This window comes from Rhipicephalus microplus, chromosome 2 (genome assembly GCF_043290135.1).
Source record: "Rhipicephalus microplus isolate Deutch F79 chromosome 2, USDA_Rmic, whole genome shotgun sequence".
Taxonomy (NCBI): Eukaryota; Metazoa; Arthropoda; class Arachnida; order Ixodida; family Ixodidae; genus Rhipicephalus; species Rhipicephalus microplus.
Window position 1 is genome coordinate 21,635,394 of NC_134701.1, and position 72,089 is coordinate 21,707,482.

At 44.9% G+C, this 72,089-nt stretch overlaps 1 protein-coding gene across 1 annotated transcript; it reads right to left on the bottom strand.

Moving 5' to 3' along the window:
• Nucleotides 1–15,211: 15,211 nt before the first annotated feature.
• Nucleotides 15,212–41,796, bottom strand: LOC142784677 (uncharacterized). Its single transcript, XM_075883152.1, has 2 exons — nucleotides 41,659–41,796; nucleotides 15,212–16,170 (listed from the first exon to the last, which is right to left on the bottom strand). Exons 1-2 carry the CDS (start codon nucleotides 41,775–41,777, stop codon nucleotides 15,894–15,896), a joined length of 396 nt encoding a protein of 131 aa, XP_075739267.1. The 5' UTR covers nucleotides 41,778–41,796; the 3' UTR covers nucleotides 15,212–15,893.
• Nucleotides 41,797–72,089: the final 30,293 nt, after the last annotated feature.

Sequence of the window (72,089 nt, forward strand, 5' to 3'; positions counted from 1 at the left end):
ACCATACAATGGTTTGCGTGGACTGCTTTAGAACTTATCTCCAACAACCTAACAGGTCGCCAACTGGCCGTAATAATAATTTATTTCTTGTCTTCTTGGAGCAGCTTGAATACTGGTGTTCCGCAGGGCTCGTTTCTGGAACCTTTGCTGTTCTACTTTTATGCAAATGACTTTCAGCGGATATTAGTCTTCTAACATACCAATGTTCGCTGATGATATCTGTGTCTAGCTGAAACTGTGTCTAGGTGATCTTGAGTCAAAGTCGAACATTGAATTATATGAGGTTGCTCATTGCTTATGAAGTGGTAAACTGTCAATAAATACCGATAATACCAAAGGTATTACATTTCACTCTAGGTGAAAATTCATAAATACCAGTGATATAGAGACTACAATTAACTATTGTTTCATTGAGAAAGTACTAACAAGTAAATATCTTGGCGTCACTATATATAAAAACTTACATTGGCAGATGCAAATACCGAATGTATGTTCCGAATTAGCCTCAGGGTGTCATACGCTTACTCAGGCTCGTCAACATTTCAGTAGAACTACTCTACTAATACTTTATTGTGCTTTCATTTATGGTGATATCTCGTATTGCACTGAGGGCGGCACGTACATATCTTACGTGGACCCAGTTGTACCTGGCACGTGCTATTCACTTACAGCCGATACGGCTCGCTCATGCGCAGTGTACCGATGCAATGATACATATATGTATACGACGCATGCATTATAACCTCGTTCATTCTTGTTTGGCACTTTGTTGTTGCCCCATTCGTTCGCATGCGCGATTCATGGTGTCAGAAGTGGTGCCGGGACCGCCTGCGAAACAGCAGTGATGGATCTGTTTTTTCAGAAACTCTGCAGCTGACTAGTAACATGGTTTCAAACTGGAAGCGCTTTAAGCCATAATTCGACCCGTTCCTTCAGGTGACGGAGTCAAAAGAGCATCCCTGCAGGACCGAATCGTCAAAAGCCGCCTTCCTGCTGAGCCTTGCTGGAGACGGCGCCCTTGACACGTTCAACACCTTCCATTTCAGGCCGAAGAAAGCCAGGAAGACTACGGCGCCGCCATGCGAAAGTTTGAATCTTATTGCTCTGAGGTTGGAAATGAAATTCATGAATGATACCTGTTTCGCTTAAGGAGCCATGATGAGAGAGAGCAGCTCGAAAAATTTCTTCGAAACCTTAAAAAGCAGGGGAATCATTGCAACTCAAGTTGGTGATTCAAAAGATTCAACGCTGAAAGACCAGATTGCGTTCGGCACTAAAGATGTGAAACCGCAAGAAAAATGCTTCAGGAAAAAAACTTGACTCTGCAAAAAGCACAAGAAATGTACGAGGTTGCAGAAGGTTTGGCTCAAAAGAAACTGGTCTGGCGCGAAGGCAACGATGCGACAGACGCCATGTCAAAGCTGACAGAAATGAGATTTAGAGCAGAACAGCAGCGTAGAAGTCTTGATTATCGGTTCAAGAAGTGTAACCACCAGCGCAAACTACGTCAATGTTTTGCTTATGGCAAACGATGCAACTTTTGCAATAGAATTTATCATTTCGCAGTCCGCTATCCGACGCTCATTGGCAAAGACGAAGTCGAGGAAAAAACCGAGCAAGGTTCAGAGCTTGCTGATGATACCTTCGAAATAATCGAAGTTGGTCATTAAAGCAGAAGGAAAGATTGGAAAGTGACTGCACATGTCACCACTAAAGTAGTACTGTTTACGGTTGACACGGGCTCCCAGGCTCACCTCCTACCCTTTGCTGTTTACCGAAAGATAGCAACGGGATCTCATTTGAAGCCCTCCATTCAGTACTTCGGCCATACAATGGAGGAGCGATCAAGAATTTCGGAACAACGTCACATACCGCCACTGTAGGAGACGCAACTAAACAGATCACATTTTTTGTTGTCAAGCGTAGTCAGGCCCTACTTGGCTTGGATACTAATGAAAGCTTGTGTCTTTTTTGACGCACTGTCACCAAAGTTGACACTACACATAAAAATGAGGTACTGAAAGACTTTCAGCAAGTCTTTCAGGACCTCGGATGCCTGAAGTAGACAAACAGAATGGTGATGAAACAAGGAAACGGGCCCGTCGTCCAGCTGCAATGACGGGTGCCGCTTGATTAACCTGAGCCGCTTCGTGAGGAGCTGGAAAGAATGAAGCGCGCTGGAATTATCACGAAACAAACCGGTCCAACAGAATGGGTGAGTCCTTAAATTTTTGTGCAAAAGAAAGAGCGTACTTTAAGAGCATGCATCGATGTCGAGGCAGGGCATATCAATGAACATATCAAGAGGCAGCATTACCAGCTTCTTCAACAGGAAGATATTGAAGCAGACCTCACCGGTGCTGCCTAATTTAGCAGATTAGAAGTAAACTCAGGGTTCCACCAAATTCCACTTGACTAACGAGCATACGTACTTTTGCAACCCCGTTTGGCAGGTACCGATATCTCCGACTGCCTTTCGACATTTCGTCTGCACCGGAGGCTTTTCAGCCGTCAAAGCCTGCTTCAGTACCATGTTTTCGACGGCTTGCAAGGCTTTCACATTTACATTGACGACATCCTGGTTTGAGGCAAAATCAAAAGTGAGCGCGATGACAGATTGACGACAGTCTTGAAGGCAGCCGAAAAAGCTGGCGTGACGCTCAATGCATAAAAAATGTAAATTTGGGTTGACAGAAATACAGATCTTAGGTTATGCGATCAGCCGGAAAAGCGTATAAGCTAGCCTGAAGATTACTCAAAGTTTGATAGATGTGGCGCCCTCAGAATCGAAGGCTGATGTCCTCGTATGCTCGGTGTACCAATTTTCTTTGGCAAGTACGTGTCCTGTAAAAGAGTATGAGGTTGATGGCAGGTACGGCGGGTTCCTTTATGATAGCTGACTCCCCGCTGTTGTCTGCATAGCCGATCTTCACCAGTGAGTAGACGCGTTCTTGGAGATAAAACGAAGGTTTATTTACAGGATGAGAAGGATATGAAACTTTATGGAGATTCAGCAAAGATTCAGCGATAATTTACAAATGTCCTCGGCTTTTATAGTCCGTTTCCTGTGCACGGCAGACCAAAGAAGGCGGTGACCACTGTTGCCACAAAGGAGGGGATGATGTGTCAGTAATCCGCCCACGCGAAAGGGGGCAGAGATTGGACCACTCGGTTGATGAGGAACACGGGCGTAAATGTCCAATGGGTAACGTGAGTGCACCACACAATGACGCACCCGGCCCACGCCGTGAAGACTTCGCAGGGTGAGGGGTTAGTCCAGTGGAGAAGGAAAGTCGAGCTCTGCTGGGGAAAAGCTGGCCGCTGACACGAACGTCTGCAGCGGTCTATGGCTGCGTTCTCCTACAGTGTTTCCAGAAGCTTCTCGAACTCAGCAGGTCAGGTGCTCGATCTCAGAGAACTGCGTCTGCGACGCTCTCCCACGCTTCCAAACTGTTGGTCCTTTGTGACAACCTCGCGTAGGCGACAATAGCTGTATGGAGAGGTTGACTTCATGAGAGCTGCAACAGTGACGCCGTCTTACGCTGTTCAACCCCACTCAACGAATAGTTGTTCGCAGAGCGCTTACGTCGAGTTCCTCATAACTCGACTACAGCAAACTGCCAGGACCCCCTGCAGCACAGCGTCGTGGTTTTTGCTTCCGACCGGGCGCCGATATCGGGGCACCTTCTCCCAGACCGGCTCTCGCACACTCGCGTCGGCTAAGACAAACTGCCGGGTCAAACGTAACAGCCCCGCCCGTCTGAAGCAACCACGTTACTTCGTGATCTTATCAATAAAGTTGATTGCGCTAGCAATTATATGGACACTCTAAGCTGCATTTTGCCGCCAACATAGACGTCGGCGTCGATGTCATGCACCGTATATGTATACGTATCTATATATATATGAAAACGCAAGAAAGAAAAAGATCCAGAAAGAAGCCCTCCAATGCGCGGAATCGTACGTGGGACCCCAGCGTCGTGAAAGCGTAGCGTTAACCACTGAGCCACCTTGGAGAACCTTGTTCACAATTCAAATTGCAAGCTATTTATTTCTACCACATACCGCTGCTTTCTTTTCGGCCTTACCAGAAAGATGGCACAATAAGCGCACGTTGCCGCATCATGCAGCGAGACGCCCGCTCTAATCTCCTACGCGTACTTTGCCCGGCTTAGAGAAGGGAATCGGCGCACCGTCGCGCGTCCTTATCTCGCGGTGGCGAGGAGGGCAGGATCGTACACCTTGGCTGGCCTCGGGCTTTACGTGGAACGATTCTGCTGTAGTTAACGGGAGCACAAAGATCACTGCAGTCATTGCAGTCTCTGTTCGCGCGCTAATGAGACGTTTATTCGCGTGCACCCGTACCTTTGAGTACGTTTCATGCGTAGTTTGTGCGCGAGAAACGTGGGGCACGTTTCGATCTGCTTTTCATTTTGCGCGTGACCTTTCAAATGGTTGTTATCACGTTCATTGCTTCGCCTTTGCGGTAAAGCTGTGATTTTCTTAGTAGACTGAAAGCACGCAAACAACAGAAAGTGGTCGTTCACATCTTCAGTGCCTGTGCTCGCTATCTTTGACCACAGAAAGCCAATTAGGATGACATGCGATGCTTCGAAAACTGTCATAGCTGCTGCACTTCTGCAACGTCAAGCAGTCAACAGCTGGCGACTAGTTGCCTACGCTTCCCGCGTACTGACGGAAGCCGACCTACGCTATGTATACAAATTGAGAAAGAGGCACTGGTATATTGTTCGCGGTTGTGAAAATTTCCATCAATTTGCATATGGCCAAAAACTTGTCAATGAAACTGATCGCAAGCCACTAATTTGAATAGCATCCAAAGAAACTTCAGATATGATGCCGCACTGGCAGAGATTTTTTTCAGCGGCTTATGAAATACAATTATTGTTCGCAGTTCGTCCCAGAAAAGGACCTTGTGCCAGCTGATATGCGGCCACGAGCGCCCCTGACGACTCGAAGATACAACGCCAGGGCAACAGAAGACGTCAACGTTCATGCGGTACAGCTCATGGTCACCGAGAAAACGTGCTGGAAATAAGCTTACGCATCTGCAAATGACTACGTAAAGGTGGTCATGAGCAAGGGTAGTCGCTGAGTAAGAAGTAAAAGGTGAGTTGAAGTCATTTTCTACGGAGTTGACAGCCATGAAAGTAGTTCTATTGAAGGATCACGAAGCATGTGGCGTGAAATCCTCAATAGGGTTCACGCTGAACATCTCGGACAGCACAAGTGTAAAGAACGAGCCAGAAGCCTTTTGGCCTGAACTTGACAGTGACATAACTCAGCTTATTCAATACTGCCCAACTTGCAAGAAGTATGCCTGCAAGCAATCACAAAAACCTCTTTTTTGCGTGAAACTCCAGCAAGCCCGTGGTATCGGGTGGGTGTAGACCTATTTCAGTACGCAGGACGATAGCATGTCGTTGTGTTTGCTGCCCTTTCCCATTTCCCAGAGGTCGAGCAACTGCGTGACACGACGGTGAGGGCCACAATGGAGGCTCTCAGTGCCAGCTTCGCCCGCCAAAGAGTTCCGGTTGAATTGTGCACGGATAACGGGCCACAATTCGCAAGCCACGACTTCACGCTCGTCGCGAAGCAGTACGATTTTGTACATGCCACATCAAGCCCTCGCTGTCCCCTGGCCAAGAGTCTGACCGAGAAAGGCATTCAAATAGTCAAGCATATTCCCAAAAATTTGCCGACTCAAGGGGGAATTTCTGGTTAGGTCTATCGGGCTATCGCACATGGCCCTTGGACGACAGACGGTCACCGGCTGAGTTACAGTAAGGAAGGTGCTTTAGAAGCAACATAGTCGTGTTTAACGCAGTTGCCATAACGTAGGTCAGAAAGCACCCGCAACAGAATTAAGGACGACCGACCTTGCCTTAAACGCGTGGGACCGTAGATGCAATATGGGACATTGTGTGGTCCCAAAAGGGCAGGGTAAATCAAACAGCTGGACCGAGGTCTCGCATTGTGCAAATAGGGCCCCACCACGTACTCAGAAACAATCGACGTCACCTACTTCAAACAAGCGAAGACTACCGTCACGAGTCTAGTGACGACGAATGTAGCACGCCTTCTACGCCTCCTCGACCAGATGCCATTGTCTGCGGAGGAGCTACCGACTCGTCAGATGGCAGCGATTAGGCAGCTTCCAGCTGTTCTTCAGATTCAGCACAACAGTTGTTCGTGCTACCTCGCCAGGGCCAATATACAGGCATTCCAGCCGAAGCACCAAATACTCTAAATGCAACACATACTTGCGCATCGCACACAACTCTTAGAACGTGAACACGCTTCGTCAAGCCATCCTAACGCCTTGCGTACGATGTAAAATTTCAGCAGGTAGCGTAGTATCTTCTGTCAATATTCTGTACCACCCGAAGGATGATGGGGCACGTGCTATTCACCTACAGCCGATACGGCTCGCACGTGAGCAGCGTACTCATGTAATGATATATATACGACGCACGCTTTAAAACCTAGTTCATTCTTGCCCTGCACCCTGCTGTTGCCGGTCATTCGGAAGTGCAATACACTAGTTAGAAGCCTTCAAAAACGAACCGTAGGACTCATTACTCATTCCAAGTATAATGATTCCAGGAAAGCTTTGTTTTCCCGATTGCTTATTTTCCACTTGTTTAGGTGTGGAAATTAAAAGTAGCCAAATATTAATACGTGATTATTAAGTACAACCACCCTTTTAATGTGCCGATATTTTCCGCCCCTTCTCATTCTAGCATACAACAAATCTGTGGTAATGGAATTTTCTACAAACTGACAACGTGTATGGTGAACGGATTTTTTAGTTCCCTGGTAATAAAATCTGGAATGATATACCTTTTGATATAAAAGTGTGCTCACATTTTCCCACGGGCTAGAAAAACACAATTTAGAAAAATGTTCTAATTTAATAATGATCTGTTATGTACAGTGTGAACGCTGCCTTATTTTATTGTGTAAGTTGAGGTCGTTCTTTTTTTTTCTTGTGTTGTAACAGGCTTTTTTGTGTCGTTATTTCATGCACTGTACTGCTTCTTTGTAGATTCCTTATTAGATCTTATAATGTCTTCTTTACCTATGCTTTTCTTAAGTGTCCTTATAAAATCCATTTTTAGACCCAAAGTAGGCAATCGCTATTAGTCCACGGGGTGTGTGCAAACTTTAAGAAACAAGTGTGAGCAATGAAATTCCAATTCCAACTGCGTACGCGTTACCATTGAAGGACTGCCTGCGACTCTACTGACAAAGCCTAGGGGGAGCACTCGAACGGTTGTCGATGCGCTCCGCAAGGGTGGTTTGAGGTTGCTCCTATCTGATAAGGTTTCGTTGTTGCTACGAAAGACGTCTATGTCCACAGAGCTACGCTTGCAGTACAGCAACACTTCCAAAATAGCAAGCGCCTCTTTCTTGCCAGCTTCTTACAATTCCGTACTAGATCCAAAAAACATGTAACATTAGGGCACTGAAGACCAATCACTTCGCCAACTTGTCGTCATCCACTTCGTCGACAAACACTGATTTTTTATAATGCTCTCCAATTGAAATTACAAACGCCTGTTCACGCTTTCACTTTGCCCATGTAAGCTGTCATCAACTCCAGTGCGCTGCACTTAACTGCACATGATCTTAAATTGGCGTGACGGCTGTGCTGTAGTAGACTGTAGTATCATCGTCATCATCATCATCCTGATTGCGTACACTGAAGGACAAAGTCCTCTCTCATGAACCGGGAGGCAACTCGGCCCTGTGCTTTCTGTTGCCACTTTATATCCACAACCGTCCTAATCTCATCTGCCCACCTAACTTCCTGTCTCCCCTAACCCACTTGCATTCTCTGGGAATTCCGTCAGTTATCCTTACTGACCAGTGGTTTTCCTGCCTGCGCGCTACAAGCTCGGCCCATTCCCACTTTTTCTTCTTGATTTCAACTATGAAATCCTTAACCCTGGTTTGTTCTCTGATCCACTCTGCTCTCGTCTTGTCTTTTAAGGTTACGTCTATCGCTTTCCTTTTCATCGCTCACTGCGTCATCCTCTATTTAAAGGGGCCTTGGGACACTTTTTTTGAGTAACCATGCAATTAATTCCAAGAGAGAGCTTATTGCCTCATGATGTCAACACCGCAATATTTCAATAATCCGTTCAGTATGAGCGGAGTTACAAAGATTTGTCACACGCTGCAATCGCATTCTTTCTCCTCTTGTCCCGACGAAATCACTGGAAGCTAAGCAGGTAGGATTGGGAGGGGCAAACAAAAAACGTCACGCATGCCTCGTTACCTTGAGCACTTTTTTTCTTCGAATACGAGGCTTTTCCAGTGCGATCGCGCTCGCACGCGTGGACAAGTGACGACCTCCCGCGGCAGCCACTGTAACGACTGAGCGTGCCATGTTCAAATCGGCCAATGATTTGTGGGGTTTAACGTCCCAAAACCACCATTTGATTATGGGAGACGCCGTAGTGGAGGGCTCCGGAAATTTTGACCACCTGGGGTTCTTTAACGTGCACCCAAATCTGAGCACACGGGCCTACAACATTTCCGCCTCCATCGGAAATGCAGCTGCCACAGCCGGGATTTGAACCCACGACCTGCGGGTCAGCAGCCGAGTACCTTAGCCACTAGACCGCCGCGGCGGGGCTCAGATCGGCCAATGGCTGATAGATGAACATTCTACGAGTGATTTCTGAACGTCTTCCGTGATTTGTCGAGGGGGGAGAAATCAATATTTACCTCACTTTGATGATTTATTGCGAATTTCAGGCTGCGTGCTGTGCTATAACATTTGGATCGCGTGTTTCGGGAGCCTCTACTACCTATTGGCAGCACTTTCTCATGATAGTCAAGAAGTGTTGCAGGGTTCCTTTAAGCTTAACTCTCTTTGTAAGCCTCCAGGTCCTGCTCCGTAGGTGAGTACCGGCAAGATGCAGCTGTTATATACCTTCTTCTTAAAGAATATAAGCAATCTACCAGCCATAATTTGAGAGTGTTGACAGCGGCGACGTACACACGTCATCTAATCAACTTGTCTGGATTTTCGCAGAGGCTGTTGCTTGATCCTATACTTGACTGCGACTGCTACGTGAATTCCACCATCTGCCTGAGTGAGCTGTAACCACGGCTTGTCTCTTCTGTCTGGGGGCGGTGTGTTTCATCGTTCACTTTGGCAGTGCCATCGTCAACGTACGCACGTCATCTAATCAACTTGTCTGGATTTTTGCAGGTTGGTGGCATTTCTTACGCTGCGCTCTTGCACAGTTCATTTCCTATCGCCGCCGTTCCTGCCATGAGTGTTCCAGTGCATTGTATATGTGTTAAGTTTTACCAGTTGGCTATGGCGCTTTCAAATGCTGAAAGCTTGTGCGATGTAACGAAGTCTCTTGCTGGGAAGCAGCCAGGTACTATTAGGGAAGTGGCTAAGGTGTTGACTGACCTGTCATCTAAGCTTGAGGCGTTTGTGAAGGACATAAGAAGTGATGTTAACTAAGTTGCGAGCTCAAATGCTGAAATTCACCATGAAATTGGAACCATTCGTGGCTCCATTAGCTTCATAAACGAAGGTTTTGAACAGTTTAAGAAGAATGTCGAGGTTTTCCTTCGCGAACTCGCTGTGGTCGTGGCTGAGAGTCAACGATGTAAACAAGAAAATGAGCAACTAAAAAGTGAGCTGAAAGAAGTAAGGAGAGAAATGGCAGAGATGAAACAGTGCAGTCGGAACATGAACCTGGAAGTGAAGGGGCTGCCTTTGGTCGCTAACGAAGATTTGAAAAAAAAAAACGTGTGGGTCAGATCGCCATGTGCCTGAATACAGGTATAACTGAAATTGATATTGATGTTGCACATCGTGTTTCTACTAAGGATAAGAACAAACCAAATGTCATCATAAAGCTCACGACTTGGTCTGCACAAGACAAATTTCTCTCTGCAGCGCGACACGCCCGGTAAAACACTGCCACTCTGGCCTTTGAGATGAACAGTCCTATTTACATCAATGAACATCATTGCGCTGAGAATAAGCGACTGTTGGGCAAAGCTCGGCAACTGAGGCGTGAAAAAGAATGGAAGTTTGTTTGGGTGGCACAGGGGAAGGTTGTCATGCGCAAATCCGAGCAATCGCCTGTTCTACATATTGCCTGTGATGGTGACCTGGACAGAGTTACATAAGTGTCCTGTACTCCTGATTGGATTTACTCTCCTTGTGCTCAATGATGAAATGGAGCTTAGGCATATAATTTTTTGGGCTTACTCTTGGTCTCTGTAACGTGCCACCGCACAAATACAAGCATGTTTATTCGACATGCTAATTATATTTGCCGATACTTTGCAGATTTATGCTTATCTTTGATTCTTGATTTACGTGTGCTACAGTTTCCCGACCAAACAAAGCTTGAGTACTATTAACTACGCTAGGTTTTTTCAACAGTACCGTTTACTTACGCCTTACAGCTTGCACTGCACTATTCTTAAGTTCATGTATTTATCCCTGTGATAGGGTTGTTGTTGTGAGCACTAGCCTTAAAGTGATCTGCTTTGAAACAACGTCGTCAGAAATTGTTTTCTGTACATATGTTATTGACCTTATGTTCCTGCCACTTTTCTTTGCAAATTTGGCTCTAAAATGGCTGTCAAGTGTACTAGCCCTTGTGAACTAACTGCAATTATGGCGGACAGGAGTGCATCGACTTTAAGTTTTCTACATTTGAATAATCAGTCACCGCTTTCTAAAGATGGCGAATTCTGCAGTTTCGTAGGTGAATTTGGATTCCAGTTTTCGGTCATTATGCTAGGTGAAACTTAGTACTCCAATGAAGCGGATGTTATGCATATTGATTGGTATATAGTGGTTCACATGAATAGAGAAAGACGGGGCGGGGCGGTGGTGTTTGCATATATGTCGAACCTAGTATCAGCTATGGGTATATTGATTATTGGTGTCAAAGCTGCAAAGACTTTGAAGTTTTGTGCTTGAAATGTGAAAAAACTCTCATTACTGTTGTCTATAGACCTCCTCACGGCAGCATCAATAACTTTTTCCACTTGCTAGATGAATATTTTAGGTTTCTAAATGAAAACAAATATACCTTAGTACTTGGAAGGGATCTGAACATTGACATGCTCATATCACCTAACAAACGAACCAAATTTTCCAACCTGCTTTTTTCATACAGTCTCTAAAATGTTATAGCTACACCAACTCGCGTTACTGCCACTACAGCGATTTTAATTGATTGATTTATAACAAGCACTGTTCACATACTACATCATGGTACGATTAGTGTTAAGATTAGTGATCATTTGCCAATCTATTTGATTACTAATGTACAAACTAAACAAGATCAATCAGAAGAAAGACCTATATACTTTCAAGACATCTATCCACGGTCTCTTTCTTGCTTTCGTGAAGAAATAGGCTTGTTAAGTTGGAATGACATATTCTCTTGTTCTTCACGTGAAAAGGCTTATGATCACTTTGTTGATACCTTCTGCTCAGTATATCATAAGCATTTCTCTTATAAACTAGCAAAAACCAAAACAAGCTCGCAAACCACGGATTTCTTTTAAGCTGCTCCAATTGATAAAGAAAAAGAAGGCTTTGTATCATTCTTTCGTGTCGACTCGTGACCTTGATGTGTTGAAAGAATTTAAAACATTCCGTAATCACTTGACTAAGTTGCCTAAATAGGCAAAACATTACTAATATTATTCCATGTTTGATGGCATTGTGGATGCAAAGCAGGTGTGAAATAAGCTGAATTCTGTCGTGTCACGATCGCAGCCCTTCTCTACTGCTAATGAGCTTAAAGTAGAAAACGAGATTTTTAAAAATGACGCCCAATCAAATAAATTTAACGAACATTTTCTATTATTGGCTGAAAGCACTCATGATCAAGATGCATTGACATTTTTACCCAACCCCATCACACATTCATTGTATATATTTGAAACTGATGATAATGAAGTTCTAAACATGTTCAAAAATTTCAGGCGAAGCAAAAGTGAGGATGTGAATGGGCTAAAGTCTGAACTAATTTTTCATGTTATCGACCTGATCATATTTTGCCTCACTCAGATTTACAACTTGGCCTTAACATATGGCATTTTTCCACAACAGATGAAAGTTGCAAGGGTAATTGTGGTACACAAATGTGGTGAAAGAGGCAATTACCGACCAATATCAAATCTTGCTTTGCTTTCTAAAGGTTTAGAAAAAATTATTCTACTCAGAATGACCTCTTTTTTGACAAACATTCCGTAATAACATCATCACAACACGAGTTCAGATCAGGCTGTTCAACCGAAACTGCTCTTCTTAAGCAAAAAGAAATAATTTTGAGCAGTATTGAGGCTAAGGCACTAACTATGAGAGTGTTAGTAGATTTCTCAAAAGCTTTTGATAGAATAAATCATGTAACCTTATTAGATAAGTTAAATTGTTATGGCATACGCGGAATTACCCTGAATTTAATTAGAAGGCACATAACCGATAGAAAGGAATGTGTATCAATAAACAGACATTACTCTTTGTTAAAACCAATCGAGCAGGGTGTGCCTCAGGGCAGCATACTAGGCCCACATTTATTTGTTAATATATAAATCATATTGTGAATCTTGATGAATCAGCTAACTACATCATCTACACGGATGACACCAGTTTTTTTTTCGTTCCAGGAACTAAGGATGATGAACCTATACATCTGGCTAATGAAATATTACGAAAATAATTGGTCGGTGAAAAACTCACTTCAGTTCAATAGTTCGAAGACAAAAGCAGTACTCCTTAGAGCAAAATCTACGCCTTGCGATCACACAAAGTGTCTTACGCTAAATGACTCTAAAGTAGTACTCTCTGCGTCGGCTAAAACATTGGGTGTCATCTTTCACGAACTGGCAACTTGGGACCACCATACTGATCGCTTAAAATCTAAGCTTGTCTTAGGTATGCTGCGCAGATGCCAGAAACGTTTACCAATACAACAGAAACTCATGATATATAATGCACTCTTTGCCTCACATCTGCGCTGTTGTCACCTCGTTTGGTCAAACAGCACTAAACAATCATTAGGAAATTTAGTCACACGACAGAAGCAAGCCCTATGGTCTATTGCTGATGTACCTTATAATGAGCACACGCGTGCTCTATTTTTGAAGTTCAAAATTATCTGAGTTGACCACGTTTATGAGTATCAGCTTATAAGTTCTTTTAAACACGAAACGATTAAGGGAAGTACTCATACAAGGAACATCGCTAACTTGTCAATAAATAAATCATATCGCATGAACCGACACACCGAACATTGGGCAGTTCCGCGTCCATGCACAAACTATGGTTTTCAAACCCTTTCCTACTACCTTCCTTCAATACTAAACAAATATAAACTAAGTTATGACAACATACGTCATATTTCCGAAAAGAATGCTTCAACTAATTTTATAAACACCAATGTTTGTTGTTTATGATTGTGCCAGTTGAGAATGTTTGTTTCATACTTTTTGCTTCTTCTCTCATCGCTTTGCTTTATGTACCTCTATTTTACTATTGTGACAAGTAAGAATGCTTGTTAATGTTTCCTGCTGCTGTTATTGTTTTGGGAGGTGGGACAAGTCAAGCTGCCTACATGCAGCTTTTATCCCACCATCCTTGTTGTTTAAACATGTTTTGATATATGTGGCAATAAAGTTAACTTCACTTCACTTCACTTCAAATGTGCTCCACTCAGTTCATATTATTCTAATTACTTCAATCTTATAATACGGCTCCGCGGTTATTACTTGTCCTAAGTAGACGTAGTCTTTTACAACTTGAACTTCACTATTGCCCATCTCGATAACCTGTTCTCTTCTGATGATGTTTTACATTACTTTCATTTTCTGTAGATTAATTTCAAGACCTACCTTTCTCCTAAACAAAATCAAATCAATCAAACGAGTTTTTTTAAGACGAAAAGAGTGAATACAAAATATAATATATACATAAAATATGCAAGGTCTCCTTGTGTAATTCAATAATAATGAGTTGCAAGTCATCTCCTGAGTTACTCAGCGATGCAGTGTCATCGGAGAAGCGCAGGTTGCTAAGGTATTCTATATTAACTTCTATCCGTTACTCTCCCCATTCTAGGCCTCTGAAAAACGTTTTGTAAGCCCGCAGTGAATAGCTTTGGGGACATTGTATCCCCTTGTGTTACACCCTTTTTGATTGGTATTTTGTCGCCTTCTTCATGGAGCACTATAGTAGCAGTTGATCCCCTGTAGATTTCTTCCAGGTTGTTTATATATGCTTTGCATACTTCTCGACTCCAAAGTGTCCGCATGACTGCTGATATTTCTACTTAACCAAATATCTTCTCGTAATCTATGAAGGCTATATGTAGTGGCTTGGTGTACTTCGAGCATTTCTCTATTACCTGATTGATAGTATGAATGCGGTCGATTGTTGAGTAGCATGTGCGACATCTTGCTTGTTCCTTTGGTTGATTCAATTATAATGTTGTCCTAACTTTGTTAGCAATTACCTTTGCATATAGCTTGTATATACTGCGGAGAGCAGGCCAATTGGCCTGCAAATCTTCAAGTCGTTGTCATTTCCTTTCTTATGTATTGCGATGATGTTAGCATTAATCCAAGATTCTTGTACTCTTGCCGTCAGGAGACACCTCGTATACAGGGTGGCTAGTTTTTCAAACGCAATCTGTTCTCCGTCTCTTATATGCAAGGGTTCTAAAATTGGATAGGTGTCCATGCGTCCCCAATTGACGCTTCACGAAGATTACGGTCTACTTGAAAAGCAGCTGCGAAACGTGGAGCGACTGTGCGGTAAAATACGTGGTTGCCACGCAGAATACTGAAGTTTGATTTTTACAAGGTTCCTGACAATTTTTCTTTACATTCGTCGGGCCAACGCCGTTGATGTCAGCTTTTCCTGAACGCTCACGCGTTAAAATAGCTGGTGTGGGTTCTCGCCGCTTCTATTGGTAGATTCGACGCATTCGACGGGAGTGTGACATTATTCATGTGACATTATTCATGGATGAACGGATCGCTGGATGTATGAATGGAGAGGCAGACTGACGGACAAATGAAGGGATTGATGGGCCGGCGAATGGACGGCCTGATGGACGCAGAATAAATCACCAAAGTTTCTTTGTAGATACAGCTAATAGGCTTTCAGAAATAAAAACAGCGCGTTTGTTATAACATGTGATGTCTAAATAAATAAAAATGTTCACAGTTGAGAGAGCTTTAATCACACGTTTTCTACATAGGTGTTTCCTTCTTCCATTATATAGATCTGTACTAACAAATTTGCAAATGTAGTTACGTACCTTACGATGCAGTTGGGGTGTGTAGCGTCGGATACACTTATTCTAGTAGTATTTTGTATCTGTAGCTCATGTACTTCATGCCCAAGTATTTAATGAGGTATCACTGCAATTTCGAAGAACGTTTGCCCAGCCCTGTTCAAGACTCACTTTGGGGGTACACCAATGCATGCTCCACAACATCGAATCATTTTGTCCAAGTTTAATACCGACACTAAGTAAGTACACAGTATTATCACTTCACATTATAGAATATTTTCAATGCGCGGTAGCGGTCGCGTCCTAGGCTTGCCATGTGCAAAAGTCGCGGTTAAGAAAACCGAGACAGCTTGTCGCGGGTCTCACACTCAGAACACGAAATAAGCGCAGCCTTCGCATCGGGCTGCGTGAGCGACCACTGCAAAGTCGATGGTGACAGCCCCTGAGTGTGCGTGCAAGGGCCAATTTCCTAGCACATAACTTTGCGTGGTCCTTCTGTTTGCAGCAGGTTTGCGTGCCAACAGGGCCTGTCTCTGCAGGCCCCGAGGTCCACGACCGCAACCCGCCCTTTCATGTGCTGCTTTCTACGTCCGGAGACGTAGATGTCTCCGGAGTGCGTTGCGATTTCTTGCCCCGTTGCTTTCTCTTCCGGTTTGCCTCTGACGAGGACGTGGCTTCCTCCGTGGGGGGAGATAGCTTCTGCTTCCGGCCCTTCTTGTAGCGTGCGCTTGAGCGGCTACTATCACTGACACTTCCGCCTTTGCTCGCCTTGCTGGTTCTCCGAGGTGGGCCACGCTTGCAGTTTGCCGCATCGTCAGAGCCGAAGTAAGAGTGGGGATGACGGGGCCTGCGCACAAAGAAAAAAAATCACATCATTGCACCTGCAGTGTATTTCGCTTTTGAAAAAATAACGCCTAATAAATGCGCACCTTTACTGCAAATAGTGGTGCGCCACCTATACCACATTTTTGCCCTCTAACCAGTCATCACAAAATAATCACTAAGAATAGTCATGTCCCCCATCGCTTCATCAGCTTCTTTGGCTAAATTCAACAAGGTTATGTCAGGAAACGAGCACCTAGTGTACATTTCTTCTTCTGTTCATTGTATAAAAATGCTTACGCTGCCCAAGTTGACACGTAATGTGGCCATTCTCATGCAACGTATTCTGACGTATCATCATATCCTAGGCATTTCAGTTCGTTAGATTATTTTTTTTCTGCCCTGATAGCTGTGTCTTGTGTAGATTAATGAAAGAAGGCATTCACAGGCTCGAATGAATAAAAATGTCCAATAAACTTCATGAGACGACGACTGCCACCATATATAAAACACGGGATGCGTTATCCGAAAGTGGTAGGTTGGGCAAAGGGTGGAAACTTCTTATACCTCCAATGTATTCGCTCTCGGCAGCGGCAGCGTCGCTTTTACCACTGGTGGTTGCCGATTATCCTACTAAACATAATTCACAAATAGAAAATTTTATGGCGTCACTGGTGAGGTCCCCAAATAAAGGGAAAGAAGGAAAAATTGAGAGGAGCGTGGTGTCCGCGAAAGCCCTCCTTTCCAGCCTGGCGCACAAGCGGAATGAGCTCGCGCCTTTTTTCAGGTCCGCTGGCCGCTTGGGCGATGTGGCCATAAAATTTTGTTACGTTTTTATTTTGTTAGTGATTTCTAAAGAGGTGAAAGTTGAGCTTATTGATTACATACTAAGATGAAACTCGATCGCTACAAACAAAGTGAACTTTCTCATTTTACGTTCTGTATAAAAAACAGACTCTCGTCGTGTGAAAATGTCAATCTATAAAAGCAGTTTTAATTTACCACTGACACACGAACATAATTATCAAACGTTGAACCTAATATCCTAATCAATGCAAAAACTATCAAGAATCGCGAGTATAGGACACGTCGTATTTCACTTAATCACGTTTGTTGTGACGGTGCATAGTTTTCTCGCAGAACTTGAGTACCAAGCGACGCTGAAGTTCAGAGGCACGGAAAGCTTGAAGCGATTAGAAGTTTCTCCACAAAGAACTTCGCTGGAAAGTTCACTAGTCCTCATCAGGCCAACATGGTTGCGTTGACAAAGAAAAGTTCACTTGTCAAAACATAGGCTCCATCACAATCTCTGTAATACGTATTAGAAGTATTTAGTCCATCACGCGTATTTGAGTGACACTAATAAACGTTAAGATTCACAAAGTTTGAAACCACAGCTACAAGAATTTCATGAGCAGGAAGCAGCCTACAATTACTGGACCTCATTTGAACTACACGCCAAAGGTAAAAGAAACAAACTATGTAGCCGAGCCAACTCGAAATGAAGCCTTTCAGTAAACGCATACTCCTGACAGGAGCTTCACTGCCGTCTTCACCAATTAGTCAAGCGACGCTGCACTTCTGTCAGTGAAGTCACGCTTGCAAAGAACTAAGTTCACTCATATGTACTCATGCAATATCAATAGTTCTTCAAATAATGGGTTCCAATTTTTGTGCTCAACGGTTGCCTTTAGGAAACTCTGAAAAACTTTCGCGGAACTGGAAGCCTCCGTGTTAGCACACAGCACAGCCGCGGAAAAGATGTATCGCACCATTAAGCCATCTTCGACGAATGCATCATTGACGTGTTCGGTGTAGCTCACGGCGGCTTCCGTTCTCTGCCCGCCACAGCTTGCTATTGTAGCGTAGTGCTAGTTGGGGCCAGCCGCCTAGAGAAAAAGATGACGAGCGCTGGTGGCTCGTGGTGCGAGGCGCCTAGAATTTCCGTACGCTCCTGGCTGGCTCGACACCATGGTCACTTCTATATTTCGGCAGCTCGCTTCCTCCGGTACGTCTCATCCTTTCATTCAAGTAGCGGCAACGGCACGTCTACGTCGGAAGCCGTCACGTCGCCTACAATTTCGGTGACCACGGACACATGGAGAAGCGACTGACGCTGCACAACTGCCGCCGAGTTCCGCGGCCATGTTCCAGTCAGTACAAGCCTGGCAGCCCCGATTCAACCCACCACTGCCACCGTTCCGGACCTCTCGCCTAGAGTCGTGGTTCGAGAAGTTAGCGGCTGCCTTGTATTACAACGATATCTGGATCCAAGAGTTCATGCACGAGGTATTGGAATACCATCTTCAACATGACCTCACACGCTGCCTCACATACATTTCCGGGAGCTTTTGCCCTTACCAGGATCTGCGGGACGCCGTTCTCAAGTTTTACTGCATGGAACGGGATACCTCTCCCAAAAACGACACAACTACGCCTGGAAAATCACCTTCCAGGACGGCTCCGGTCCCACAGCCCGTACAGACCAATCCCCTGCCGACAACTGGCCACACAGGTGACGGAGGCCACCGTCCCACGTTCGTAGATTCATCCATGGAGAGACCCTCACACCCGGAATACGCGGCTTCTGGCTCTGACGTTCTGGTTCTGGCATCAGAGCCATTGTCATCTCTCTCCGTCGCAGATTCGACACCTACCACTGGTCCGTACACCGTCAGATTCACCGCAGAAACCTGGTCGGCTGCACTGTCTGCCCTGGGCGATTCGACGGCCTCAGCCGAGCCAGCTGACCTGCCTGCAGACTCGATGCCTGTCCGGGCACCTTTGTAGGCCCGAGACACTGCTCACATTACATACACTGGGCCTTCTGTCACGCTGCTCGGTATCAGATTTAACAACATATTGGCACCTGGCACTCATCGCCCGAAGACAGTCTTTCCAATTATGGCTTAACGTCTAATCACTAAAGTGCCAACCAGGGTTTTCCAGACCTTCCTGCGAGGATTTCCTCTCTCCTTTCCAAGTATACGAGTCCCACGCCCTGTGACCAACCCAAAACACCGCCACTATCAAGTGTCGTAGACTGCAACACCTCATTACATCTGTCGTCTTGTCATCAAGTCAGGCGAGGCAGCATCCCGTCTCTGCACAGCGCACGACCCATGCTCCGCCCAAAACAGACATCGCATTGTCTGTTTTGGGCGGAGCAAAACAGACAGATGCGCTGTTGTTGAAGCTGAATTAGCCGCAACGCACGACGTTTGGCGTTACGCCCACTACGGCGTTGGCACCTCTTCCACCACCAACATTTGCAACGCTCCCCTCGCCTTTGCTCACTCCTGCTAGCGGCGCGATACCATCGGCGTCCTCACGCGCTGCGTGGCTCCCAGTGTCGCCCACCGGAGCTGTCGGACTCTTTCGTGCGCCTTCCACTCTGGAGACCTTCAGCACCTGTACATAGTGTTTATATATTTTTTCCTACATCTTTTTCTCTTCTTATTTTTATTGCGTAGCACGCTAGGCGGGGAGCTTTTGTAGCGTAGAGCTAGTGGTGGCCAGCCGGCTACAGAAAAAGATGACGAGTGCTGGTGGCTCGTGGCGCGAGGCGCTGTTACGACTACCATAATTATTGAAGTTTTTTGGCCTTTATGAACTGAAGGAAAATATTTCGATGCTTTCCAAGGGAGGGTGTGCTGTCAAGACGGGTTGGTTTTCTGTCAGCGAAACGTGAAAAGGGGCCAGAACCGGTCTGCGCAAGGAAGGCACACGAGCCAAGAAAGGCCATGGTGTTTGCTGCGAGCAAAGCTTTTGAAGCTGACACTCTAGCCACCATAGAGACACGGAGGCAGCTGGGCCATTTTCAAGGTCACCGAGGATCTGGAAATCTCGAAACCAGCATGGTTTTCGCAGTTCAGGCTGCAAGCTAAAGCCAAATTGGTTGTGGCTGCATCTTGCGAGGACAAGCGAGCGCTGGGATATGCGCTGCTACGCCACAGCTTCTAGCAAACAACCACGATGGAATGGGGGGTGAAGAAAAGGATAATGCTCTATGTCCTGCAGCCCTTGCCGGAGCCCGCCTCAGCGACAAGGGATTAGTTGATTGTTTCTTTTCCCTTTTCTCCATAGGTTAGGCTGAATGGGGTGGCATATTTTGAAGATATGCTGGCCCACCACTACATTGTCCTACCCAAACAGTCAGGCAAGTTGGACACATGTACTGGCAGCCGATTTTTCAAACCTCTCCCAGCTGCCAGAAGAATCTTCGTAGCCAATATCATCGAACGTGCGCGAAACTTGGTGACGTTTGCGAAAACGTCGGTGCAGTGCGTTTGTGACCATATTTGGGCATCGTGTAGACTGTGCCCTCTCCTCATGCATTGTGTGGTGCCTTTCCTCTCCTTCGTGGATGGGGCACCTGGACCATGGAGCGCCGTATTGGCTGAAGCCGCGGACAGTGCGCCCAGCGTTGGCAACGCGGCGCTATATAAACGGAAGACTCTTGTGTATTCTACAAGCTCTAAAGCTCTACAGTTCAACAGCTCTCATGTACAGTTTTTGACTTCTCCTTTCAAACTCTCAGTTACTAAGCATGTAAATAAATTGTTGTTATTTTTACGAGCGCGTCATCTGACTTGTTCGACGATGGGTCCTTCGACGGGGGCCCGCTACCAAACAGACCCGCGGGACCCGGAGTCGCAACAACTGGTGGCAGCGGTGGGATCGCGTCAACCCAAGTCGCAACCACTGGATTCGGTGGAAGGATAGCGTCAACCCAGGTCGCAACCACTGGATTCAACGGAGAGATGGCGTCAATCCAGGTAGCAACGACTCGACGACAGCAGTCAGATGCTACGACCCCGTCGACTTCGAGAGACGATTGGACGACAACGGTCGGATGCTCCGAGCTCATCGACTTGAGAGGCAGCCGAACGGCACTTCTGGGATTACAAGAGGTCATCGACTGCTAGAGGCAACCGCAAGGCACTGCTGAGATGCACGACACTGGAGGTACGACTGCGAGCCGGGTGAGTGCCGACTTTCTGTGTTAAACGTTACCAGGCATTTACTAAGGTGCGAGTAAAACCTGGTAGGGAGCATTGCTTTTTTGGTCATTGTGTAACGAGCGTCACGCAGATTGTGAGATAGCTTGATTAAGCTATAGTCTGTGAGTGACGGCAAGGTTAACAGTGACAGAGCTATTTTAGTCATCAGGTTAACAGATAACTTGCGTCGGGCAGATAATTGCGAGACAGCTTGTTTTAACCTATAGTATGTGGGTGATGGCAAGGTTAACAGTGACAGAACAGGATCCCGTGTAAAAGCTTAAGGAAGCTTTTGCAGACTAAGTTAACAGGTAACCTGAAGCAAGGCGAAAACAAGGGCTGTCGTTGTTGTCAGGGTTAATTAGCTGCAAGACAGGAATCATGTGTGTAACAGAGAACGGTACCGGAAGCAGTCATAAATGTGAAAGTCCTGCAAAATCCTATGTTGCTAGCGATCGCAAGGGAGATGAACCTAAATGTGTCAGACTCCCCAACAAAAATAGGACTGATCGAGCGGATCGTCGGGAAAGGTTGGACGATGAGGATCTCTCAGGCTATGTCATGAACATCGAGGAAGCAAAGAGAAACGGGGCAGAAACCCAGAGAGAAGAGGCAGAAGAAGCCGAACGAATACGCTTACACGAGGCTAAAATACGATCGTTAGACGAATACATTGAAAGGAGGAAATTTGAAGTTAGGACACAGCATCGAAAGCGTCTTCCGTCGTGTATATGTGAAGTATGTGTAAAGCCCAAAAGGTGCGTTGAAGTGGCGAGTACCGTGCAGTGTTAAGTCACCAAGGAAGCCGCTGTTTGCGAGGTACCGCCCGAGAAAGGTACGCGTCTCTATCAGTGCGACATGCAAAGTGATCCTTCGGCGGAGAGAAAAGAACAACAGGTCGTTGTTAGTGAAATTGCGCCTAGGGAAGGTACGCGACTCTCCGGTGGTGCGAAGGTAGTGCCTCTAGAGAGCGGGACGGTGGCTGGTATGCAAACTGTAGCAAGTCCAAAAGGTGTTCCATGTGAGACCGAGGCTGGTTCCAGTCGCCCTGGTGGCGTCATTAAACAGAAGGATGAGCTGGAGACCACGCTCGAGCCTCAGCAAGGGCATGACCGTTTGGAGGTTGAAAAAAGTACGACGAAGGTAGTCCTAACTGTAGCGAAGACATAACGATACTAAAACCCGACAGTACTGCCAGCGAGGGCGAGCTACCGTTGAAAGTATCTCCTACAGATAGCGTGGGAAATACCTCAGAGGGTGAGAAAGTACATTGCGAGACTGTCGTAGGTGTACAAACAGGCGCAAGTTCGGTGGAGGATCGTTTCAAGGAAAAGTCTAAACCCAGCAGCATGAACAGAGATTGTGTGTTGTTAGAGACATGCCTCGTGCAGCGGCACGTAAACGATCGGCCGGACGGTAAAAACTACCCGGAAATCGAACAGGACGCTAATTTTCAGGAGTTCAGATCTGTGGAGGGCCCAGCGTCTAGTTTTGCGAGGGGTAGCACAGAAAAATTAGCCCGACAGAGCAATGGAGCAGAGAAATCGAAGGGCAAAGATTGCTGAAAGGGTGGTGCACAGGCACACCTGAACTGTAGGGTTGCCGATGACGCAACCAGAGAAATTTGTAACAATCAAAGAAAGGTTGTACGTAAGCGTCACCGCAAAAGAAGGAAGCGGGGACGTGCGGCACCACAAAAGGTGGAGGCAAAGGGCATGCCGCAGCGAAAACGGAAAGGTTGGCCATCGGGCAATTCAATAAAAAGTCTTTTGACACGTAGGGTCAGGCGAAATTTGCGAGAGAGGAGTAGCGAAAAGGGACACGCGTCTTAAAGAAGGAAGGCGCGGTTGAAAGGAAAAGGTTCGCATAGACAACAAGGTCGACAGGTTCTTAAAAGATAGGCTTCTGGTCCTAAATTCAGGGAGGAACCAATTACCAAAGGACAGTGGCGAGTCCTTCACCCGCACTTCGGGAATCTTCGGTGTTACGAAGAAAACCGGCGAGAATCAGGAATGAGCCGAGATAGCAAAGTTGGGCTAGGAGCTCGCGCTTATTGTGGCCTCTGGCGATGGCGAAAGCGGCAGAGAACACGACCACCACGTGCAAGGCTAAAAGCACGCAAGTCAGGTGCAAGCTTTTCGCAGAATGTGACCCAGAGTTTCTGGAAGGAAATCATTTGAATCTTCTTCCGGTTTTTACCTTTGAAGTAAAGTTTTCTTTTGTATGTAAGGTTTGGTAAGAAAACAAAAAAAAAAACTGGTTTCAAAAGGTTCGTGCCAAATGCGGTATGTTGTTGTTTTTGTAAACATTTGCAAACAAACGCGCTTTTAGAAGATTTTTAGATGGTACGGAAGCGTACGTTGGTCGGGAGATGTTACAGTGCTCTATAAGTGCGAATAGAGTGGGCTCGGTGGCTGCGCCATGAAACAGTCCTGTAACCAGCTCCTGTTCGCCATGCAGGTGTATGCTACGCTCGTCATCCATCTACTCTCCTCGGCTTCACTCGGTGCCGCGACTGACGGAGCAGCAGCCTCTGTGGCTCGACACCAGCGCGGGTACAAGTACCCAATGCGCCTCCACCCCCAACATTCTGGCCTGTCAAGCGGCGCCCTCACCCCAGGAAGTATGGATCCTGCAGACATCACAAATTTCATCTTCATCGAGACCAGCAACAGCTATAAAGCGGCAGCATCCCAGCGCGCCGCTCTGTGGGCTCGGTGGCTGCGCCACGAAACAGTCCTCTAACCCGCTCCTGTTCGCCATGCAGGTTAGTAGACAAAGCTCGCTATTTTCCAAAAAATCAAGCAATTACTGTCTGGTACAGCTGCCCGGCCCGCAGTGTTGTGTATGCATGGCCTTCGAATGCATTGATGTCATACATTGTTTATTGCTGTTACTGTCTGGGGACATTGAGAGCCATCCAGGGCCCCCTAACGATAGTGCTGTCATTCTCGCTGAACTAAAAAATATATCTTTTGGGCAGGCTAACCTTCTTTCCGAGGTGCAAGACCTAAAAACACAATTGAATACTACAGAAAAAACTATCAGTGACCTAAGTAATAGAATAACGCAGCTGGAAGAACACTACCAAAGCCTCTCAACCGTTCAAACACAAATAACGGCGCTAGAGACCAGTGCAGACACTACAGCTCGTCACATTCAAACCTTGGAGGCCAGGTTTGATGATGCGGAAAACCGCTCGCGACGGAACAACCTAATATTCTATGGTCTCTCAGATACTAACCACTCTGAAACTTTCTCTGAGTCCGAAGAACTAATTGTGAGCCTCTGCAGCGAACACTTAAACGTTTAAATTGACACGAAAGAAGTTGAAAGGGCACACCGGCTTGGTCGTCACAAGGCTGGCCAGCACCGCCCGGTCATTGTAAAATTCACATCGTTTAAAACTAAAAAAACGATTCTTTCTAACGGCAAAAAACTGAAAGGCACAACTTACGCAATAGGTCAGGATTTCTCTAGTTCCGTCCAAAATGCACGGAAACACCTCATTGCCTTCGCTTGGAGCAAATCCATCGCTTTTTCATGCCCCTACAAAACGTTGTTTCTTGGCTCCAAGCGGTACATCTTCAATGAAATGTGACAATCCATCAAAGAAATGGCGTAGCAATCCCAAAAGCAGCGCCAACCGTCACACCGCCCTTGCAATCGATTACGACCAAATATTTCCACCTCCGTAATCTACACTAACGCCCGTAGTTTTCTCTCTAAGCGCGAGCAATTATCTAATCTTGTTTTGTCATCCGACAGCAATATACTCACCCTCACCGAAACGTGGCTGTCAAGTGACGTTACGGACAAGGAAATCCTGGCTGATCTCCCGAATTTTGACGTTTTTCGGAACGACCGCAAAGGGGCTCGAGGGGGAGGTGTTTTAATCGCCACTAGCAAGTCGCTATCGTGCTCAGTTGTCGACATTACATCTGACATTGAAATATTTTGGCTTCGTATTCGTTCTACGCCAGTAACTCTGCTGCTTGGAGTGTGATATCGTCCCCCACAAAGCAGTCCAGACTTTCCTGAGAAATTCAACAATATACTGAACTACCTCACTGTTAAACAACCCAACGCGCATGTCCTACTTTTTGGCGATTTCAACTATCCCGATATTGACTGGAAAGACCAAGTCGCTTTGGCAGGGAGCAGTGTTGAAACAAAAGAATTTGTAAACATCTGCTTAAACTTTAATCTCACCCGGCTGGTATCGGAGCCAACCCGCGTGAAAAACAACTCAGCCAATATACTAGACTTGATTCTAACAACGCACCCCGAAAGTTTATCGTCACTTACATACCTTCGTGAAATCGGTGATCACAAGGTAATACACTCAGTCTTGAATTTCGACCTCTTGTCCCGCAAGCCTCATCCTAAAACTATCAGTCTGTATGATAAAGGAAACTACGAGGCAATAAATAACGAACTTCAAATTTTTTTTTCAGACTTCGAAGCAGACTTTTGGAACAGATCAGTAAAGGACAACTGGACGAATTTTAAAAACAAAATATGGGGACTGGCAACAAAGTACATACCGAAAACCACATTTCGTGCATCTTGTCAGAAAGAATGGTTCACAAAAACCCTGAAAAAGCTATGTAATAACAAGAAACAATTAATTCGGGCTGCCAAGACAAAACCTATAGCTCAGAACTAGGATAAATACTGCGCGGCCAAAAAAGCGTATTTCCTCGCCATACGCAGCGCAAAACACTCGTTTTTTCACACATATTTACCCAAGATTCTAACCAATAATCCCCGGAAATTTTAGAAAATCATTAATCCCCAGGAATCCCACATGGTTACATTGAAAAATGAAGCTGGCAATAATATGAGTACCACTGACGTCGTTGAACTTTTCAATGCTGCCTTTTCATCTGTTTTACCAACGAAACCCACATAATTGATTGACATGTGGGGTTTAACGTCCCAAAACCACTATATGATTATGAGAGACGCCGTAGTGGAGGGCTCCGGAAATTTACGAAACCCATATACCGTTTCCTGCGTTACCGAATTGTATCCAGTCCTTTATGTCGTCCATCACATTTATTCCATCAGGTGTATTGTCTGTTATCGAAAAATTGAAAATGTTTTCCTCAGCAGGTGTGGACGAAATCAATGCTAAAATTCTTAAAAACACGAAATCTATTTCTTCAGTGATTTTGTTATTATTATTCTCACAGTCACTTCGCACAGGCATCTTACCAGACGACTGGAAGGTGGGGAAAATCACTCCGGTCTTCAAATCAGGTAACAAAGACAGCCCCCTAAATTATCGCCCAATCTAACAAGCGTACCCTGTAAAATCACGGAACACGTCATCTACACCCAAATCATTCACTTTCTTGATGCCAATAACTTCTTCCATCCTGCCCAGCATGGGTTCCGTAAGGGTTACTCTTGTGAAACCCAATTAGCCCTTTTTGTCCAGGATCTGCACACAAGTCTAGATACTAACCTGCCGACTGACGTAATAGTTCGGGATTTCTTGAAAGCGTTCGACAAGGTACCTCATAAGCGACTGCTAATGAAACTTAGATCTTTCAATATACATCCCGATGTTTTAGCTTGGATTGACGAATTTCTAACTAACCCCTCCCAGTTTGTTTCAATTGATGACGTGCCCTCTGACCCCGTTCTAGTAACATCAGGTGTCCCACAAGGCTCCAATCTTGGTTCCCTTCTCTTCTTAATTTATATAAATGATTTAGCTTCGCATGTCTCCTCCAGTATCCATTTGTTTGCTGACGACTGTGTAATCTATCACTCAATGACTAACCCGACCGATCAAACCGCTATTCAAGATGACCTTAACCACGTGCAGGACCGGTGTGAAAGCTGGCTTATGAAACTTAACCCTAACAAATGTAAAACAGCCTCTTTCCACCGCCATAGCAACCTCTCTTTGTTCCCTTACTCAATCCCTAACGTCGCCCTCGAACACGTGCAATCATATAAGTATCTCGGTGTCACCCTGTGCAATGATCTTAACTGGCACCTGCATGTTACCAACATTATATCATCTGCAAACAAATCCCTAGGTTTTCTGAAACGTCACCTTCGGCACGCCCCGCAGGACGTCAAGTTACAGGCCTACAAATCCCTTATTCGCTCTAAATTGGAATATGCCTCTGCAATCTGGAACCCACACCAAGCATATCTCATCGATTCACTTGAGGCAGTTCAAAACCGTGCTACTAGGTTCATTCATTCTTCGTATTTGTATAATATTAGTGTATCATCCTTCAAAAAAGAATCTGCTCTTTTAAACTTTGACGTTCGCGGTCGCATTTACAGCCTCTGCCTGTTTCAGAAAATTTTTCACAGCCCATTCCGTCATCCCTACATTGTTCCACCAGCCCGCATATCTCACCGCACTAGACAGCCACTTCGAGTTGCCCGTCCACGCATTAGAACGACCACTTTTTCTATGTCCTTTTTTGTACAGACTGCAAGCGACTGGAATGATCTTCCCCACGACGTCATGGCCATTTCCTGTCCATCAACAATTTTCGACCAACTGTCTGCACGTCTTTCGCAATGAAAACCCGTGTCAATAAAAAAAATAACAGAACTTTATTTGTTAACCCACCCCTTATGTGATACCCCCTCAGGGATCTTTAAGGAAATAAAGTGAAGTGAAGTGAAGTAGCGCTAAAGGACCTGAAAGAACCCAGCGCGTTTTTTATCCAAGTGGCTAGCATGATGATGTAACATTTACCAAACAAGACTATTACGCAAGGTTTAGTTCCGTTCATTTGTTTTTGATAGAATGCTTGGGTGTCGTGCGATAGTTTAGGTGGAGCGTTACTCGTTACCGAAAGTCGAGGTTAGAGCAACATTTCGGACAGTTATAGGATGCAGATGAATCTAATCTGAAAGAATAAAGTCTGTCAAGGTGGGTCACGTGAATAACGGTAACGTTTGAGCTTGGGTTACAGCGTCCGCAGAGAACTGCACGAAGGCTTAAGTTTTTCTTTGTGCGTAAACGGAACTCATGCGAGAATTCTTCGTTTTGAGCTATCTTTGTTTTGCAAGTGTCCTGTTTAGGAGGTGGAAAAGCCTAGTGAAGGCAGCTCGAAAACTAGCCTACTAGATACCAAGTAGGTTATTTAGAGGTGGAGCATTGGCCTCCCTCGGAGCTATTGCCTTTGTTCTCTAAGAATGGCCGCCTTCTGAGTTGAAGCCTCGCTTTCCGACAGTATACGTTTGACATACGTTTCAAAGGGAGGGATACCCCATGATAACGCTGAGAGTTTAAGTCGCTGTGCCTGAAGCGAACGGCATTCTCGAGAGTTCCGAAATTTTTTTTCCTGACATAAACGAGGACAATTGATTAGGATTTGTTGTTGTTTTGTTGCGTTTTAGAGTTCGTTGAACTCATGGTGAATACATTGGAGACACCGCTATCTAATGTTTCAGGGTCGGTGTGCTTCCAGTGTTGTTATTCTGTTTCACTCAAAAGTAGGAGAGGAATTTAGAATAGCTAGTGTACTTCTTTTGATTGGTTGTAAAAGGGAAAACATGCCTGGTGGGGTTTGACAGAACCGTCTGGCGCTTACTAGGTGAGTGGATGTGTTTCATATGCGTATATGATGTCTATTGAGCCGAAATGAAGCAGGTGGTCACTACTTCATCAAGGACAGACTTCACCAGACCAGACGTCAGCGCTGATCTCTCCGAACTGTGGCTGCAAACCTCAGCCCATCGAGATCTTCACCCCACCGCGCGAGAGAATGTTACGACCGTCATAATTATTGAAGTTTTTCGGCCTTTATGAACTGAAGGAAAATATTTCGATCGATGCATTCTAAGGGAGGGTGTGCTGTCAAGACGGGTTGGTTTCCTGTCAGCAAAATGTGAAAAGAGGCCAGAACTGGTCTGCGCAAGGAAGGCACACGAGCCAAGAAAGGCCATTGTGTTTGCTGCGACCAAAGCTTTCGAAGCAGACACGGAGGCAGCTGGGCCATTTTCAAGGTCACCGAGGATCTGGAAATCTCGGAACCAGCATGGTTTTCGCAGTTCCGGCTGCAAGCTAAAGCCAAATTGGTTGTGGCTGCATCTTGCGAGGACAAGCGGAGCCCCGGGATGTGCGCTGCTACGCTACAGCTTCTAGCAAACAACCAGGATGGAATGTGGGGATGAAGAAAAGGATAATGCACTATGTTCTGCAGCCCTTGCTGGAGCCCGCCTCAGGGACAAGGGATTAATTGACTATTTCTTTTCCCTTTTCTCCATAGGATCGGCTGAATGGGGTGGCATATTTTGAAGATATGCTGGCCTAACACTACATTGTCCTACCCAAACAGTCAGGCAAGTTGGACACGTGTACTGGCAGCCGGTTTTTCGAACCTCTCCCAGCTGCCAGAAGAATCTTCGAAGCCAATATCATCGGAAGTGCGCGAAACTTGGTGACGTGTGCGAAAACGTCGGTGCAGTGCGTTTGTGACCATATTTGGGCATCGTGTAGACTTTGCCCTTTCCTCATGCATTGTGTGGTGCCTTTCCTCTCCTTCGTGGATGGGGCACCTGGACCATAGAGCGCTGTATAGGCTGAAGCCGCGGACAGTGCGCCCAGCGTTGGCAACGCGGCGCTATATAAACGGAAGACTCTTGTGTATTTCCAAGCTCTAAAGTTCTGCAGTTCAACAGCTCTCATGTACGGTTTTTGACTTCTCCTTTCAAACTCTCAGTTACTAACCATGTAAATAAATTGTTGTCATTTTTACGAGCGGCTCATCTGACTTGTTCGACGATGGGTCCTTGGACGGGGGCCCGCTACCAAACTGAGACCCGCGGGACCAGGAGTCGCAACAGCGCCTAGAATGTTCGTACGCTTGTGGCTGGCAGGGTGCCATGGTCGCTGCTCTACTTCGGCAGCTCGCTTCCTCCTGTACGTCTCGTCTGCTCATTTAACCTGCGACAACGGCACATATACAGTGTGATCTACTGTTGGGGGGAGCACGCGAGCGCGTGGCCGGTGGTCTGCAGGGCGCTAACTGCTGGCGAGATTTGGGAACGCGGAGCATGCGCACAGAACCACAAGGGCGGTTCGTGCCCTGCGTCGTCTGCTACATCCCCGCCCTAGCGCTCAGCGCCCGCTCACGCCGGGCTATGTTTCAGAGGTTGGAAGAAAGCGGCTGTGCTCGTTGCATAAAGCACCAACTTCCTTGTGTGCTAACAAAGGCGGCAGGCTGGTTCGAGCGTTGTGCAAAGCTTACGACTAACATTTCTGTGAGTATCGACACTATAGTTTACGCAAGTGATGGGTTTCATTATCGCTTTCCCAGAATTCCACACCTGCAGGCATAATTTCTCACTAAACAAATTTTCACTGGTGCTAACTTTTATATTTGGCATGGCGAGGGCACCCGAGCATGAAATGCTTTTCATAGTCGAGCTATACAGTGAATAATACAGTCAATGTGCTGTCGTTGCTGGGGTAAACAGGCCACTGAAGACTGCGACGGTGCTCATGCGCCCTCTTTCCCCCGTCACCTGAGTTGAACGAAATCGAAATTGGGTGGGGTAGGATGAAATCATCTCCCTCTCGCCGAACCCTCCGCGTCAAATCTGTGGATGACCTCTGTAGGGCTGCCGTAAACAAAGAGTGGGAGCGGCTTCAGCGCGATTCATCCTTCACGGTAGCTCTGTACATGTTTCCGTGTTTCCGCCTGCAAGGGTGAAGGCCGTACTCGACGCGGCAGGTGACATCACCCAATACTGAACGAAGCTTTTCCTTCTTCTAACAGGCCGTACATCTGGCCTGTTCCTCCTTTTGTCACGAATAAATTTTCTCTTTTGTGTTTTACGCACTTCAATTTTCATGCGGGCGCATACTGGGGAAGCGTGGTACTTTTCATAAAAGTGCATGTTATCGCGATTCGAAATATGAAGCTTCTTCCATAGTTGCTTCTTTAATCAAAAAGTCACAAGATTTAGAACGTTAACTCTAACATATGCTGGGATGTAGCAAGCCAGAGCCAGAATATAGGGATCACGCCGTATTGGTCCTTCGAAGAGATTTCATTCTCAAGTGTTTTCTTAACTCAAGTGTTTCTTTAACGGGGTCAAATCCCAGCCGCGGCAGCCGCATTTTTTATGGAGGCGGGAATATTCAAGGCCCGTGCACTCTGATTGCAACCCCAGGTGGTTGCCATTTCTGGAGCCTTCGACTGCGTCGCTCATGATGGTACCATTGTTCTTCGATGTTAACGCCCAACAATTATTAATATTATTAGGCATTTACTAACATGCTTCTAAATATATTGACAAGACTTTTCACAGTCTATTGCATTTAATCGAAATTTCACCGTTGTGGTTAAGAATCCCATCGTTTTAAAACTGGTGAGATACCACAGAAAAAGCAAGCTAGACCTATTGTGTGCCTGCATACTACCTGATGGGGCACCGGACGAGCAGCGGCGGTATGAATCGCTCCACGGAAAAACAAAAGCACTCGGCGAGAGCAGGGGTGGAAAGTAGCAGACTAAATCCGACAAGTGCCAGCTTCGTGCCTTTATGCACGTGCGCCACGCTCACAAATCTCGCCAGCAGTTCGCGCCACGCAGGCCGCAGACACGCGTCCGCGTGTTCCCCCTAACAGTGGACCGTACTGTATGTCAGAAGCCGTCACGTTGCCTACACTGTCTTTATCTTTTCCGTAGTTGACACGCCAACCGAGCGAGATAATTGAGCTCGATCGAACTTCTAATATCGCTGAGCGAGGGGTGAAAAGGAGTGAAGGCAAGTGCTACGAAGGCAAGTCTACCCCTTCCCGCACTTCGCCTGATTTAAAACTCACGAAATGAAAAATAAGAAAAGATATATAAACAAAAGAGAAGTATATACAGGGTATGAATTTTTATAGTTGCAAAAACTTGTGTAAGCCAATAAATGCGAACATTCATATCAACCTCATTCTGTTCGACAGGATTATAGGATGCCCGGCAACAGCTACGAGCGTGCATGTTTTTTGAAATCGGAACTAGCACTAAGTTTACGGGGCGTGGGTTGGGCTCCAGCCAATTGTTTCTTTGTTTACTTGACTTTGTACTGCTTATATCGCACTTACTAGACTAAAAACAGTACTATTGACGTTTCCTATGGTTTCACTAGCCGCTGATTTTGAACTTTCCTGAGCTTCTCTCCACTTAGTAACTACATTCATAATAGAACCGAGCACCAACGGGAAGTTACAGTTTTTTACGACTATTGTTGAGTCAATACCTTGTCGATTCGTAAGAAAATGTTACGTCGTTTTCTTACAGTCACCTCCATTGTTACTTTGTAGTCCGAGTAATCGATATGTGGTATGTTTGTTCGCGCTCAAACAGTCAGCTCAGACTCAATTTTAGTGTCGACAAAGAATTTGAGATGCATCATCATTGAAGACATCACCACAAGTTCTATTCGTCCATTTATTTATTTTATTCATTTCAAGAAACCCTTACCAGCCCTCACCGCGAGGGTAAAACATAGGGGGTGGGGTAAAAAAAGCATTTCCGTAGGGGATACAGAGCAAGCCTAAAACAAATAATAGCTAAAAAACAACAATTGCGTAAGCATAATGAAAAACGCAACACAAATAACGCAACAGTTGGAAATAGGAACAATATTTGAAAACACAATGAAAAAGAGAACGTTTGCCTAAACTCGGTTATCGATATTTTAATTCGTTCAAATATAAAATTCCCTTTTATAGTTGTAATTCTAGGCAGCTGGCTCTATTGCATGATGGTTTTCGGTATGATCAAGTTAGCGAAAAGTGGGGTACGGCATGCCATGCATTTGACCCTGAGAGGGTGATCGTGGCGTGGAAATATGCCTAAGCGTGAGTGGAAGATATTGTCATGAAGCGACAGATTATTATAGGTTTTATGAAAAAGATATAGGTGAGCAAGTTTATGACTATGAGAAAGGCTATCAAGACCAGAACGAGCTTTTAAGCCAGTGACGCTAGTGAAACGAGAGTAGTCAGAAGAAATGAAGCGAGCAGCACGGTTCTGCAATGATTCTATCTCATCAATGATGTATGCTTAATCTAGGCCCCATATGGCTGAAGCGTACTTAGTCTTTTGGCGGATGAGGGTAATGTACGCTAGTTTTCGCAGATGCGCAGGAGCATGACACAGAATACGTTTTACCCGGAGGAAGTGGTTAGCCGATGCAATAATTTCATGTTTATTTATTTATTTCAAAGTACCCTAAAGGCCCTCGATGGGGGTAATACATAGATGAACATAAGACAATAAATTTAAAAAAATATTGGAGAGAAAGTAATGGTAAAAAAATACAATCCTGATATTTGGCTGGTATACATTCGGTAAGAAAACAACAACAACGGCTACTTATTGTCATTCTGATGACATTGCTAATGCGTTTTCTGGCTATTTCTGTTCGTCATCCAACAGTTCTAAAAATGTTCCTTCACCTAGTTTACCGCACTTACCTCAATCATTTTTTCTCTTCCTCTTTTCAGCTGACGAAATAGTATCAGCTATTCGCAATCTTAAAAATGCTTCTCCTGGTTTGGATAACATTTGTGCGTGTCATTCGAAGATGGTTGCTCATATCATTTCCCAGCCCTTAACCCATATAATTAACCTCATCTTTTCTAAGGTCATAAAGGTCATACCAATTTTTAGAAAAGGTGATAAAGCCGCCATTGAAAATTATAAACCTATATCAATCCTTTCATTATTAGGCAATATAATTTAACATCTGTTTGGAAAGCGTCTTAATGCTTACTTTACAAAATTTTGTCATGGAGGCTCCACTAACCCCGCTCTGCATTCTTTGACTGACTTCCTCAAACATTCCATCGACAGTGGTAACTTCTCGGGTTCAGTATTTTCAGACTTAACAAAAGCATTCAACACGCTCATGATCACTTCATTCTCTTCAATAAGTTAGAATCTTACGGTATCACCGGACCGCCTTTAAACTTTCTAAAAGGTTATCTGTCTAACCGACGAAATGTGGTCTTTACTAGTGGCTCTTTCTCGATCACTACGACTACTAATCAAGGTGTTCCACAGGGGTCCATTCTAGGCCCCCTATTGTTTATTATTTATATGAAGGATCTCCCTGATGACATATATCCTGCGCATTGTGTGTTGTACGCTGACGACGCCACAGTATCGTGTAAAGCCAAACCAGTTTCGTTTTTAATATCCAAACTAAATTCTGCACTGAATGATGTGGCATATGGTGTACAGGAATGACCTAACTATAAACCCCTCTAAAACTCAGTTTATGGTTTTCATGTGATCTCAAAAATATTTGTTAACTTGTGATGCTGTAACATTGAGTCCTGATATTATCTATGCTTGCGATCCTGTTTCATTTCTTGGTGTACGTTAAGACATAACCCTAAATATTGGACTACACTTGTTAGACTCAAAGAAAAAAACTGCATTTGGTATTCGTGCATTGATTAAAGCTAGCCATACTTCTTTACTTATGTATCGACTTCTCCCTCACTTGACTTTTCACTTATTCATAGCCATTTTAACTATGGCATAAATACCTGGGGGAATACCTATCATTCTTACATCTCATATATGCAACACCTACAAAATCAAGCTAAATGCGTTATCACTTTCAGCCCTCCTCGTTCTAACGCTATTTCATTGCTTAAACTATATAATATTCTGTGTATTAGTAAGTCATTTGAATTTTATTGTACTTGTTTGTTTTTTAATATAATGAACCGTCGGCTACCTTTCGATCTCATTAACTCTGACTTCCTGAAAAACACTAATTGCACTCGCTTCGCAGTAGAAGGAAGTTTACTACTACCCCGTGTTCTCACTTATTACGGCATAAACTCATTGTCATTCACAGCCATTTCGTTATAAAACTCTACTCCACCAATTATAAGGTCTTTACCTCACACACATTCAAGGAAACTTTAATGTTACTTCTACTAACATCATAAATCATTCTATGTAGTTATTTCTGATTTGTGATACAGCATTTACATTGTTATAGATGTATATATTACTATGTTTTATTCGTTTTATTGTTTTGCTAATACCCAGTTATGTAACATTGTTCTGTTTATACTATTTCGTCTTCTCATTTGCCATTGCAATTTTTTTCCGGACTATGGGACCCCTGTCCGAAATCTTCGGACTATGGTACTCTGGTCTGTAAAACGTTTCCTTCATTTTATGTATCGTTACTTTGCTAATAATAATGAACTTCAAACTTCAAACTTCAAAGAAATAAATTCAAACTACAACATACTTTAAAATTAGGAACTGAAGTGACTAGACACAAGTCGTAAAAAAACTAGAAGTGCGAGCATAGAAGGAAGATGCCGAATGTCTTCTCAAATAAAGTACATGAAATACACAAAATCTACAAGGAACTACACAAAGACTAACAAAAGAGATACGCTATTAAACAAACACACGTAGGACACCACATTTAGGTAATACGCTCAGTGCGTAGAAGATCTTGAAATTTCCTGGTGTTTTTTTCGGTAGCTACGTGAGATGGTAAATAGTTCCATTCAATAATAGTTCGTGGTATGGAAGAATCAGCGAAACGATGAGTGGGAGATATGACTTGTCTGACTTTGTACTGGTAATCACGGCGAGAAAAAATTACTGCAGGGGGTTGAAAAAAAATTGTCAGAAAGAATAAAATGATGGTAAGTTTATGAAAAAGTGAAAGGCAGGCTTCATGGCAACTCTTGCATAATGGTTAAAGTTCGGCGCGATCTCTTAGTGCAGTGATGCTTGAAGGACGTAGTAATCTGTAAAAATAGAACGCACAGCACGTTTTTTAAAGGATTCATTATGGATAAGATAGGCTTGAACTGCGTCTCAAATAGCTGAAGTGTACTCCATTTTGGGTCTAACAAGTGTTAAGCAGGCGAGCTTACGTATATAGGGAGGGCATTCTTTAGCGAATGTTTGATAAGACCGAGTGAACGATTTGCTGTAGCAAGGATGACGTAAATCTGATATTACCACGTGAGATCTGTCTGAAAGTGAACATCGAGGTATTTGTAACTATTACTGAGAGCTAATATGGTATTATTTAAAGCACAAGATGTTGGTATGCGAGTTTTTATGGTAACTGGCATTAATGATCTTATGGATTCATTAAGGGTCACTAATCATGAGGTGCACCAAGTATTGACAAGGTCTATTTGGAGGAGCTCCCGATCGGCATTACTCGATATATTACGGTACAGTACACAATGATAAGCCAGTAGTCTAATATGGGAAAACAGACAATTAGGCAAAGCATTATTACAATTTAGGAAAAGCAAGTTACCTATAACACTACCCTGGAAGACACCTGACGTTATGTTCACATAACTAGAATGAAAGTTATTGCCGACTGTGTACTGTGTTCTGTGCGAAAGGAGTTCTTTTATCCATGAAATAACATTGGGGCGAATGTTAAGTTGGTGAGGTTTAGTATAAGTCCGTATTAGGGAACGTGATCAAAAGCTTTCGAGTAATCCAAAAAGATCGCGTAAAGTTGAAAACCAGAGTCTAGTGATGAGTGCAGGTCATGTACAAAACCGGCGAGCTGAGTGTCACAAGAATATCCTTTGCGAAAACCGTGCTCATGTTTAAAGATGATAGTTTTTCTCAAATAGTTGATCATTTGAATGTAAATGATGTTCTAGAAGTTTGCATATCGTATAGGTAATGACGATAGTTGAGCGGCATGCAGCGATCCCCGGACTTAAAAATTGGAATGACTCAGGCCACCCGCCAGTCGTGAGAAACGATACGAGATGATAAGGAATGTGAAAAAGGGCACACAGATTGGGCAAGAGGCTGGGTGAGATATTTTTCAGTACCTTGTTAATCCCTTGATGGTCAGATGCGAAAGGGAGCTTAAGGTTATTTAATAATGTGTGAATTCCTTGTTCGCTGACACTTATTTGAGACAACGATATGTAAGTACGATTACTGATGGGTGGGTTCGACGTCGTCCTTATGTGTAAAAACGGAGGAGAAGGCATCATTTATTAATTGAGCGCTTTCATAGTCTGACACAATGTCGCCATTTGGATTAGTAAGTGAAATTTGATGGTAACTGCGTGGGTTGATAACACGCTAAAAACGCCGCGGGTTATTTGCAAGAAGAGAAGAAACTCCCGGCTGCGGCGGCTGCATTTCCGATGGAGGCCGAAATGTTGTAGGCCCTTGTACTCAGATTTGGGTGCACGTTAAAGAACCCCAGGTGGTAGAAATTTTCGGAGCCCTCCACTACGGCGTCTCTCGTAATCATATGGTGGTTTTGGGACGTTAAACCCCACATATAAATCAATCAATCAAGAAGAGAAAAAAGATCATTACCTAAAATAGAGCGTCATGTTGTTTTTAACAGTGCTTGGTATGCTTTTTTGCACAATTGGTAGCGTTTTCATCAATGCGATGGACGATATTTATCAGCCCTCCAATGCAGGCGTATTTTCTTAATATTTATTTATTTATTTGAAATATTTATTTATATATTGAAACGACGGAGCCGATCTTCAAACCACGGAGTCAAGTCGAAACACCTGATTTTGGCCATAGGTCAATCAAATCAATAAGTGTGCTCTTTAACCGCTTCCACATTTCTTCCACTGATTTCGTTAGATAAGCGGCTGAGAATACATTAGAAAAAGCTAATAACTCACGATTGATTATATCAAAGTTAGCTTACTTGTAAATCGTATAATTTTGTTCGTAATATGACGTTTGATAGAAAAAAATTGAAAGCTTGCCGATTACAATGTCAAGATCTGACAAACCATCTACGTGGGACAAAGCAACGCATATTTAAGGATTATTAGTTAAAAAAAGGTCAAGAATAATTGAAGATGAAACCGTCTTACGTGTGGGACTATGGTCATGAGCTGCGGTAAAGAAAAGTCAGGACCTGTTTAAAGAAAGTGGTGCGCTTTTGTCCGAGAGTAGGGGCAGATAAAATTGTTCAGTTCATTCCAGGAAAGATAAAATCACCGAAAATGAGGAGGGCATAGTTAGGAAAGCGATCAATGAGAACATAGAGAATTCTTTGAAATTCTTCAGGGAAAGTGGCACTCAGGTTTGGTGGTGGATAAAATACACCAATCAACCAATGGCTAAAGCCGCATTTCACAGTCATCCATAAGCATTCTAAAAAGTGTCAATTGAAAGATTTGATGATTATAACTCTTTTTTAACTTCCAAAAAAAAAAACGCCGCCGCTTTTTTTTGCTGACAATCAGAGCGAAAAATTGCAAACAAAGACCAACTGTTCAAAATATGCGCGTTCGACATGGTCTCGTCACGCCATGTCTCACTAAGTAAATCTAAAGACGCTGAGCATGTATCAATGATGCACAATAAGGCAATAGATTTGGAGAGCACACTTCTGATATTTGTATGTAAGAAGGTGATACTGCCATCGCATATATGATCTTAGCTGATGCACTGAGCGGAACCGCAGAGTGCAGTTAAACTGCATGTGCATCAATCGCTAACGTACCGCGATACACATGTTGTATGATCAGCACCAGATTTCCACTCGTACACGTCACTGTTGACAAATAGCTTGTTGAATACAAAACGAACCCTTTCACCATCTTTTCCCACCACCTTGGAAAATTTCAATGCCCCGCCGTGGCGGTCTAATGGCTAAGGTACTCGGCTGCTGACCCGCGCGTCGCGGGATCGAATCCTTGTTGTGGCGGCTGCATTTCCGGTGGAGGCGGAAATGTTGTAGGCCCATGTGCTCAGATTTCGGTGGACGTTAAAGAACTCCAGGTGGTCGTAATTTCCGGAGTCCTGCACTACGGTGTCTCTCATTATCATATGGTGGTTTTCGCAAGTTAAACCCTACATGAAAATCATAAATCAAAATTGCAAGAGATTGCGACGTTTCATTCTCGCGGCCTCAGACAAATCACGTGAAATACTAAAAGCAGTGTTCGTCCGTTTGAAACCATGACCTAGCGCTGGATCAATTTCCTTGCGCTGAAGAAATTAGCAATTATAGGTCGGGTTTTGCCTGAGGAAAAGCGCCCTAACCGATGTGCCCTGGCAACTGAAGAAAGAGTTATGCCAAGTTTGCTACTGCAGAAATCCAGCACAATTTTTATGTTTTTTTTTCATTTATATCAGTGTCAGAGATTCCGAAAAACAATAGGTTGCATCTACGTGAGTGATTCTCGAAGTCGTGCACTTTGTCTTCAATTCTGGAGTAGTTATTCGAATGTATAGTGGACGCGTCATCCAAAACGTCCTTCAATACTTTGGCCTCAACGTTAGAGGCGCGGGTCATATCAGTCGTTTTTCATAATCCTATCAAGGGTATCGCTGTAGTTAAGCAAGGAGGTACAATCTATACCGGTTGCCACTTTGGCTTCCAACTCAAAACTGCCTCGATGTCACTTTTCAAGGTGTCGTGAAGCTGCATTGCCTTATTAACGCTCTCTTCAATATTGGCACAGTTTGCCTCCAGTCTTAAGACAGTGCAAGCAACGAGCTCAAGGTTCTCATCTTGTGATTTAGACATGGCTCCTGGGTTTAGCTCTACGCCACCACAAAGAGACAAAAATGCCACAGATGTGTCACAAATAAACAAGAATGCTTAGAAGTGTCAGGTGGCCGCGACACCGCAATGAGCATACACTATATAACCACGATAGCTGGAAACAATGTACAGAATAACCTGCAGAAGCATCCAACGTGAGCTCAACAATTTGTGTGAAGCAATGCGATGATTCTAGGAGAGGTCGAATTTGAGGTGATGTACTGGATATTTGTGTGATGAGTCTACGAGTGTATGTGATGGAAAGGCAGCTCGGATTTTGTGTAAAGGAGATGAATTTAGTATTGGAATGACATAGCTTCATTTGCCTTATGAACACCATGAACTGATAGATTCGAGCTCAGGTTGCATAGATTGGTGGTCTTCATCATTTTCATGGCCCGATACACAGCGCACTCTTCGGCGAATAATACAATTTGTGAAGAAAATTCCTTCGGTAAACTATTGGGGAAGTTAAAAAAAGCAGTGGGCCTAGCACACTCCCTTGTGGTACACCAAATGTGACCTCTGTTAATGTAGAGATAGACTCATTTACTGAGGTAAATTGAATGCGAGAGGAAAGAAAGTCTTTAATAGTGCTACAACCGGAAAATAAAATTTGACGTGCTTTAACTTCAGTAGTAATCTGTGGTGAGACACGCGATGAGATGCCTTCGAGACGTCTAGAAACAACACATCAACTTGAAACCCGCAAGTCCATGAGGTAAAGTGTGTCGTTATTAAATCCCACAAGCTGGGTGTCACAAGTGAATCCCTTGCAAAAAGCATGCTGATGTTCTAAAAGCGTGTTCTGATCTTCAATATGATTATTTATCTGCGAGGGAATAACATGTTTCCAGTAGCTTTGAGAAGGTGCAAGTCAAAGAAATGGGTCTGTGTTGCAAGAAATGTGTCCAGCATTATTGGAAAAATAACAAAAAAGACGCATCGGCGTGCTACCAGTGGTGTTCCTTTTACAGTGGCACTATGCATCGTTCAATGCGCACAAACGTTAACTACGGCACTAATTAGAGAGATAAAAGTATAAATTTTAACCATTGAAACTAAGCGGTGGAATCAAAAAGGCGAATTTAACTCACTCCTGCGGAAAGTCCACTACCTCTTTGAAATTTTTTTAGAGGTAGCCACTGGTAATCACCGCAGAGTGATAAAATTTAGCTAACTTAGCCGCTGAAACCGAGACTGGCACACGAAAAAGCATATTTACAATTCACTTGTAATTTGTCCTCAATGACAACAATGCTTGCTCGTATTAGGGGGTAGGATAAGCGAGCGTCGATATCCGGCCACGCGGCAGGAAAGCCTTGCCATGATACTAAGTATCTAGGTTGACGATTGCTAAAAGCCAGTAAAACAGTGTCTTATCTGTAGAAGAGTTTCTTAATTCACCTATAATTTTTATTGCGTTGGACGAATTTTTTTAAACACCTGTATATAAGCACTTCACCCATTCGTTAAGGGTACCGTTTACCTTGATGTTGCATTCACAAAGAGCTGTGTGTGTTGAACCACCTGTTCAGACAGTCAAACTCTCTAATGTTTTTACCCTTTTAATTGCTTTTCTTTTCGGCAGCAGTTCATGGTTTTAACGGTTTCCTTGTTGTTTTTTTATCAGTCGCATACAATATCTGTTTTCTTCACTCTCCTTCTGATTAAACCTCAATGTCAATTTAAAATATCGATGAGCCAGTACGTGGTGCCCAACTTTCTTATTCTCTAGCTCATTCTGCGCTAGCAGCCTTGTACTGCCCTCTGTTGAGATATATATTTTTACGAGCACTGTTTTACGAACCCGATGAGTATGAAATGCCTGTCACTACGAACTCTCTCTGTCGGTAAATCACGCCACTTGGGGTACCCAACCAATCCAGTATATATTACACAACGAAAATACAACCCATTTCTTGCATAATGACATGGTCATCCCCGCTACTTACTCCTCGGCCGATGTCTTGGCCGTGCTGGTGGAGTCCGTCCTTGTGAACTGACCGCCTGAACTTGTTGGCAGCTCACCGGAAGAAAACGCGCGCTTGCCAGAGCCAGAGCCGCTGAGCATCGTTCTCTCGCCAGTGAAGCACCTGCATAGCAGAAGTGAATTTAAAAGAAAACCTCTAAATCTTACAGATTATGGTGTTTGCGTCATGCGTTAAAACCTGGCGACAGCAAGGTTATAGAAATACAGCCAATGTGGCTGAGCTGGTCAGATGCCTATTTGTATGCGCTGTTTTCCAATAATCAATGCTGTCTCTACAGTGGGCTTGGCAGTGATTAACCATTTCTGGTGAGGCAATATGATCTTTCATCCAGGACATTTGTCATTTCTAGCGTCCAAGTACATTTAATTATTGCCTAAAGATTAGAACACATTAGTAGAACTCACTGTTTGGCTAGATGCTGCATGTCTTGATTAAATAGTCAACGTCACGCCGAATGAACAACCGCACAGAGAAACAAACACGCATAGACACCACGGGCGCTCGTGGTGTCTATGTTTGTTTCTTTATCTGTGTGGTTATTCATTCGGTGCGACGTTGACCGCCATACTGAAGCAACTGAAGCAACTTAAGTGTTGCGCTGCTTGAAAGTTGAACCACTTTACTCCCGCCACTGTAGTAATAGTGCTGCCGTGCTGATCGGAAGGCCGCGGGGTTGAATCCCGGCTCCGGCGGCAACATTCTTCTTATGTGAGTATTAAAGAAAAAATAAGAGAAAAGTGGGTCCTGTAACTGTCTGCATCAGAGTGCGAGACGTCAACAGTAGTTCACGAGGGGTGGGGGTAAAGGAGGAGTTAAAAGGATAGGAATTAAAGGTTAAGACATAGATAGAGAGAGGAAAGAGAGAGCAAGGCGCAGGGACAGCGAACGACAGAAAAGGATGGAAGTAAAGAAGAGATATGAAAGGTGGACACGTTCGCAAGAGTCCGAGGACGGGGCACCACTCGGCGAGAGTTTTTACCCGTGTCAGGAGATGGCGTAGGGCGAGCCCAGTCGGCCAGAGCTGCACTCTCGTCGGAGATTGCGGCGGCGCTACAGGTCGGCACAAAGTCCAGAGAGCGAGTCCCGCAGCAACATTTTGATGTAGCGGAGCACTAGAGGCTAGCGTTGTTTTTAGGTGCCCATTGACCTAAAGAACCTTAGGTGGACGAAACTTCAGGAGCTCTTCAGTATTGCGTCTCTCATAATCACATTGTGAGTTCAGGACGTGAAACCCCAACAGTTGTCACTATGGGCCAACTTTCTTCATGAAAGTGAAAAAAGAACAACGTGGCTGGTCTCCCTATATAGGAATCGGTCTAACACAGAAGTGAAACTTGTCTTTACAGAGATAGTTGAGTGTTATTGTGTAGTGTTTCAGCATATCAGCAACAAATTCCAAAGTCACGCTAGGAACGGCAAGCAGCTCAAAACTTGCAGCGCATTCCTCACGCAGAACGCACGCATGAAACTGGACTACACAGGACGAGCGAGGACTAATAACTGTCAAAACTCGACACTTAAAGCGCACTGTTCAACTACAAACAGACACGAAACGAGCGCACAAGTATACACAGGACAAGCACAAACAACTGTGTCATGCGTCAGCAGGGCGCTCATTTAGTAAACGCGGCTGCGACAGCCAGCGAAGTGACCTTCAACCTCTTCCGAGTTATAAGTCTGATAACTCAATGAGCACGCGTGCAGCAGGGACCAAGCTCCGTGAAGACAGCGTTTTGTAGAGGCGACGGCCTTTAGAGCACGTCCTAGGCAAGCCTGTCACGTCATCTCGCCACTGATAACGAAAACTCGCTGAAGTTTTGAAGCTTTCAGGACTTCTAAACGGTGTGTGGTATGTTTGAATGGCCTGCTGTTAGTGTTCGAGACAACGTACGCCCTGTGGCGTAGTGGTTAGCGCCGCGCGCTGCGAACGGAGGGGTTGCTGGTTCGATTTTGCTCGGCAGGTCCTTGCCTTCTGTTTTTCTTTTTTGAAATGCGAAGAATTTCTTAGCGAACTTCAGCGAGTTTGACCGTATTTATCTGTCTATCTATCTATCGGCTTATGACATTTAGTTCTCTTGGCTGTTTGGATTATTGGATAAATACGCAAATTAGTATGGCATAACACGACTGTATGATAAGCATAAGTGATTTGTCATAACAAGGAAATCATGACATGTAAGTCATGGGTGTCATGATTTACATGTCATGGTCTTGCTGCTCCGGCGGTAGTTTCGTTACATGACATCTCGCAAAGTATGGTATGACATGACTGCGTGGTCAGCATAAGCGACAAGCCCTCACGTGAAAATCCTGACATGCGTATCATGTAAGTCATGACTACACCCCGTGCTCATGGTGCGCACGCGGTCATTTCAATGGCTTTCATAGATATAGATACGTATACATGTGCAGTGCGTGACGGCGACGCCAGCGCAGACGCTGACGCCGCGGCGGCAAAACTCAGTGGAGAGTGTCCATATAATATTATCGCAATAAAATATTTTATCGTGAGACCGCATTACTCTAATATGGCTCGCACATTACCCACCAAAACGTGGTAACGAAATGAAATAAGCGCTAATTTTGTTGTTCCTCCAAGTTACAGTGTTCCGCCGCAGTGGTCTAGTGGCTAAGGTACTCGGCTGCTGACCCGCACGTCGCGGGTTCAAATCCCGGCTGCGGCGGCTGCATTTCCGATGGAGGCGGAAATGTCGTAGGCCCGTGTGCTCACATTTGGGTGCACGTTAAAGAATCCCAGGTGGTCAAAATTTCCGGAGCCCTCCACTACGGCGTCTCTCATAATCATATGGTGGTTTTGGGACGTTAAACCCCACAAATCAATCAATCCAAGTTACAATGTCTTTCGGGAACACCGGTCAAATAAGGGGGGAGGTGTTGCTATCATTGTCAAGCCTTCAATACAAGCAATTATTTTAGCGGATGTCACTGATCTCGAATGTTTGTGTACCAAAATAAATTGTTTCGATCAATGCTTTGTGCTATAGGCGTGTGACAGACCACTAGACGCCACTCCTGATTATTTGCTGAAATTTCAAGAGCATATGACACAATTCGAGAGTAAACAAGTTTTCGTTATCGGGGATTTGAACTTACCGAATGTCGAATGGAAACTCCTTTAGGCAAGCCGCAAATTGAACAAAAATGCCAACATAATTTTTGACATCATATTTACTCAAGACCTAGCTAGTTGAAGTGGTTAGGCAGCCTGCTCGAGAACAAGGTTCATCTAGTGCACTATTAGACTTGGCGTTTCTAAGCCGCGATTTTTATTAATATACTGTTTTAATTAAAAGTGGCCTGTCTGATCATCATCTTGTAAGTGTTACTATTTTTTATCCAACTCAGCCGCTCACAAACGCACAACCACGCAAACCTTCAATGATTATGCAAGATTTGATGATGCTTCTATTGTGCAGTACATGAAAAGTTGCTACTCTCAGTTTATATAAAATGAGGGTGATGTTCACGAGCTTGGGAAACAATTTACTAAAATTTGTCATCACTGCTTAAGTTCATTTGTACCTACCAAATATGAAAAGATTGCTAAAAGCACCCCATGAATTATGCGTAAAATCATTTATCTGAAACCTAAAGTAAAACTACTGAAAACAAGAAATCCCCAATCAGCTATTATTCACGAATTGAAGATAAATTTGCAAGTGTTTTTTGTTCTTCAAAAATTTTTACATTGAAACAACACTGCTAAAGTTTTATTTAAAAACGATTCTAGGCTACGAAGCTCTGTAACTTCCTGAGCGATAGTAAGAAGCCGTTATCACATATAATAGTTGATGGCAATACAGTTACAAATCTGAATTTCATTGCGGAACATGTTAACAATGTTTTCCATAGCGTGCTTTCTGAGGCGAGTCTTCATACGCCTCAGCAATGAGTAATTCATTCTAATAAAGTAGACAATACATAACTTGTCTTGGTGTTTTCGAAATGATTTTGAATTTGAATACTAAATCATCTTGTGGTCCAGACAATATACCTAATGCTTTTCTTCTTTGCCGTTATGCCGAAAGTACTGCTACTTTTGTCATTGTACTCTTTCGGTGTTCACTGTTGAGTGCAAAATTACCCAGTGATTGGAACAGGGCTTGCGTTGTTCCCGTCTTGAAGAAAGGCAACCATTCACTTGCAGAAAACTACCGCTCATCTCATTACCATCACCAACTTGTAAAATTCTCGAACATGTAATATCCAAGCGCAGTGTGGAATTTCTCGAGAAAAACTCTGTACTGACTAATTTTCAGCGTGGTTTTAGAAAAGGTTATTCAATAGTAACCCAGTTAGTCTCGGTGGTTCATTAATTTGCAGAAACTCTGGATAAAAATGGGCAAATTAATTTCAAATTCCTTGACTTTAGCAACGCATTCGACAAAGTTGTTCATCACAAACTAATTACAAAAAGTCACACCTTTGCCGGACAGGCGAAGCAATTAATGAACGCGAAGCAACAAATTGAAAGGCCACACGCAGAATGGAAAGCAGATAGAAACATGGCTCGCATTGCTCACGCAAAAATGACGCACAAAACGTACTCACAGGTATAGATGCACGCGAATAAGCGTCTCACTTGTTACTTTGCTCTGTCAGAGAGACACGTGCTTTTCGCAAACGGGGACTGAAATGACTGCCGTGACCTTTGTGCACCCGGCAACTACTGCAGAATCGTTCCAGCTAAAGCCCGAGGCCAGCCAAGGCGTACGACCTTCCCTCCTTGCCGCTGCGAAATAAGGGCGCGTGAGGAAGCGTCACTCCCCTCCTTTAAGCCGGGCAAAGTACGCGTAGGAGATTAGAGCGGGGCCGCCGCGCAATGTGGCGACGCGCGCTCATGCCGCCATCTTGCTCGTAATGCTGAAAACACAATCCCCCCCCCCGGATATGCTCGTGAGCAGTGGTAAGTGGTAGATATAAGTATCTTGCCATTTGACCGGTGAAGGATGTGCTCTGGGGTGGCTCGCTCCGTGCGAGGTGCTTCGGCGGCCGCTGCTGGCCGCGGTGTTAGGTTCACTTCTGAACCATCAGATTACCGGTTTTCGCTGCCTACATTGCCGTCGGGTGACAGTATGGAAGAGTGTGTGTTTCTGCATGGTAATTTGCAAAAAAGACCATACCAGTTGGAAGACTTTCGGGCACTGTTGGAAGAAGTGGGACTCATCAAGGCGATCACTGGCATTGGAGCCTTCCAGATGAATCACATCTGGCTGTTGAAGATGCGAAGCAAGGCTGACAAAGATGCATTACTCAAAACATGTAGACTCTGAGTCAATGGTGGCTTCTGTGCTATCATCGACCTTATCCAACATGATTTAACCGTGAGAATCCACTGGGTTGACTTTGGCGTCTCAAATGAGAGCATTCGACAAGCGTTGAGTGAGTTTGGTGAAGTTCTGGAGGTTTCGAACGACAACTAGACCGTCGCGGGCTTTGAACACGCGATATCGACGACGAGGCTGGTACGACTGAAACTGAAGGAAGGCGTGGTGCTAGAAGACTTGCCGCACCTTTTTAAATTAGAAGGGGGCACCGTCCTTCTTGTGGCCCCAAGTCGGGCACCGCTTTGCCTAACGTGTGACATGCAAGGACATATACGACGAGACTGCCACTGTGGTGTATGCCGAACGTTTGGACATGAAAGTCAAGATTGCGTCAGGAGTTATGCCAGAGTTACGAAGACCGCGCTGCCAACAGACGACGCCCAAGATAATGTAATGGACGCCGAAGAGGCTGAGAAGTTGGCTACTGGTAGCAATGCCATGGGACTCGACGCCACGGTTCAGGCTACTGGAGGAGAGACAGCCGACGCGACAACGCAAGACGCGGCAAGCGTAACCGAGTGGAAAGCACGGAACGCAACCTGAAACGCCCGGAGCGTCTGTGGCATCGCGTCACGGGCGCTAAGAGTAAAAAAATTGCCCGCAGCTTCCCTCGGGGGAACACTGAGGAGGATGCGGGCCATATAATTGGTTAACGGGGTGTTAAAGTGCGACTTACTTGGGTTGATGGCTAAATTGGTTAACGTGGTTGTGAAATGGGGTGTTAAATTGCGACTTACTTGGGTCGGTGGCTAAATTGGTTAACGTGGTTGTAGGAGGGGGTGTTAAATGAGTGAACACGTACACACGTATGCGAAAGGGCGGCGCTGGTCGAAGGGACGTCGATCATTGTGTTTGTGGATTCGTTGGAATTCATTTCACCGCGACCTTGGACGTCGACGCGCCGTACAAACCAACCGACGAGCGGCAACTGAGCGAGCGAGCGCCGACCTTGAGTATTTATACAGCACGACGGCGCATGCACTGTCAGCTGTTGAATGTTCTCGAAGCGCGACGCCACATGCGCGTCCACTGGAGAATCAGGAGAATTGTAGATGTCGAACGCGGTGTGTAGAGGAGGAAGGGTGCACAGATGGTGGAGGAGTGAAGCGCGCGCGGTGTGTAGAGGAGGAAGGGATGCACAGATGGTGGAAGAGTGGGCGACGGCGCGACGGCGCATGCGCGCGCGTCAGCTGTCGAATGTTCGAGAAGCGGTGCGGACGGCGCGGACGGCGCACTACAAGGCGCGAGTATAAGATGCTCCGCATCTAAAAATATGCCCTCGAAACTCGCTCGGCGTCATCGTCGCCGGTTCGGGGACAGGATCGAGACGAGTAAGACCCCGGTTTTCCCACTGCATGGTATACGAGACACGGTAAGCGCAACATTGTAGTTTCATCTTTGTCATCAACATGGCTAGCATGACTGCGCCTTTACGCATTGGTACGCTGAATGTGCGTGGTCTAGAAATGCCTCGCAAACAGTACCAGTTGAAACGCTTGATGCGAGAAAAAGACCTTGACTTGCTCGCGGTCCAGGAGACTAAAGTTAGTACTGAGGACGCGACTGATAGCTTGGTATCAGAATTTTCATTGCGGTACAATGCGTGTGTGAGCCATGCAGTAGGAGCATCAGCCGGATGTATTATTTTCGTCAAGAACTCTCTTGGTATTGATGTGGAAGAGGTCACAAGTTGCCTACATGGGCGTTTTGTTTTGTGTGACTTTTCTTACGGGAACAGTAAATTTAGAGTTATCTGTGTATACGCACCTACAAATTCGAGAGACAGATGTTTGTTCTCTCGGGAAATGCAAGCATACTTTGAATGTCAGAAATGTGTGATTCTGTTGGGTGACTTCAATTGTATTTTCACCCTAGAAGATTGCATGTATACTGCTAAATTAAGTGATGAAATCGTTGTTTTGCTTAGAGATAGCCTTAATAAGTACTTTTTCCATGACGTAGCTCTGTTTGCGAAAGGTGGCAGTCGCCAACACTTCACATATTTTGAAGGTTCGAGTCACGCAGGACTACATCGAGCATATGTTTGTTCTGAGATAGTACCTTTATGTCAAAGCTATGATGTTTATGCTGTTTCCTTCAGTGATCATTGCTTAGTCTCGTTAGAGATAGGTAGAAAGTGCAAAAAAAAAGGTTGTATGGGAAACATGGAAACTGAATTCTAAGATAATTACGCACGAAGGGTTTGTGGATAAGACAAAGAAGGAAATCGAGATTTTTTTCAAAAACGCAGAAAGGAGTGCCACGGAAAGATAGGAATTATTTAAGCAAAAGATAAAAATGAAGGCAATAGAGTGTGGTTGCTACATGCAGTATCAAGCTCGAAAACAGGAACGTGAGCTACGGGTAGAGCTAAATGATTTGGTGAAAATTCAAGCAGAAAACCCGCGCCAATTTACACATCAACTGCAGGTTGTCAAAAACAAAATTAAATGTATTGAAGAAGATAAATATAAAGGCGCAATTATACGAGCAAGAGCTGAGAGATACCTCGTGGGTGAAGCACCGACAAAGCGAGCCTTGTCAGATGAAAAGGCATATGCGCGAGCTCACGACATAGAGATAGCACATAAAGATATCAGGAAAGCTTTTAAAAGATATTATCAGGACTTGTTTGCTTATCGCGAACCAAAGGAGCCGGGTTTTGTAGATGAGTTCTTGATAGAAATGCCGACACTCAATGCTGAGGACACAAATTTATTAGAAATGTCTATTACTATAGGGGAAATTGAGAAGGCTATCGATGATCTTGGCATGGGCAAATCACCTGGTCCAGATGGCATTAATGCCGCCTTTTACAAGGCGTTCAAGGAGGATATGGCCGCCGCATTGCATGAGGTTTTTTCGGAATCTTTAGATCGCGGAACTCTGCCTCCATCGTTTAATCGGGCGCACACTGTGCTGATTCCTAAACGGAAAGAGAGACATGTTTTACGCAACGAGACGGGATACAGGCCAATCACGCTAACAAACGTAGATCATAAAGTGTTTATAAAAGTTCTGGCTAGAAGGTTGCAAGGAGTTGTATACAAGTTGGTCGGGTCACATCAGGCTTGCGGAATCAAGCGTAAGAGCATAATGTCACGGGGTCGTGACGTGGCCGAAGACAAGAGACTTTACGTTGGAATTTAACTCTTTATTTGGGCGAACATGTGCCCGGTAAATGGAAAGTCCGATTACAGTAGCAGTCTTGGACTAACAGCGGCGAACGGAGCTTCGGCCGTCGGTCAACAACTGACAAGCGGTGAAGCGCGTCGGCATTTATACTCTTGCCGTCGAATGTTCTAGCGTTATCGCTGGCGGTGGCGTAGGTTCCAGAATAATCCGTACAGTTTGCAGAGTAAGCGTGATTTTATCGAAATGGTGTACTACAGTCCGGAAGCTTCTCGAAAACTGCAGGCGCGGTTTGCGCTGAGAATTGTGTAGTGTTTTGGGACGATAACAAAACTTGGGAAATGAAACGTGGCATTGCCCCCCTCTGAAAAAGGCATCGTCCCGGTGCTTTAACTAAAGATGAAGGTACAACAATAATGCAAGAAAGTACAATGAATAAATTACGATGCAATATTGATACAAAAAACACTGTTTCTGTTTGTTAACGCGCATGAAACGGCTTGAGGCGCGCGACATGGACGACTTCAGGTCACAATCGGCGTCGTTGAGAGTTCGTGATGCCGTCAGGGACAACCTCGTAATCAAGTGGGCCGTGACGTAGAACCACCGTGTACGGTCCGAAGTACCATCGCAGAAGCTTTTCACATAGTCCACGTCGGCGTATCGGCGTCCATACCCAAATACGTTCACCGGGCTGGTATTCCACGAAGCGTCGTCAAAGATTGTAGCGGCGGCTGTCAATCGTCTGTTGATTCTTGATACGGAGACGCGCGATTTGTCGGGCTTCTTCGGCGCGGTGAACGTACTCACTCACATCGAGGTCTTCTTCGTCGGTGACGTTGGGTAACATGGCATCGAGCGTCGTTGCCGGGCTCCTTCTGTAGACCAATTTGTATGGAGATATCTGCGTCGTCTCCTGCACCGCCGTGTTGTATGCGAAGGTCACGTACGGAAGAATGGCGTCCCACGTCTTGTGTTCGACATCGACGTGCATTGCCAGCATGTCGGCGATTGACTTGTTAAGCCGCTCGGTGAGGCCGTTGGTCTGTGGGTGGTACGCTGTAGTCCGGCGGTGGTTTGTCTGGCTGTTTGCCAAGATCGCTTGAGTTAAGTCGGCAGTAAATGCCGTTCCTCTGTCGGACACGTTTGCAGACTCAAACCGTATCACCCTCCTCGTTCGTCACCGCCGTACTAGGCACCGTGACGGCGCTTCCGCCGCAGGGGAGTGATGTTACGGTGCATCATCGACAGGAGCAAGCGTGGCACTTTGCGAAGATGAAAAAGACGCCTGTGCATTAGGCGCTTGCGCGAAAGGCAACTCAGACATCTTGTTCGGCTGCCGGTTCTCGGTGGACGCTATCATATAAGCCTAGACCTCGCCCCGTCACAATACAAACAACGGAAAACAGACAGACGCTATATTCATGGACTTTTTGAAAGCTTTTGATAAAGTCTCTCATCAGAAATTGCTGCATAAATTATACATATTTTTTAAAAATCACCGACTAATTAATTGGATTTCATATTACCTTATTGGGCGTAGACAATTTGTTACCTTTCAGAATCACGACTCTGAAAAGCTTTCCAGTGACTCTGGCGTTCCCCAGGGTTCGGTTCTTGGGCCTCTCTTCTTTTTGCTCTATATAAATGACCTTGCAAGAGATCTACCTGTTGAGAATAAACTTGATGCCGACAACTGTGTCTTATACTCCGAAATAGATAGTCCTAGTGATCAAATCTTACTAAATGATGTTTTTAAGAAGGCTGTTGCCTTCTTAAAAAATTACGGTCAATGTCGAGAAAATTGTTTTCATGTGCATTACTCACAAAAAGAATAAGCACAGTTTCAATTACACAGCTAACTATGTTTCTCTATCTGAGGTAACAGAATTTAAGTATCTGGGCCTGTGGATACCTAATATCCTAAAATGGAATCTAGACATCGATAAAGTAACCGCCAACGCCCGCCGTAAATTCTGTTTTTCTTAGGAGAGCGCTAAAACTGTCTGCATGTTCCGTAGGCTCCTTAGCATATAAAACAATTATCTTTCCTGTCCTTGACTATGATGCCATTATTTGGGCCCCTATACGCAAACTAAGATTAAGAAACTCGAGCGGGTGCAGCGCAAGACAGTTCGCTTCATTTTCAATAACTTCACCCGCGCGTCTGCAACTGAACTTCTAAAACAAGCCAATTTGCCTGCACTTAGGAATCGCAATCGTGCTTCCCGACTAAAATTTTTATTTCAACTTATCAATAAACAGGACAATATAAGCATATCTGATATAATTACTTTTTCTTCTGGTTATGCAACAAGACGGAGGCATCGCCTAGCAATTACTCCATTCAGCGTAAAAAAGAATTGTTTCAAATATTGTTTTTTTTTCAAGAACAGTGACTGAATGGAATAACCTGACTAATACCTGAGTTACACAACCTTCACTATCTTCATTCGCTACCAACATCTGCTAATTATTTTCGAATATGAACTCTTTCATTATATGTATTTCTTTTTGCCGAGTTTTCCATTATTTATTTGATGTTTTGTATAGGGCCTGTCTTTGTACGCGCAATAGCCTAAAACAGTGTATTCGTTCGCGTAACATGTATTTGTTCTACCTTGTTTTGTTTTGTTGTCTGCATTTGTTCGATAATATGCTGTATTACCACCCTGCTAAAATACCCTGAGGGAATTGCAGTATCTGTAAATAAAATAAAATAAATAAAAAATAGCAGTCCGTCAAATCACAGACAGCAATTTCACTCTCTATTTACTCAGGCCGTGATATTAGCTGGCAGCACCAGGGGACTTTAACGCCCAACATGAGGCATGGGGGTATGGTTTCACCACCACCAAAAGTAAACGGTTATTGCAGAGCATATAAGATGAACAGCTTACTCTCATAGCAGACCCACATACACACACATGCATAGGTACAAGCACCCAGCGAGACACAACACCAGATCTTACTATAACCAAGAATGCCCTGGGGGCTATATGGCACTACACATTCGATGATTTAGGCAGTGACCATCGCATACTCGAAACACACGTACCATTCACCGATAGCGACAGGAATACGACCATGTGTAACGCGAGACGTCTAGTTGACCGGAAAAATTTCGGGAGATCAGAAAAAACAATTACCGAACATCCTGACAATATCCAGCATTGGTGCGAGAGCATAACAAACACTGACAGGAAAGCCACACAGGAAGTAGAAACAGATATCCCAGTTGAGCGCATCGATAACAGATTAATCCACCTGTGGCAAACTAAAGAAGCGCTACAACACAAATGGCGGAGGCAAAGACACAACAGAACAATCCGGAAAAAGACAGCACAGCTCAACAAAGACATTGAAAGTCACTGCAGGCAGCTGTGTGGGCAACAATGAACGGAGATATGTAAGGACATGGGCACCCGAATCGGAACATCACAAACGTGGAAGTTGCTAAGGTTTCTTTTAGATCCCATCAATACCAAAACTGAACAGAGACACACTATCCGTCGTCTCACACGCGAATACGAAGGAAACGAGGAACAGCTAATGACAGATCTACAAAACATCTACAAGCCAAAGTCGCCGCCACTGCAACATAAAAACTATGCGGGCGAAGCCAACCCCAACATCGACAAAAACTTTGAGGTAGCGGAAATTTGAGCAGTGCTCCAAAAATTAAATGTAAAATCACCACCGGGACCCGATGAAGTCACCAACCGATCATTACGTAACCTGCACAGTGAATCCATAGAATTTTTAACTGGATATATAAACAAATGTTGGAAAGAAGGGGCAATACCCGACGCGTGGAAAGAGGCTAGAACAATTCTTATACCAAAACCTGGAAAGCCAATCAACAAAGTAAATCTCCGACCCATCTCATTAACGTCATGCGTAGCAAAAGTAATGTAACATGCATTTCTAAATAGAGCCAACAACTATCTTGAGGATGGTGAATACTACCCACACACGATGATGCGCTTCCGTCGTCACCTGGCCACCCAAGACGCCATGCTGCAGATTTAACACCAAATCTTAGACTACCCTACAAGATCCACATGAGCCATACTCGGTCTAGATCTCAAATAAGCATTTGACAATGCAGCTCATGAAACAATTCTAAGCTGCATATCGAGCTTAAACATGAGTAAGCGAGCCCATAAATACGTCCGAAACTTCTTAAACAACAGAAAAACAAGGCTGAGCTTAGAAGGCCTTAAATCTGATCTCCAAGAATCAGGCTGCAGAAGCACTCCACAGGGCTCCGTAATATCGCCGATGCTCTTTAATCTAATCATGATTGCACTACTGAAAGAGTTAAATAAAATCCCTGGAATATATCACTCTATATACGCGAATGACATCGCAATATGAGTGACGGCAGTGACGGCTACATAGAGCAGAGGCTCCAAGAAGCCATAGGAACAGATGGGCGATACTTGGAAGGCACAGGACTCACATGCTCCCCGGAGAAATCGAAACTTGTTCTCTACAGGCCAGCAATCAGAGGCAGGCCACCCAAGTTAGAGGAAAACAAGCGACAATATGAGGAAATTAGGATTCATACACAGGAGGGCACAGCTATACCGACAGTTCCAAAAATACGGGTACTGGGATCAGTCCTCGAGGCCAACGGTACCAACGGCGAGACTATACGCCGACTAACGGCCAAAGTCACGAATGCAATGAGACTGATGCACAGGGTCACGAGTAAACACCGAGGTATAAAAGAAGCCTACGTAATTGACTAATCAAGGCCTTCGTCATAAGCCACATAAGATATGTAGCAGCATACCACAACTGACACAAAGCTGAAACTAACAAAATAAATGCAATCATCCGGAAGGTCTACGAACAAGCGATAGGAATACCTGAGTATGCTAGCACAGACGTATTGCTTCAGCTAGGACTACACCATACGCTTGAAGAGATTATAGAAGGTCAGCGGATATCCCAGCTTGAAAGGCTCACTAAAACTAAAACGGGAAGAAATATAATGAGTGGATTAGGGATCATGTACCATGCACAACATGGTGTCAAACATGACATCCCCAATCCCATCAGAGCTAAGATCGTCTCTAACCCGATATCGAAAAACATGAACCCCATTATCAACACGGACCGCAGAAAACACTGAGCAAAAGCACTGCTCAAAGCACATGGCACTAACAGTAAATATCTTTTTGTAGATGCTAGCCCATTCTCTTAATAAAAGGCTCACACTGCTGTCGTGATTGACACGTCTGGAATTTGTATTAATGGGTGCTCTGTCATAACACACAATATAGAGGAGGCTGAGGAGGCAGCCATAGCTCTGGCTACCACCTCCTACAAACACTCATTCATGCTGAGCTGTTCGCAAGCAGCCATCAAAAATTTTACGCAAGGACAGGTTCACAGCAAGCCCCCGCAATCCTCGTTAATAACCAAGACCAACGCCTCCTCTAGAAAGATGCCTGCCGCATGGGAAGAAAAATAGCTGCCACACCCTTTCCCTCCTTTATTTTAAAGTGTTCTCGGTCGCTAGCGTCACCTGTGTCGGACGATGCAACAACGCAGCACTTTGCATAGCCTCCGAAACAGCGGTGCACAATTGCAGGTCTCGAACAACTCTCGACTGACGCGCCCCTATGGGCCGCTGATAAAAAACGCTTAGCTGGTACCGCCCGCCGCCGTGATGATAGTGTTAGTCGCGAGTGTCACCGTGCGGAGCTTCTTTAAAAATGAAGGCAGGCCAACTCCGCTGGGAGCGCTACCCAAGCCAGGCAAACCCGTTAACATAGATATTCTACGTCCGATATCCCTTACGTCATCCGCAAGTAAAGTCATGGAGAAAGCCATACAGCTTCGCTTTACGGACTACTTAGAAGAACATCACATCCTTCCTGACACCATGTTTGGCTTTCGCCCGCTTCTTTCAGCTCAAAACGTCCTTTTACAGTTCATACATGAGATAATCGACCTACCTACTCCAGGTGCCCGACGACAAAAAAGAGCCATCCTAGCAATAGATTTTAAGAAGGCCTTCGATAACGTAAGGCACTACACCATCATGACTAACTTGCTAGAACTCGGCTGTGGACCAAGAATGTATGCATACGTGAAAGCTTTCTTAGAAGGATGGACAGCCACAATACATATAGGTGATCTATCTTCAAAACCTATCACCATGGGTAACCGCGGCACCCCCCAAGGCGCAGTGATATCCCCACTCTTATTTAATATTGCCCTCCTTAAACTAACCCATGCCTTACAACAAATTCCGAGAATCCACCACGCCCTGTACGCAGATGATGTCAGCATATGGTCCAAGGGCTCACTGCAACTCAGTGAGCCCTTGGATTAACAGTCCAGTTAATCGGTAATGCAGCAGGTCTGGAATGCTCACCCTCCAAGTCAGAATTGCTTGTTTTCCGGCACAGATAATCGAAAACCACACCTCTCAAAATGAACATAGAGAACACCTACGTCCTGGAAGTGAAAAACATCAGAATCCTAGGAGCATACTTCAGCAACAAGGGAAAAAATGGGATCCCAATACAGAAACTTAGGAACACGTGCATCCAAATTTCCGATATGGTTAGCCGGATTGCCAATAAGCACAGAGGGCTGAAGTAACACGACCTCCTACGCCTCTTTCAAGCTTTTGTAGTCAGCCTTGTAACATACAGCTATCCCTACCTACAAATATCCAGAACATATGAACAAAACATCGACGCCATATTGCGTGATACCCTAAAAAAGGCACTAAACCTCCCTAGATGGACGTCTACAGAACGACTCTAACAACTGGGACTTCACAACACCGCAGCGGAACTATTCAAAGCCCATATCGACAATCAAATAATCAGGCTAGCCCTCTCCAAAACTGGCATGGCGGTGCTTTCTGAACTAAACGTCACACCTTAAACGCATGTTAAGAACAAACTTAGGCTGCCGGAGGCATGGCGGACAGGCATCGTCATCAAGCCTCTTCCTCGGAATATGAACCCCACATTGCATGCAGAAAGGCTCAAAGCCAGAGCCAAAGCCCATGATAAATACTCAGATGATGAGAGCGCCTTTTTCGTGGACGCCGCCCGGTCACACACAGGACAGTGCATGGTGGCAGTAGTAAACAAGGGGCAATGTGTCGTCTGCGTATCCACCATACAGGATGACGTTAAAAGCACGGAGGAGGTCGCTATCGCCCTCGCGCTCAGAAACCCAGCGTCAACCTTCGTCCTTACGGACTCAATGACGGCCTATCGCAACTACCTTAAAGGCAAAATGAGTCCTCTAGCACGCAGAATACTTTCACAAGCAGCAGAAGGCCGTACTGAGGGAGACTGGAAACAAGTCATATGGATACCAGGCCACTATGGAGTTAGAGGCAACGACGAGCTAGCTCATGCCTCCTCCCGAGGTCTCTTACCCCGGGACTCTAACTTCAGTGTAGGGACTCCAGCCCTTCCAGATCAGACGGCCCACCTGACCACATACACTAAAATATTACTAAACCAAAGGCTTGCGTGGACGAAATATCCTCCGCCACATCCTCAACTCAGTAAAGCCACACAGGTAGCCTGGCGCTGCTTACAAACATTATCGTATTTCAACCCACACGTACTTTCCAAAATCGACCCTGATAAGTGCCCCTCACCAACATGCAGGCTATGCAACACTAATATAGCTACACTTTATTACATGGCATGGGAGTGCCAGTGCAACACATCCAAAACAGATGTCTTTTGGGATTTCAGTAGAGATGGATGGGAGGCGGCACTCTCTAGCCCGGACAGGGGGTTCAAGAGGCCCTGGTGGCCCGCGCATGGACCGGGGCGCAAGCCAATGGGATCCCGGACTAGGGACTCCACCCATTCCGCATTATGTATAATAAAGTTTTTTCATCCATCCATCCTCTGGGAGTGCGAACTATTCCTCAGGCATCTTTCTAGAGGAGGCGTTGCCCGGCCAACACCTCCTCTAGAAAGATGCCTGCCGCATGAGAAGAAAACCAGCTGCCACGCCCTTTTTCTCCTTCATTTTAAAATGTTCTTGGTCGCTAGCGTCACCTGTGCGGACAGTGCAACAACGCAACACTTTGCATAGCCTCAGAAACACTGGTGCACAGTTGTAGGACTGGAACAACTCTCGACTGACGCGCCCCTATGGGCCACTGATGAAAAAGCCTAAATGATACCGCCCGCCGCCGTGATGATGGATAGATGGATGGATGGATATGGCTGTACCCTTAATATTGGGCGGTGGCTAGCGCCACGAGCCATAATACTTAAAGAACCAAAAAGTATATATTTTTTCCTTTAAATAGTGAGGTTGAGGATTCGTACTTTGCAGTGAAGGGTTAAAATGTCACTCGTGCCTTGACTTTAGCCACCAATCAGATAACCTCTATTTAGTTACTTCTACGCGCTTAACGTCTATTTTGCCCTCCCTGTCCCTAAACCCCAGTGCTTTGAAAAACTCTGCGCCATCATTCTGAACAATAGGGTGAAGCCCTTTACAGAACCTTATCAAGTGTTCGGCAGTTTCTTCATCCTCTCCACACGCACTGCATACCATGTCTACCTTTTCGTATTTGGCCCAATAAGTCTTGGTTCGCAATACTCCGGCCCTGGCCTCAAACAGTAGAGAACTACCCCGAGTATTATCATAGATCCTTCCCTTGGCAATTTCCTGCTTAAAAGTTCGATCGATTTCTAGTGTGGACTTCTTAATCATGCCAGTTCTCCACATATCGGTCTCAGCTTCCTTCAAATTCTTCTTAACCGATAATTCTTTTTGGTTTGGCCCCCTGCTCTTTTCTACGTATTTACCAGTAAATTTTCTGGTTCGCTTCCTGCATTTTGTATCGACATTCTTCATGTACAAGTAGCTGAATACCTTCCTAGCCCAACGCTCCTCCCCCATTGTTGTCCATCACTTCTCAAATTTTATCTTGCTGCTAGCTTCCCTGCCCTCAAATGATGTCCATCCCATATCACCTTGTACTCCCTGATTTGGTTTATTCACTTGAGTTCCTAAGGCAAGCCTACCTATTCCACGTTGCTTAATTCCTAATCTTGTTTGAACTTCTGATCTCATGCACAAGACCGCATTGCCGAACGTCAGACCAGGAACCATCACCCCTTTCCATATTCCTCTCACAACATCATACCTATTGTAATTCCACGGTGCCCTGTTTTTTATTACTACTGCATTCCTGTTACCTTTAGTCGTCACGTATGTTTTGTGTTTCCTTAGGTACACGGCCCCATTGCTTATTCATACGCCCAGATATTTGTATTTATCTGTTATCTCTAGCGTGACCTCCTGTATTCTAAGCAAACTACCTTTCTTATCATTGAAAATTATGACTGCTGATTTTTTCTTACTGAATATGAAATCTAACCTATGCCCCTCATTACCGTGGATGTCCACCAATTTCTGCAAATCTTCCTTGTTGTCGGCCATTAGCACTATATCATCTGCGTACATCAATGCTGGTAGTGCCTGTTCAATGAGTTTTCCTTCTTTGACGAAAGAGAGGTTGAAGCCCAGTCCACCTCCCTCTAATTTGGCCTCTAATCCTTGTAGGTACATCATGAGTAATAAGGGTGACAGGGGACACCCCTGCCTAAGCCCCCGTTTTACATCTGCAGGCTTGGATACCTGTTTTTCCCACTTTATAATTACCTTGTTACCTTTGTAGATATCCTTTAAAAGATTAGTGACTACATCTTCCACGCCTAGTGTGTCCCGTATTCCCCACAATTCGTCTTAAACCACGCTATCGTACGCTCCCTTGATATCCAAAAATGCTAGCCACAGTGGCCTGTGTTCCTTTTCTGCTATTTCGATGCACTGCGTCAGTGAGAACAGATTGTCTTCCAACCTCCTGTGTTTCCGAAACCCATTCTATAGTCCCCCAGCACCCCCTTATCCTCTATCCATGCCTGCAGTCTTTCCTTTATAATCTGCATCGCCAGCCTGTAGACCACTGATGTCACTGTTATAGGAAAGTAGTTGTTTATGTCAGCTTTGTCCCCCTTTTCTTTATAGATCATGCTCATCCTGCTAAGTTTCCATTCATCGGGAACTTATCTATCGCTTTTTATTTTGTTCACTGCGTCTCTCAAAGCATGCTTAGTCTTCGGACCCAATGTCGTTATCAGCATAATTGGAATGCCATCTGGGCCTGTTGATGTACTACACGGAACCTTTTTCTCAGCCCTTTCCTACTGTCGTTGTGAAAATGGAGCCATTGCGCCACTTGATTCATCCTTGTATATTGTGGTGCATAAAGCACTTCTTTGTTGAAATTTTTCTGTCACCCTTGTTCTTATATATTCAATAACTTTGTCCCCTTCTAGCCTAGCAACTTGAGCTGTAGTTATAAACCTCTGCTCTAGGCTCGTCTCATTTCTTAGGGAGTTTAGATGGCTTCAAAATTTTGCAGCTGCCTTTCTATCTTTTTTATGTACTTCTGCCAGCCACTGAGCTCCCTTTCTTCTAATCTTTTCATTGATCAGAAGGAATGCATCCCTTCTACAGCTTAGAAAGATTTCCCATTTTCTTTCAACACCACATGTCGGTTCACCCTACGGCTTAGCATGTCTGTTTTCCCAAGAGGCTTCCTGACGTTTTGCTATGGCTCTCTTAACTTCCTCAACCCACCAACTTTTGGGTTTGTGTCTTATTTTCCGTGGTGATTTGTCACGTGCCTTAGCAAGCTCTAGCTCAAACAGTATAATTAGATTCGTGTATGTCCACACTGTTTTATTATCCTCGGGGATCACTTTCTCAATTTGTTTAGTAGCTATATCAATTTGCCTTTCTGAATAAAAATTTTCCTGTAGTTGCTCATCTTGTCTACTTCCCACTTTCACTGCTTTTCCAAAAACTTAGCTTGATACGTTTGTGATCACTACCCAGACTTGTGGAGCCACCTTCATCTATGCGCATTCCTTTGAGCTTATCATACATCCTATGTGACATCAGTGCGTAATCTATCGTCGACTGTAGCCTTCCTACCTCCCATGTTATTTGCCCTTCACACTTCTCGGTACTGTTGCAAATGATCAAATCAAGCCTTTCACACATATCCATTATCATTTTGCCTGTCGGGTTGGTATACCCATCTATATCTTCTATGCGCGCATTCATATCTCGTAGTATAATTATCTCGCACTCTCCTCCTAACTCATGAAAGTCATTTAATATACACTATACCATTGCCTGGTTTTCCTCTCTGGCCTTTGCTCTCGTCCACAAGTACACGAAACCAATGAGTGTCATTTGCCCTACCACTTTCCCTTTCAGCCATAAATGTTCCTTGCACTCCTGCTTGACCCTTTGCCAATCTGCACTTTTATAAATGAATGCCGCGATACCACCCCCCTTTCTGCTGCCTTCTCTTCTATTACAATTTTCCCACGCGTAGTCTGCATTTTTAGGAGGTTGTTCTATGTCCCTGAGATGTGTTTCTACAAAACCGTATACTATGGGCCTCTCCTCCCTTAGCTGTTTTTCTATCTCTTCCCACTTCAGCCTGTTCCTACCACCTTGCATGTTAATATACCCTATGTCTGAATTGGCTCGGCGCTCGTGGCTACGTCTATTTCTGCCCCGGACTCTACCTATCTTAGATACTGGCGCCACTTTGGAATTGTATCCGTTCATACCACCTGTCAAAGAGAATCCCTGGTTGTTTTCCTCGTTACTAGCTATCCTGCACCTTGAAGGGCCCGCTGCCCCCCCCCCCCCCAAAAAAGCAACTGCACGTCCTGCAAGTCGCCAACCAACCTCATGACCTAGCCGCCCATCGAAGTGAATTCTGTCTCGTTGAAAACCGCCCCACCTATACACCTATCCGTTTATTTCCACCACCTCAAAGCCTTTCTCTCGACTCATCCGCCATATCTCTTGGTTTGCGTTGACAACCGCTCTTTGCAGGTTGCCATCACGCACTGGTACCTCCCGTATCGTGCATATCACTACCTGTACTCGAGGAGAAGTGGCGTGCATGTCATCGACGCCTTTCGCCAGTGTGGTTGCTAGTCCTGCTGTATCTTCATTTAAGACATCGTTAAACCACCTGAAATTATCACGAGGTTTCGTCTATCAGCTGTAGTTTTGAGTTTTGCGCTGGCTTGCCTCATGACTGCTTCCAGCTTGCGTCCTGGGAACGCCCCAACTGCAACCCTCTTGTCACCTCTTACCCTTTTTTTGATGGCTTCTGTGCATCGATTTAAATTCGAGTCCCCGGCGATTATCACCTGCTGTGAATTTTCAGCTGGAGCATCTTGCAGCGGGGGGTTACTTGCACCTGTGACACCGGCTGCTTTGTCCCCTCCCAGCCCCACCACTACTTCGGTGAAGCTGGGCCTTGCGACAATTGATAGTGTTGGTCGCGAGTGCCACCGCGCGGAGCTTGTTTAAAACTGTAGGCAGGCCAACTCCGCTGGGAGCGCGAGCCATTTCTCAGGCATCTTTCTAGAGGAGGCGTTGCCAAGACCTACGCAAAGTAGATGAACCCCAATACCTCGTATGGTTCCCGGCGCACACTGAGGCTGATACATCCAATCCGAACGAGCTGGCTCATGACTTGTCGCGATAATAACCCGCCGTGCAACCCGACCACACCGCTCGGCGAACATCCCTCGTGCCACCAATGTACCACGCAAAGACCAATTTACAAGCTACATAGAATACAGGCAACACTACAGAAAAGCAAAGCACGTCTTTCCCGCACTTCACCCGAGTCTAAATAGGCAAGAAGCATCATAATACCGAAAGCTACACACGAAATTCTACCCGAACTATGTGTACCTCCACAGGAGCTACACATGGACACTTATACCCTGACAATAAATGTAAGCTATGTGTAACAGAAAAAGCGTATTACAAACATATAATATGGGAATGCCCCAACTTTTAAACCTGAGGTTCTCCGGGAGCAGTGGCGGCTTGTGCTGCTCAGCTGGGAGGTTCAACACTAAAAATGGGCTATCCTGCAAGCCAGGGAGGCTGTACAGAGACAAGGTCTCCCGGTACCTCCTTGTGCATTCTAGCCCGGACCACAAACATGCTGGATACGAAAATAAAGTTTATTCATCATGATCAATTCAGGTCCCCAAGAAAGACTATCGTCTTTAAAAAAGAAACAAAAGGAGGGACGCAAATCTTCTCAAGGGGCCGCTACGAAGCGAGAAAACGTGCCCTTCGACCAATCTCTGCTTAGGCCTTTGAACATCGACGGTCTCTCGTCAGAGAGAAAACGACCGACGCACGCGCCCACACACGGAGAAATAAAAAAGAAAAAAAACACGCGAAAAGAGAGCCGTTCAAGTTCCGAAATCCTACCGGAGACAAAGAGACTACCCCAGCGACGTGCGTGAACGACACGAAGTGAAACCGTCACCTCTGTGCTTTCACGGGATAACCTTAGCCTTCTGAGCGACACATTTGAGCTGCATGGTCACGTGTCGCGGCAGCATTAATGTGGCCTCGTCGCTGGACGTCAAATGCGTGTTTTGACAACAGTGCAGCACGTCGCAATGTGAGTGCGATGGTGTAGCAATGGCTCTGTGACTCAAGCGAGCATGTCAGTACGCGGCTGTATACAACCAAGCAGCTTATGGGCGCGCCGCGTTCGCAGCTCATCAGGAACACAAATGGTAGGTAATACATATGTTCGCTCTGTTCGCACGTTCTTATCGTCGTTTGAGCAGCAGTAGGAGGCGTTTTGAACTTTGCGTTGTGTGAAAATGGCAATGAATATCTAAAAACAAAGTTAGTCAGTTTAAGCTCCCATAACGATGGGTGGTACATGTTTTTCAACTCCTGTGAATATCTCGGAAGCTTTGCGCAGCCAGCCAATTCAAGCAAGTGCACCTTAAAAAAAGCAAGTTTGTCTGACCTAATTTCTTTGGTTGCAATAAAACATGAAATAAACAGTGCTTTCAGGAAGCATACACTAAAGCAAAAACAAACAACTACTGTTATTGTGCTGCCATGTGATAAGGTGTGCATTAAGGCCCAATTTGTTTTCTATTTATTCTCTTCTTATTCCAGAATATCAGCTAGTAAGAAGACTTTACGATAAAAATTTTGTATTGTTCACTTGGACTGCGTCTTGGAGAAAAGGTTACATTATCATTACATGTCAAGGTACAGCAGCAACACAAGATTGTATTGATCTCGCTTGAAAGATAAATTATGTTAAAGAGACATAATCATGACCATATGATGTCACACACATGTAGTTAGTCACACTGTGTTTTTGCGGAAGCACGTGGTTCTAATGGTATTTTCACTTCATTATTCACATATCAGCACTGGAACTCGCCAAGATTTCTTGTGAATATTGATACGTGTATGGAACTGTCGCACCGACATAGCTGAATTGGCACCCAAAATGAACAAGACGACAACGTGGTTGTAGTGGGTTGGACTCTCAAGCTTCTCCCGTTGGCCTGCTTGACTGTGCGCTCTCTAAGCCGTTAGCAAGACCAGCTCTCGGTGAATAAATCTTTCCCGTAACATCTTTAAGTGGAAGGTGCTGGGTCTTCACACAACCCGGCTCTGGAACTCCGCAGTGGACGCCAGCTTTGTCCAGCCGCGATGCCTGAAACTGGCACTCAGGCCTCGCCATCCGCGCCGGCTCCATCGCCTGTGATTCCGCCCCATCTTCTCGACCCTGGCACGTTTTCCGGGACGGACAGCACGGACGTCGAAGAATGGCTCGCATTATTCGAGCGCGTCAGCAAGCACTACAGGTGGGACGAAACGCTTATGCTGGCAAATATTCTATTCTACCTACGTGGTACGGCACGCGCCTGGTATGAGACGCATGAAGAAGAATTAACCAGCTGGGACACATGCAAGCAAAAGCTTCGCGATTTGTTCGGTCGGCCAGTTGCTCGTCAGATGGCAGCCAGGCAGGAACTCGCGTCGCGTGTTCAATCATCGACGGAGTCGTACGTCACGTACATCCAAGACGTACTGGCACTGTGCCGGAAGACTGACAAAAACATGTCTGAGGCGGACAAGATCAGCAACGTGTTGAAAGGCAATGCTGATGATGCTTTCAACATACTAATGTGCAAGAGCTGCACCACTGTCGACTCCATCATATCTGAATACCGGCGATTTGAGCAAGCTAAAAGCAGGCGAATCACCCACCAAATCGCGAAACTACCAAACACTGCTGCGAGGATTCTGCAGCACCCCGTTCACTTGCGCCTACTGCCAATATCGCAAGGATTGTTCGCCAGGAGCTGGAAGCCATGGCACCCGCTTCCTATCAGCCCCCTGCGCAAGACAATTGGGCAATAGTCTCGCTTATTCAAGCCGTCGTACGTCAGGAGTTTGCTAACCTGGGCGTCCAGGTTCCCCAGCCCGCCAGACTTATGCCGCAGCCCATGAGCATTCCCGTCCACAACGCTGACCACCACTCGGCTCCACTTGTCGCTGCGGCAGCTTCGACTCCTCGGTTTCCACCACGCTACCGAAATTCATCTGAGTGGCGCACGCATGATGATCGACCAATCTGCTTTTCTTGCTCTCGAGTTGGGCACATCTCCCGCCATTGCCGCAACAGGTCGTATTTCCGGCCAAGCTTTCGTAATGTAGATCGCCGTCAGGACCGCGGACACTATTCGCAACCCGGTTTTCCGGATGACCATATTCTGGACCCTTCAGCTCACCGTTCCTTTCCACGCTCCGAACCGTCCTACGCTGACGTCGTCGCTCAGAGAAACTTGTCTAGCCGCTCGCCGTCACCTCAGGGTCGGCCGTCACGCTCCCCTCAACGCCGCCGCTCTCCGTCACCGGCTTATTCTGCCCATTCCCCGGGAAACTGACGAGTGCAGCTCCTGGAGGTGGCTCCCATCTCGACGTGTTGGCCTCTGCGAGAAACTACTATCGCGATACGCTGGGTCTTACCGAGTCATTCGTCAGGCCACACCGGTGACCTACGAGATTGCCGCTACCACAAACTCATCAGCTGCTGCTCCCAGAACGGAAGTGGTCCACGTTTCTCGTCTCAAGCCCTACAACGCCGACGCGCTCATTTAACAGGCACCGAGACGGTGCCTTACGGGCCGGGGTGATGATACGTGTATGGAACTGTCGCACCGACACAGCTGAATTGGCACCCAAAATGAAGAAGACGACAACGTGGTTGTAGTGGGTTTGACTCTCAAGCTTCTCCCGTTGGCCTGCTTAACTGTGCGCTCTCTAAGCCGTTAGCAAGACCAGCTCTCGGTGAATGAATATTTCCCGTAACAATATTTATAGCATTTAGGAGATGTGTCCTTGTACATGACTAATTTAATTGCATTGATATCAGGCAGTCATCTGTTGAACCTTCTTATTGAGTCACATTGATCCTTCCTTCTGGTTATTTTGTTTTGCAGTATATTGCCTTGAGCTTGTGATCACTACAGAGTATTCTGACTATTGAGAAAATTTCTGGCAAGGTAGAAGCGGCCGGTATTGTGTTTGGCTTTTTCTTTTTTCATTATTATATGTGCGCTGTTTATTTTTTTCATGAATCAATGACAAGTCACCCAATCAGAGGTCTGAACAGAGAAGCTGGGGATGTTCAATAAGCCTGTTTGCCACGTGTTTCATCAAAAAGGGATATAAATGTTGTGGATTGACGTCCAAAAACCATCACATGATCATCAGTGACACTTTAATGGGGAAGTACAGAAATTTCAACCATCTGAAGCTCAATAATGTACACACAAAATCAAGGACAAGGGCCTCGAGCTTTTTTTTTTCCTAATCGAGAATCAGTTTAATAACAGAGTGAATCTTAGTGACATTTGTATCCCTTTACACTACAATGCTAACTACACTGAGATCAAAAACTGTCGCACAGGACAAGAGCTCACTTATGATGTTTTGAATTTTTTCACCATCATGTATTCTTCATCCTCTGTACTTTATGTGAAAAGGTTACAAAGAACTTTCAAGAGCATCTAAATTTTGCACTTGTTTCATGCTTTGTTGGAAGGTCTGCATTTATCAAATGTGAGATCAAGTGTGTAGTAAGACTTTCATTTTTTGTGCATGCAAAAAGCTTATTGTAGTTTTTGTATCCTTTTCAGGAAAATATTTATGAGAAAGCATCAGGAGTTGCTCACCCATCTGTTTGCGTACAAGACATTGTATTGTGGGAACACTTCCCTGTGCATCACTGACAACTCGAACGGTTTGTACATCTTATAAAATTTAAGATAATTCTCTCACTGTGTTTTGTTATACACACAGAGCATTATGCATAGTACTGCATGGATCCTGTCCAATAGCGCGCCCATTTGAAAAATTTGCATTGTTGGAAATGACACTAGGTGGAACCGGCTTTATACAGCAAACTTAATTTTTTAAGATGGACAGTTGGGCGACTTGATGAATATTAGGAGTTAAACAAAGAGCGGAAAAGAGGCCCATATTATAGTGAAATCCAAATGACATGCACAGGACAATGCGTGGCTAGAAAGGGAAGCGTGATGCCAACCACAAAAACATACACACACATAGTACGAAAAAAATTACAAGATGAAAGTATCATGCAGACGCGGAACGAGTACGAACGTGAGTAAAATAACCATACATGTGGTAAACTTAAGCTTATAGTACTGCGTTGCCCTGTTGTATTCAATTCTATTTCGATGTTGGTTTATCATCACACTTTTTAACTCTGAACTCAAGTCCTGACTGCTTTACAATCTGTATACACTTGTGGTCAAATTACTTTCAACCTAATGGTATACCAAGCTCTAGAACACAATATGCAAACCCCCATCTGCTATATATAGTAAGTTTTACATTTTACGCACGAGATTGCTTGATTTCAAGTTGACTATGCAGACCAGGTACCTGGATTAGTTTTATTGTGGTAATGGTGCGCAAGTCATGAAGTGAGGAACTAAGTATGAACTTCTTAAGTTGCAGGTGACATTGACTAACATGGAAATATTGTAAAGATATCTGTACTAATTATGTGCAAATAAAGAATCGGCGTATCAAAGCTGTGTGATAATGCCGACAAGTTCTCAAGCATAGGTAATTCCAGAAAATTACGTTATTTTTAGATATGTGTGAGTAAACATGTCAAGCCTTATATTATTGCAATGCTGTTATTTTGTTGACATGAATTAGCACTTTTACGAATTTCGGTAAGTGGATGTAAAATAAACTCAACAGGTCTCATTTGAACTTTTATGCAAAAACTGAACTTATGATCATATCACACAAGTTTTGATGCCATAGGTCAAACTAATGCAATAAGGAAAACTACAACATACGTACCTGTATGGCTGCATATTTCGTAAAAGTAATGCTAGCCTAATTGTACAAATTTGCTAACCTTCATGGGTAAACTGACACCAAGTTTCTTGTACATACCATTTCTTTGGATTGTGCTTTTATTCTTTGGACTGTGCACTGAAAGGTGCGCTTGTTAGTGTGTGTTATGATAAGATTTTTTGCTCTAGTTTCATTTTGATACTGCGGTGAATAATATATGGTGCTTGGGCCATGCTGTTCATGTTCCTAGTGTTTTGTATTAGGTATAGGTACGGTATGCCAATATGTAAATATACATATGCTTCCACTGACATGACAAGTGATGTTATTATGGTTACAATAAAATATTTCAAACACTGTGTCTAATCATTTGAGGTGGGCAATAGGAATTGCTGAAAGGCTGGTGGCTCAATGTTATGGCTTACGCTTTTATTACCAAGCAAGTAGAGCAGATGTTTTGCAATTCAGAATTATTGTAGAAGACAAATAGGTGACAAGAAAACAGGCAGAAAGATTTCGCCCTGTTCATGCATACATTAGTGGGTGCTTCATCAAGCGCAGCATAATTGAAGTGGCGCGTGCATAAAGTTTAACACAATATGCAGGCGACGACACAGTGGGATAAATGGGATTTTCCAGTTTTGTGTCTATTTTCTACACTACTTGGGGTTTCTGTGTTATGTTCTACGAAATGCTGAATTACAAAGAAGCCGACCTGCCTTCATCTGTGTGTGTGGTATACAAGCAAATAAAAACAGTTTTTTTCTCAAGAACAGCTGTTTCGTAGAGGAAGACTGTAACATGCGCACTTGTTTTTAATTCGTGCTACAGCATCTGTGCAACAGGAGCGTCACGTACACATGGTCATTCATAAAAGCGAAGTGCTTGTGAATTAACTTTATTTTTTAGCGAGAGACCTGTCAACTGCTAATTTGCAGTAAGTGTGCTTAACATCGAGGATGCCTTAGGGAATCTGTTTAATGCATTTGTGTTATATTTAACAATAAAGGTTGATTAGAAAGATTGTGTGGAGTCAACAAGTGCTAAATCAACTAAATATTAAGTTTGGGTTAGAGAACCACTGTGTGCCGCACTAAAATACGAGTTGCGAATAAGTGCTACTTGCGGATACATATTATGGTTGAGCTGCTCAGAAGGCAGGCGCTGCTGCCCCTGCGTTTGGCTCGCCACGGTATGGGTGCAATAAAGGCACTTAGTGTAGGCGCGTTAGTGTCCTTGTATCGTCTAGTAAGAGGGGATGAGAAGTCCGCTCCCTACATTGACTTAATAGGGAAGGCGGGAGCTGCCAGAAACCTTCGCACCTCCCCTCTACCGCTGAATAGGAATCCTGTGCAAGCTTATAGACACTTCCGTGTGTAACTTTCATTTTTATTTTTTACATGCTATGGGAAACGGTGGTGGTGGTGAACGCGCCGGTGGGAGATGGAGGATGGCACACTCGCGTTTGCCGTTCATAGTCAGTCGTGGCAGAGTCTCGAAGTGATGAATATGTGTTGCTCAGTATTTCGTCCTCAGGATTCTGTGCGGTGGCACTCTTGGGCATCTATCTGCAATGGAAACACGGGCAGCCTCGAACAGCGCAGAACACGCCGCTGGCATGAGAAGCGTGCAGGTCGAGGCAGAAATACCGAAAATTGCTCCACAGCAGACGCCCATGTTCGGCCATCTGAATATACGTTTTGTCACGCTGATATTCACGAATTTCGGGTGAATGAATCACTGTAGATGTATGGAGAGGTGCTCAAGTGGGCACACGTTTACCATTTTCTGAGCGGCACGACACGGCGAGCCGAATAGTTGGAAGCCGAAGGAGTTTAGCATGGCATGCATGACACCCTTAAGTTTATGCGCTAGTCTTACACAAGCATTGATACATGCCACTGCTACGAGAACAAAAGCTTGACGTGCGCCGACGCGTTAGTGGCCGCTTTGTACATATAACCCCCGTGCTAAACCAGGCAAGGTAGTGGTGGCGCTGTGGTGTAATTGTTATCGCGTTTGCTTTCAGTGCGTGTGGTCCCACGTTCGATTCTTGTGTCGAGTGTACTTGTATGCGAATGTTATGTCTGAGCGTGAATGCGTGTATGTACGTGTTATAATGTGTCCCTGTGTGAACAATGGCAATGAATGTCTCTAAAACATTGATTTCGTGCCCGAAACGCTTTCTTTTTTCTCGGCCACGTATATCGGGGTGTTTTTAAGACTCTCAAGAGAAGCTGAAAAACTTCCGCTGCGCTCTATTCAAGCCCCCGAATTGAGGTAAATAAAAACAGCAACGGTACCTTCTAAATTCCCTGTTTTGACCCAAATTACCTCGTAAACAAGCCTTGTTAAGCCTTTTTTCAACACAAATCCGCCGTGTATCTTAAAAACGGAGCTATTTTATCGGCAATAAAGAATTAGAGAAGTTTCACTACTCAATTTTGTATCAAATACGAGTAATATTTGTCAATGACTGAGCTAATAAATCGGGCTAACCGAATGAAAGATTTGAAGTGGACGACTCTCGCTTCAGCATAGTGCTCAAACGAGAAAAACGAAACTCCCCAGAAACTCTACAAAAACACCAAAATTTACCTCGCCGTGCTGCTGTCCAAATGAGAAAAACAAAACTCCCCACATACCTTACACGGCAAACAAGGGTGTCCGTGAAAACCTCATTTCAAAGGGCGTTTCACTAATTACGTTTGGGATGCACGCTGGAACACGATTCAAAAACTCCCTAAAAGGCTAAAACGTGGTAACAGTGTACGCAGTCACTTCCTCCCATACAGTAACTTTTACTCCTTGACATTGGATCCCTCAAAACTACTGAGGACTAAACAGTTCGTCCTCTGACAGCTACTGCCGAAAGGACGAATCGATCATCTTTTGGGGAGTAATGGTTGTGGCAATGCAGTTACCCTCCAAAAGGACAAACCACAGACCCCTTTCCTCCTTTGCGGCTTAGTAGGCATACACGTCATCATCACGCCCATTCTTTAACCTCGTATTTTGCCAAAACCAACGCATTTAAATTTTTCTTTTTTTCCCACGCACTGTGTCAGAGTGCAACTGCCTGACTGATTTCAGCGAACTTTCTGTTGTTTTGAACTAAAATAGGCAGAGTCAATTTGTGTTCTCTTTCTATTTCATGTATTATTTTGCCATGTTGACATTTATGCGTTCTGTTAGTACGGGGTTTCGATTCTATTTCTCGTGGTATATTGTTACGTTTGAAAGAGACCGGTAGAGGTTGAAAGGGGCTGTTTATTAGCCATGATGGGCAGCTCAGAAGCGGCCGACTGGTAAGAGATCCTCCTGATCCTCTTCTTCCTTTCTCACTTTGGGCGACAAGTGCTTTCACCGTATACGCTTCGTTGTCTTCGTGCATGTGCGCAACATTTCTCTACGCGCCGACGAAGACCGCCAGACAAGTCAGTCGAGTTGTCGTGGCGTGTGCAGTTTCAGGCGGGCAGCATGAATCACTTGAATTTTGGCAGCTCATTGACCACTCACCGTGAGACTAGCTATTACATAGTTGACCTCTGTAAGTCTGTCGACAATGACAAAAGGTCCATCGTAATTGGCCAAAAACTTTTGGCA

Excerpts from the sequence above, each read along its gene's own strand:
- LOC142784677 (XM_075883152.1), bottom strand. The coding sequence starts at position 41,777 with ATGCTCAGCGGCTCTGGCTCTGGCAAGCGCGCGTTTTCTTCCGGTGAG. Across the intron at positions 16,171-41,658 it reads GCCAAGACATCGGCCGAGGA|GCCCCGTCATCCCCACTCTT; the intron begins GTAAGTAGCGGG and ends CTTTGTGCGCAG.